General features: G+C 43.2%; 3 protein-coding genes across 5 annotated transcripts in view; all 3 read right to left on the reverse strand.

Annotated features, from left to right (window-relative positions):
* Positions 1-279: 279 nt before the first annotated feature.
* Positions 280-3,170, reverse strand: trmt112 (tRNA methyltransferase activator subunit 11-2). Its single transcript, XM_015947229.3, has 4 exons — positions 2,968-3,170; positions 2,502-2,603; positions 2,289-2,381; positions 280-627 (listed from the first exon to the last, which is right to left on the reverse strand). The coding sequence occupies exons 1-4, from the start codon at positions 3,040-3,042 to the stop codon at positions 526-528; spliced, it is 372 nt and encodes a 123-aa protein (XP_015802715.1). The 5' UTR covers positions 3,043-3,170; the 3' UTR covers positions 280-525.
* Positions 3,171-6,967: 3,797 nt separating this feature from the next.
* Positions 6,968-33,194, reverse strand: atg2a (autophagy related 2A). Of its 2 annotated transcripts, none has more exons than XM_015947204.3 (41): positions 32,803-33,194; positions 31,530-31,692; positions 29,865-30,014; positions 29,540-29,642; positions 27,646-27,784; positions 27,084-27,290; positions 26,901-27,000; positions 26,121-26,285; positions 25,594-25,736; positions 25,085-25,401; positions 24,661-24,802; positions 24,395-24,493; positions 22,147-22,302; positions 21,336-21,609; positions 21,107-21,179; positions 20,354-20,525; positions 20,137-20,279; positions 19,878-19,999; positions 19,549-19,706; positions 18,105-18,237; positions 17,822-18,006; positions 17,665-17,745; positions 16,423-16,529; positions 16,236-16,328; positions 16,016-16,086; positions 15,349-15,425; positions 14,701-14,871; positions 11,007-11,133; positions 10,673-10,896; positions 10,366-10,595; positions 10,152-10,287; positions 9,631-9,858; positions 9,405-9,506; positions 8,983-9,067; positions 8,726-8,879; positions 8,494-8,563; positions 8,319-8,401; positions 8,073-8,194; positions 7,830-7,984; positions 7,585-7,743; positions 6,968-7,404 (listed from the first exon to the last, which is right to left on the reverse strand). In XM_015947204.3, exons 1-41 carry the CDS (start codon positions 32,971-32,973, stop codon positions 7,168-7,170), a joined length of 6,027 nt encoding a protein of 2,008 aa, XP_015802690.3. In that variant the 5' UTR covers positions 32,974-33,194; the 3' UTR covers positions 6,968-7,167. The 2 variants fall into 2 exon arrangements, with proteins under 2 accessions (XP_015802690.3, XP_015802681.3); XM_015947195.3 differs by having other exon boundaries at positions 8,726-8,900.
* Positions 33,195-41,403: 8,209 nt separating this feature from the next.
* nxf1a (nuclear RNA export factor 1a) overlaps positions 41,404-70,772 on the reverse strand; it is a 40,051-nt gene continuing 10,682 nt past the window's right edge. For both annotated transcript variants that reach the window (XM_015947175.3, XM_015947183.3), the window contains 19 exons: positions 60,263-60,413; positions 60,101-60,184; positions 57,962-58,066; positions 57,751-57,831; positions 57,553-57,622; positions 56,212-56,300; positions 55,949-56,056; positions 55,733-55,842; positions 53,406-53,442; positions 53,087-53,155; positions 52,869-52,924; positions 52,683-52,790; positions 51,006-51,064; positions 50,804-50,919; positions 50,671-50,713; positions 46,934-47,012; positions 41,977-42,159; positions 41,832-41,892; positions 41,404-41,737 (listed from right to left, as the gene is read on the reverse strand). In XM_015947175.3, the coding sequence (XP_015802661.3) occupies positions 41,699-41,737; positions 41,832-41,892; positions 41,977-42,159; positions 46,934-47,012; positions 50,671-50,713; positions 50,804-50,919; positions 51,006-51,064; positions 52,683-52,790; positions 52,869-52,924; positions 53,087-53,155; positions 53,406-53,442; positions 55,733-55,842; positions 55,949-56,056; positions 56,212-56,300; positions 57,553-57,622; positions 57,751-57,831; positions 57,962-58,066; positions 60,101-60,184; positions 60,263-60,413 (1,648 nt within the window). In that variant the 3' untranslated portion in view covers positions 41,404-41,698. The remainder of the gene's footprint in view (positions 41,738-41,831; positions 41,893-41,976; positions 42,160-46,933; positions 47,013-50,670; positions 50,714-50,803; positions 50,920-51,005; positions 51,065-52,682; positions 52,791-52,868; positions 52,925-53,086; positions 53,156-53,405; positions 53,443-55,732; positions 55,843-55,948; positions 56,057-56,211; positions 56,301-57,552; positions 57,623-57,750; positions 57,832-57,961; positions 58,067-60,100; positions 60,185-60,262; positions 60,414-70,772) is intronic.

Raw genomic sequence — 70,772 nt, forward strand, 5'->3', positions numbered from 1 at the left:
GAGCGAGGCATCGTAGTAGATCCCTCTAAGGTGGGGCGTGAGAGTGAGCTGTAATGTGTGGCTTTGAGGAAAAAAAGACAGAGAAAAAGAGAGACTTCCTCAAAAACAACTTCCAGCCTGCCTGATTTTACTGCCTTTTTCCTCAAAGCCAATTTTAGACGACCCACTGCCACGTCATCCAACGCTGAGAGGGCGAGATGAGGTTCAGAGCATGTCTCTCTGGGATTTCAGCACGTCTTTAATAGAAGTCAATCCATATTTTCCACTAAAACCAGATTATTTTGGCTGTTAGAAAACTCTGAACCTTTTATTGAGAAAAAAACCAACAAAAATAAATACAAATAAAACCATGAGGGGGTTACTCTCAAGGAACCCGTCATTCTTCAAATCCTTTCCATCCACTGACAACGCGAGCCACTTAAAATGTAATAATCATGTGAAAATTGTAGCCCATTTTTCCTGAAAACAAATCAGAGTCCATCCCCTCGCTGAGAAGAGTTAGTGAGCAGGAGCTGATGATGCAGGCTAGACCTCGTCTTCATTCAGCAGCATGTTGGGGATTCCTCTGGAGATGGGGAACTCTCGCCCCGATTCAGGACACTGCAGACACCCCTCAATCACCTCCACCTGCAACAGACGGAAAGACACACAACATGAAAAAACGAACACCCACAATATGATTAGAATTGTCCTCGTATGTTAGGGTTATAGTGCTAGTTCCGGCTGAGCTGAAACCATAAAAGAGACTAAAACAAAAGTTTAGCCACCTCAGATCCCAGTGGGTGGGTTTACAGCTTCTTTCCTAACATAATGCAACCACATTAAAAGACTACAAGCAGGGATGTAAAAGTCTCCAGCAGGTTACACATTTAGAAAGTTTTTCCTGTCGAGCAGTGATCCCCAACTCCCTTTCCCGAGGGCCGGTATCCAGCATGTTTTAGTTGTTTCCCTAATCCAGAACATTTGATTCACCAATTCAGCAGCTCATCAGGCTCTGCAGAAACCCGTTAATCACCTGCTGATTAAAACCAGGTGTGTTGAAGCAGGGAAACAGTAAAACGTGCTGGACGCCGACCCTCGGGTAAGGGAGTTGGGGACAGCTGCTATAGAGTTTAATCTAGATACTAATATGTATTGCTTTTCGGTGCACGTTTGAGGGATGTTGGTTGGTTTGGGTCATTCTGATCCCTGAAAAAGACCAGGGGCCTCATTAATAAAGTTTGCCTACGGACAAAGCGGGGGTCTGAAAACTGCGTGTTTCCACAAAAACTTTGTGATTTATGAAGAAACACTTGATGGAAATATGTGACAACTTTAAGCAAACTTTGAACCAAGAGCATTTTAGAAATGGGGAAGCCATGGCAGCGGAAAAATGTTTAATTTAGGACACATTTACAGATTTGGAGATCAAAGCGGCTTTCCTCCAAGCCTCTACCAGGAATTGAAGCTTTTCAGCTTATAGCAGCAGGAGCAGGAGATGGGTGGGTATCGCCAGCACCTTAAAAAGACTCTGACCCTGAAACGGCTCATTCTGGAAGGTACTGAAACTGCCAAAATTAAAACTGCTGAAATTGCTTTATGTTAGAGGAATGTAGTGAAATGAACTTCATAAACATGCTTTGTATCAACTATTGAACTATTATAACTTAAGAAAAATATAAGTCCCCTTTAAGGCTAATTTTTGTGTTGCACTAATCTGTGTTAATGTGGTTTTACATGCCATCATCCTGTTGGTCATGTTAATGTGGTTTTACATGCCATCATCCTGTTGGTCACACAGGAAGTCATCTGTGAAACAATGGAACCACATTGTGGAAAACAAAGTGTTTACAACTTTGCAGTACAAGAGAAAACTTCTGCAGCCAAAACCTCTAAGAAAATCCCTCCAGTTATAACGCACCAAGATCATAATTAGAGTAAAAGTGTGTCTGTGTAATGTTTTGCAGAGGATATAGTTTAAAGTGAGCTAGAAAAGTATAAAACTTCTTCAGTCCCAACGGTAGACCTCCACATAACGCCATCCTGAGCCAAACGGATGCGCTGAAGTCATGGAATTCATTAGAGGATAAAAATGGAGCTCTGCTGAGATTTCTGCAGCCAGTAACACAAAAGCACCATTGAGTCCAAAATTAAGTGTGACTGAATACACACAACCAGACTCCAACAGTTTGTTTAAGAGTACTTTATGGCTGTATCGCTTTGTCAATACTAAAGAGAAAAACAGGTTCTGCAACTGAAATGTTTTTAAATGTGGGTGACAGGAACGAGGAGGTCAGTGAGACCTTTACCTCCAACAGAGCTCTGTGCACTTTCTTCAGGAAGTCCTCATTTTTCTCGTAGTCTGGCACCAGCTCACTCGGTAGATCTTGTCGATGACCCAACTATGAAGAGGAAGAAAACCAAATGTATGATAAATCTGTGTAGTATTAAATGTCTGCATGCATACAGCTGCAGGTGGAGGCTCTCCGTGGGTTAGCTTAAGGAGAAACCTGTTTACTCACCAGATCTGCAGCCTCGACCAGAGCACTCCACTCCAGTTTGGGGATCATCCTGCAGACAAACTGAGGGTTGAAGTCTACATCGTTCACCTTCACCTCGGTGGCCTGAACAAACAGCATTAGGAGAAAACACAGGCTGTCAGGTGGACTCTGCTGTCACATCAGGCAACCACTGACATCAACTCAACCGGCAATTGAAAGTAAACAAAACCCTTAATTTGCTTTAATTTCATGTAAAGTATGTCTTCACGTACTTTCTAGGATTTACGTGCAAGCTTATGCAGTCATGACACAAATTTACCTCCTGGATGTTTTAACAGAAAACATTTTAACTCAGTAATGTTTGTTTACACGAAGAAGAGATATCTACAAATGTATTTCATTGTTTTTAGAAGAAGACAGGCCTGGGTATCACGGTGAAACTCGTGTTAGCATTAGCCGCTATGCTACTCAGATGTTCACCGTTTACCTTTATGAGCAGCGGGTATCCTTTCGTGACTCCCTTTACGTGAGACGTCAGCATGTTGTGTGTGAGCAGCTTCATGATCGCAGATGTGTTTAATCAAGATTATATTAGAAACACTCAGAATAATAATGTATTATTTGCAGATAAATCACGCTGTACTGTTTTACATGTGGGCCGGAAGTACTGCTGAAGCACCACATAAAAGATCCCTGAAGACAACCCAATGTGCTGCTGTTGGTTCCTAGGTTGATCTACTACAAATGACACACTAGAAATCACATAGTAACTAAATATGAACTTAAACTATTGTACAATTTATGCCTTCGTATGTGTGAAGAAGTAGCCACTGTCAAAAGATTAGGTTTGAAGCATCTTAAAAGACCTTAGTAAATATAGCTCAAGAAAATGTTAATATTTTTGGTTTATTGGATGCCAAAGCTCTACAAGGATGACTTAAAATAATCCACATTTTTGTGTCGATCATCTTGTAATTATTACTAACTTAAAAGTTGATTAACTGTTTGGATGTGTAGATTGCACCAATAAGGATTTTTTGCAAGCTCCTTGAACCGTCACCTTATCGTGGTGGAGGAGTTTGTGCCCTAATGATCCTAGGAGCTATGTTGTCTGGGGCACTTTGTACCCCTCGTAGGGTCTCCCATGACAAATTGGTCTTAGGTGAAGGGTGAGACGAAGAACGGTTCAAAGGATCTTTCATGGATGAACCATCAAGGAGTCGGAGTACCCGGCCCGGAGGGTTACCGGGGTCCCACCCTGGAGCCAGGCCTGGGGTTGGGGCCATCGACATATATACTGGACAATTCATTTCCATAGACTCCAATAACACGTTTTTGAGGCTAAATGGGAGGTTGCCACCACCGCCATTTTGACCGTGTTACGGGTTCCGTCAAGCCCAGACAATTCCACAAAAGGGAAGAGAGGTGGAGCTGAGGGTGTGGCTGTAAGGCTGGGCTCAACTAACGACACTCGGTCGAACTAGCTACAAGCTAACCTGAAACTAACCCAAAGCTAACGTGGAGGTGGGTGCTAAGCTAACAGAGGTAGCAACCTAGCTACAACCGGAGTTAACTGTGCACAACACCAGAGCTTCTGAGTCAGAGATACGCTGATCTGACCGCTGGGTAAAACCGGGTGGAACACAGAGGTGTCCCGAAAGCTGCTGAAAGCTTTGAACCAGAGGTTCGGGGAGCTGTCAGGCTGAAGAAGGAGACCTACAGAACGTGGTTGGTCTGTGGGTCTCCAAGCCAAGCGGGGTGCAGCAGTGGCAGTTGCCGAGGCAAAATCTCGGGCGTGGGAGGAGTTTGGTGAGGCCATGGACAAAGACTATCGATCGGCTCCAAAGTGGTTCTGGCAAACTGTCAGGCGCCAGGGGGTTCACACTCCTCAGCCTCCCTGGAAAGGTCTACTCCAAGGTACTAGAGAGGAGGGTCCGATCGATAGTTGAATCTCAGATTCAGGAGGAGCAATGTGGTTTTCGTCCTAGCCGTGGAACTGTGGACCAGCTCTATACCCTTGCAAGGGTGATGGAGGGGGCATGGGAGTTTGCCCAACCAATCCACATGTGTTTTGTGGATTTGGAGAAGGCTTATGACCTTGTCCCCAGGGGCACCCTGTGGGGGACGCTCCAGGAGTATGGGGTGGGTGGCTTTCTGTTAAGGGCCATTCAGTCCCTTTACCAGAGGAGCGTGAGTTTGTTCCGCATAGCCGGTAGTAAGTCGGACCTGTTCCCGGTGAGGGTTGGACTCCGCCAGGGCTGCCCTTTGTCACCGGTTCTGTTCATTACCTTTATGGACAGAATTTCTAGGCGCAGCCGTGGTGTGGAGTGTGTCGAGTTTGGTGGCAGGAGAATCTCGTCTCTGCTTTTTGTGGATGATGTGGTCCTCCTAGCTTCATCCAGCTCCGACCTTCAGCTCCTGCTGGGTAGGTTTGCAGCTGAGTGTGAAGTGGCTGGGATGAGGATCGGCACCTCCAAATCTGAGACCATGGTTCTCGACTGGAAAAGGGTGGCTTGCCAACTCCGGGTCGGGGGAGAGGTCCTACCTCAAGTGGAGGAGTTTAAGTATCTCGGGGTCTTGTTCAAGAGTGAGGGTAGGAAGGATCGGGAGATCGACAGGCGGATTGGTTCGGCGTCTGCAGTGATGCGGACGCAGAGCCGATCTGTCGTGGTGAATAGAGAGCTTAGCCAGAAAGCCAGGCTCTCAATTTACCGGTCGATCTACATCCCAATCCTCACCTATGTCATGAGCTTTGGGTAATGTCCGAAAGATCAAGATCGCAGATACAAGTGGCCGAAATGAGTTCCCTCCGTGGGGTGGCCTTGCTCAGCCTTAGAAATACGGTGAGGAGCTCGGACATTTGGGAGGGACTCGGAGTAGAACCGCTGCTCCTCCGGATCAAAAGGAGTCACTTGAGGTGGTTTGGGCATCTGGTCAGGATGCCTCTTGACGCCTCCCTGGGGAGGTGTTTCGGGCATGTCCTGCCGGCAGGAGGCCCCCGGGTCGACCCAGGACACGTTGGAGAGGTTACATCTCCAATCTGGTCCGGGAACGCCTTGGGGTCCTGCCGGAGGAGCTGGTGGAGGTGGCTGGGGAGAGGATGGTCTGGAGCTCCCTAGTTGGGATGCTGCCCCCACGACCTGGACCCGGATAAGCGGAGGAAGACGACAACGGCAAAAAATGATATTTATCAGAGGTGTTTGATAAACGTAACATAATAAAAACATAATTGTTGTAAAAATATAAGCCTGCATAAAGTAACATATGGATATTTATGATTCATATTACTTTGGGCTGTTTTTTATATCAGGTCCAAAATATTACTTATCAGAAATGTTCTAAAAGTACTAAAAGAAAAAAACATTGTTTGAATGTTGCTTGACACAAAGCATTTAAGACAGATTCAGTTTTATATTAAACATTTTTATTATTTTTTTGCATTAATTTGTATGTTTTTTTTGTTGTAATATACAGGTCATTCATACAATTTGACAGTAATATTACACACAAGTGGTGTAAGAAGCATCAACCTGTCACCTTCACAGACGTGCATCACACACACACATAAGCACGCACCTGGTCATTCATACATACAGATGGAAATATCCCCCCCCCCCCCGCACACATATACCCATCCACACACACAAAATAAAAAAGGTAAAAATGTCAATTCCCAAAATAATTCTTCCTCTAATTTCAACAGATTCAAATCCTCCCAGACTCTATTTGGAGTACAATAATAGTAGTTACGCTTTAACAAAACCAAAAACAAATAGTGCAGGAAGGCATCTAAAATGTGGGCAAAGAAACTCTGAGAAGACAAATGGTCAATTCAGGACATTTTATGACCAAAAGAGCTGAGATCTACCGATGCAAACACAAATCCATTATGCTACAGATTTTAGAGGCTTTGTGTGTTTCTCTTCAGTCAGACTTGTATGAACAAGTCACACAGTTAGCAAGGAGGAAAGGGGTTTGAAGAAGAAGAAAGAAAGAAAGATCTTTTCTATAGCGCCTCTCAAAATAAAAATAACGAGGCGCTAAGAAGCCAACACAAACAAGTTTTAAAAAAGTCACTCCGCGTGGAATTTATGGCACCAGTGATAGCAGTAAGAGGAGCAGGTGCATAGCCGGGTCAAAACTAAACAGAAGAGAACGGTGGAATTTATTTCTGTGCCGGTGGAGCTGTTTTAGCAGAATTTAAAGTCACTGCTCGAAATAAATTCAAAAGATTGCAACAGTAAAATAAAAAACACACTGAAGGATCTTCTCTCTCTCATGGCAATTTTCATTCTCCACCTACTTTGGAAAAGCATCAGCTTTGGGCTGAGAGTCATTGCTTAAATCAAAAGAAAAACAGATGTCAGCAGCTGGATTCTCAATTACACGAAGGGTCAACAATCTGTCACGGGTGGGCTGAAGGAAAGCAGCGATATGTTAACAGACACTAGGATCATCTGCAGACCGAGGGAAGACAAACCAGGACGGTTCTTACTGATGAACAAGAATCACACGTGTTTGATGGAGAAACAGAATCACTGTCAGTAACTGCAGTAGTCTTTAGTCTGTGTTGGTTTTTGCATCAGAGCACATTAGTCCATGTATGCATGTCCACATTCAACACGGTTCCCACATCATTTTTTCATGTATACACACTCCTGCTCACACGCACACACACACACTGTCTTCATTCCTGTGCATCCTCAATACGCCACTTAAGGAAATCCTCTTTTCTTGCATCTGGTTTGATCTGGTTCCGCATGCCGCCCAGCAGGTTGGAGGTTGCTTCGGAAGCTACGATCAAGGGTCGGACAACGGTGGGTGGGATCTGTCTCAGGACTCCGCCCACAGCACCGGGGAGGCCTTTCTGCTCGTGGCCACGGGACGCTACATCACACAGGGTTTGAGCCGTGTCAATCACTCCCTGCAGAGCAAAGAGTCCAGGTTGGGATGAGTACAAACACACACCTGGTTATCTGGCATAAGAAACTAATCTTCTCTGATCTCCAACCAGCTGCTTTTTTCCACAGGAAAGCTGCAACTACAACATAAGCTGAAAATAATCTTTTAATTCTCTGAAGGATTTTAAAATACTATTTGCAACCTCTCTGACGGTATCGTAGGCTTTTGCCACTCCTTCACGGAGGTCTGCGGGCTGAGCAGCTCTCCGGGGGCGACTGGATGGGGTCCGACCTTCTGTGATGGCGTAGCGACTCAGGGGAGGCGTGGGAGACAAGATGTCGTAAACTGTCTCTGCTGTAGCCTGTTGGTAAAGCGGCAAATCCACTAAACAAGTTAGAAGTGTTCTGCTCCCAAAAAGAGACCAACAGTCCTCCACAAACTGAGTACCTGGATGGCCTGCACCAGTCTGTTGCTCAGTTCTAGTGCAGCCGACGCTGTGGAAGTGCCAAAAGATGCCGCCCCCCTCTGGAGACCCCGAATGATGCGTCCGTCCTTCCTGTACTGCTCTATGGGCAGCCAGAACAGGTCTCTCACTCCGTGGACTGAACAGAGGATGAAACAAAGAAGAAACAAGGATAAGTACCAGGTCAAAGCTGAGGCTGGCTGTTTTTATAACAGGATTTAACTTACACAGCTGAACCACTGAATGCATGGGACCAACACCTCCCAGAATGCCCGGCAGCTGATTCTTGGTGATGTCAGTCTGCCACTCGGTGACGGCGTACTGAACCACTTTGTCCACACCGAGGAGACTGGAAACATTGCAACACAATAACTGAGGTTTTCTTTTCAAATCTCAGGAACCACAACAACAACAACAAAAAAAGATTTAGTTAAAAGAAGTATAAAGTTGTGTGTGTGTGTGTGTGTGTGTACCCATGTCTGCAGCAGAGCCTCTTCAGCTTCAGCTCTGAACAGTTTAACTGAGCCAGACCGATTAGAATCCCTGCAAATGTTCCCTGGGAAGCAAAGAGACAGACAATGTGAGGAAACACAGATGTTCATCTGATCTGTCGGGTTCAGAGACGGATGAGAATTATTGATCTCCCACCTGTTCAATGACGACATGTTTGCCGTGATAGTCGAGCCAGATAGGCACTTCAGAAGTAAAACGAAATTCCCTGAAATCAAACACAAGAAGAGAAATGATGTATTTTTTTTTCTTAGAAATGTTTCTGCCTTTAAGTAATTTTCTGTTTTCAGTGACATTCACAAGTATTTTTATAACAGAAAAATCTTTCCCCCCTTTAACTAGTCCGGATCAGCTGATCCCAGCGACCTACCGGAAGTAGATTGGCTGATCGGAGGAGGATGAGGAGCCGGCGGAGGAAGAGCTCTGTTCGCTGTTGGTAGTTTCCACTGAAGCAGTGAGGTCCAGTCCCAGACCAGCAGCTGGGTCCGCCTCTTTACAGCCCTTCTGGGAGGAATCTGCTTTTACTGTGGATGAACATGTAAATCCTAACGTTTCATACAGCATAACTGTTTTAATCTGATAAAAATGGATTCAATACTCCACATTTACACTTGTTTAGTAACTGACCTTCAGCTGCAGAGTCCACAGGCAGGTAAGGGTTAACAAAGGAAGCTAAATTACTAAAAAAGTCTTTCAAGAAAAAAAGTGCATCCTGGAAAAAAGGAGACAGTCTGGTTAGATGTCAGAATCATATCAAAAACACATGTGGAACAGCTTTATTATGTCAGATATTTACATTCCTCACAGTTCAGAGAGACTGCTTCTTGACTTTTTTAAAATAATGTTTTAGTTCAGAATAAATTCTAAACATCAGGGACAAAAGGATGCTCTTAGTGTTGCTGAGCTGCCTTTCCTCTCTGGCAGAACATAGCCTCCTTAAAACATTTTCATCAATGATATGAAGCCAAACGTAATCTTCTAGAAACAGCAGCAACTTTCCACAAAAGCTGGACTGGAACAGAAACTCCAGACTGAGCAGGTGCATCTACCTGGTCGATGTTGAGTCGTAGCGGCAGCAAGCTGACCCGCAGACAGCACTCAGGACCACCCAGACCAGATTCTGGTAATACTTGCAAGGCTTTCACAGTTAGCTGAGAATGAATCCAGGTGTTTGATTAAGAGGACGTTATTTAACCAGCTCCAGATCATTATTGTTAAGATGAACTGGTTTCCATCTGAAATGTTTACAAATCAGATCAGTCCCGGAGGTCTCACCATGTTGGAGTGGGCTCGGCGGGGCATGCTCTCACTCGTGTAGAGGTAGAGGAATTTATTGATTTGTGAAGAGGCCAGACGGTCCCGAACTTCAAGCTCCTGGACGATGAAGACCTGCCTGCAAAGAGGCTGCTCGCCACTGGGGAGCACCCCAACGCCAGCAGGCCCCGCCCCCTCACCGTCCTGACCCACTACTGCTACCGGGTACGACTCGTGCTGGAAGGACACCTGGAGGAAGCAGAAGAGGGTATTTAAAACTGTTTTAAAGTTTAAATTAACGTCATCTTCACTGCATGAATGATGAAAATTATTATATTTTGTAAAATAATTAATAAATAAATAAACAAATGTGTCTAAAAACGTTTTGCTTTATGTAGAGATAACATGTCTAATTAAATTAGAACACATTGGCAAAAGTATAAAAACAATTCCAGTTGAAAATGCTTAATTTCTCTGAAATATGGTAGAACAGAATCTCGTTGGACTACAGAACCCATTAAAGCCCTGGTAGGCCCGAGCACCTTGGTGAGCTGGATTTCCATCAGTAGCGTGTGCTGACGGCCACTGCCTCCAGTCCAACGCCAGGAGTTCTGTGGGCGGGCAGCAGTGGCGGTGCGAGACAGGGATGCGCGAACTCCAGCAGGGGCTGAACGACCCCTGGAGAAAAACCAAGGAGCTATTAAACTAGGACCAAACATGAGGAGTAAACAGAATACCAGAGAGCCGGTCTCTCACCTGTTGACGCTCTGAAGGTGCATGGACATCGGCTTGCTGCCAAAGTCCTTCCCCCCGTAGAGATGCCACACCACAGAGATCTCCCGAAGCACCACCCTGCTGTGTGGCACTGGGAAACCACTCGGAGCCCGAAGCAGGTCGGAGCTGCCTCGAGGTCTGGAGAAGTGACTGTCCTTCACCCTGATGGGTCCCTGAGAAAGCACAGTGACCACGGGCTCCCCGTCCCGGGGCTGCAACAGATTCGCCATGTGAGCCAAGATTCAGTCCAACAACAGCTACATTAATTAAGACAGCATGTGGGTCTCACAGGTATGCCCATGCCGGGAGCCTCTAGGATGCAGAAGTCATCATTGTCGGTGGATCCCTCAGAGCCTTCGTCTGACATCATATCTGCTTGTGCCTCCATCGCCGTGGGAACCAGTCCATCAAGGTCAGAGTCTTCCCTCTGCAAGCCAGCAGGGATGCGCTTTGAGGCTTCACCGGGGAACAAGTAGACGGAAACAGGCGAGCCTCTTGGCACTGATGGTGAACCTGTCAAAAACCACCACGCACACACGCATTATGGCAACAGCAACATGATTCTATACTATAAACTTGAAGCTGAGCTGAGCTCCTCCACATGTTTCAGAAACACCAAAGACCTGGTTCTGTGCTGTCTTCTCTGTGGCTCTTCTCTGTGTCAATTAAGGCATCAGCCAGGTCGTACTGGTTGATCTCTGCGGTTTCAGCAGGAGGGAACGGCAACAGAGATGCAGGACTCTCCGACATCTAACGGGACACGAGATCACACACCATAAACGGAACGTTGTGACGGAAACACTTCACAGAGCACCCTTAAACCTGGTTATAGTTGACCACCTGCACCGCTCTTACTTACATACTTTCATAGATAGTCATTCCCTTTTACATTGATTGGTCTGTGTTCCTGTATACATTCTCCAGTTACTGATCAATCCTTTCCAGAGGTGGAAAGTAACCAATTGCATTTACTCGCGTTACTGTAATTGAGTAGCTTTTGGTGTATTTATATTGTTAGAAGTCGTTTTTTAAGTCTATACTTTTACTTTTTTTAAAGAATTGTACTTTGCTACATTTTCAATCATATCCGTTACAAAGTAAAAAAAACTTGTAGGTTTAATAAATCAAAAATATTGCACGTAGCAGCGTCGGAACAGAAAGAGGGACACCTGCATGAGCCCCACGTCTCAGCCGTGGGGGGTGTGGTTGTTCACTTTTTATAATGGAGCCAATCAGCCACACTTTTCCTGCAGTTCTGCTCAAAAACATGCGTTCGCTCCTTCTGATGCACTCGCCGTTTACCCCTCTCTCCCTCCCTCCCTCCCTCTCCTGTTGGTTGAAACCCACACCTTTGCGCACCGGTGTTACGTCAGTATTCTGCCTGGTTCAGTAGCTGGACTCGGTTCCATCTTTGAAATGCGTTTCCCCAACTGCTCCGCATGGCTACGGCAAAAGAATATTTATTCAATTAAATTAAAATTAGAGTCCCATAGTTGCCACACACACTGGTGCGGTGTGGTGAAAATTGTCCCATGCATTTGACTTCTCCCCGTGGGGAGTGATGAGCTGCAGACGTGGCTGCACCCAGGAACTATTTGGTGGTTTAACTCCCCAATCCAACCCATTAGTGTGTCAAGTGTCAAGCAAGGATTATGGCATCGGGTCCTGTTTTCATAAAGTCTGTGGTATGACCCGACCGGGATTTGAACCCTGATCTCCCAGTCCCAGGGCGGACACTCTACCACTATGCCACTGAGTTGGTAGCTGGTGTCGCTCCTAACAAGCTGATTCCCTGCGCCTTGCTCAAAAAACAGGAGACCTGCAGCCTCTATGAGTTAAAACATCTTGATACTGGAGCTAATTCAGTTGTAAACATTATGCTCCATCCGTGTGTGTGTGTGTGTGTGTGTACTCAGAAGTTGCTTCTTGACGTCACAGATAGATATGTGATGATTTAGCTTGTTTCTTATTTTAGTCAAGAGAGATTAAATTATTTCAAAGGCAGTTCAATTTAGTTAAATTAGTCATTCAAATGATTCTAAAATGTTGCAGAGAGTGTGTGTGTGTGTGTGTGTGTGTGTGTGTGTGTGTGTGTGTGTTACACATATAGGACTGCATGAGGCAACGTGGTTCTATCAAAACCACACATCTTACTTCTTGGTTGAAGTAATGGCTTACAAAAATGACTTATATTTCATAAATAATGACGTCTCAATAGTGTCTATGATAACATTTTATCATATATTGTGCTTCCTTTGGTCTGGGAGGTGTAACCTATGATACAAGCCTTTAAAACATGTTAAAAGTGTGTCACAAGAGGAGATAAATGCATGAATAAACATTTAAAGTTCATGTTTGGACACCAACCTTCACAGTTTGGAGACTCATGCTGTGTGGTGAGGAGACAGTTAGTTCTGTTCAGTAGTACACTGAGCCAGGATCCTCTGGAGGTTTCTTCCTGTTAAAAGGGAGTTTTCCTCTCCACTATCGCAAAATGCTTGCTTAGCATGAGGAGTGCTGTAAAGTCACTGACACTAGTCAGTGACTCGATACAATCTGCTGGGTTCCTTATATATGAAACTTTTTTCTGATTGGCTTAATGAACTGACCTGTACTAAAACGTTTACTTTGTGAAGTGCCTTGAGACTACTCCTGTCGTGATTTGGTGCTGTATAAATAAACTTGAATTGAATTCTAGTAACACCTGGGTGCCCAAGGCGTATTCAGACAGGATGAAAGTTACTAGATGCTTAAGGATTCCAGTTGGATTAGAGGATTATTTAGGAAGATTGGAATGAACAATTGATGAACGGTTAAATGAGTGAGAGAACCCACTTGCAAGGATGAACTCTGATAACTTTAAAAATCAGCTGCTCTAAACAAGCATGAAGGTCAGAGAGGAGCTCTAGGATGGACATGGATAAAGGAACTGTAATGTAGAGGTAAAGTAGGGCAGGGCCAACGTTAGCAGCTGTCATACGGTCCATCTGAAATGTTTGAATTTCAGTTGTCTTGTTATGTTATGTGACAGGTTAGAGTGCAGTCTCATGTTAGAGGTTAGTCATGAAAACACTGAGGTACCCAACAGTTTGGTTTTCTTTGAGTCATTCAGGGAAAGTCACAAGACTTGTGATCATTTGTTATCCATTTTGGTTCGTAGATTTGTAGTTTAAAGGTGGGGAAGGAGATGTTCTTCTGGAGAGGTTTTTGTCATATTGCTTGAAATGCTCTTCGGATGCTGATGGCAACTAATAAATGAAATGTTTAGTCAAAAAAAATAATAATTTTAATTACCTTTGAAACACAATCCTAGAAAAACCTCATCCAATCAACGTGCACGTCCTGTTCTCACTGATTACATCAAACTCAAACTGTGTGTGTGTACACGCGAGCATGTTGTGAGTTGTTTTTGTGATTTAGCACTACTTAGGTATAGCCATCGTTACACTGATAAAAAAGTAACTAAGTAACTTTTACTTTGAGGACATTTCATTTATGATACTTTTTACTTGTACTTGAGTAAAACAATGATGAAAGTATTGATACTTGTACTTGAGTAGTAAATTTTAGTACTCTTTCCACCTCTGATAATTTTCTAATGTCATCCTTTTATCCTGTTTATGATGTCATTAGTTTCCTTTTGCATGCTCAAATGTAATTTTTTTATTTTGCACTACCTCTGAGACTTGTCGGCCAGGAAATGTTTAAAACTTGTTCTCAAACAGTTTACCTGGTAAAATGCTGCTGTGGCCCCCAGACTCTGGATCCCTCTCCCCCTGAGCGTGAGATCAGTGGACTCAGTGGTCTCCTTTAAAAAGCAGCTGAAGACTCACCTCATTTTGAACATATTTTTGATTGTACTTTTTTCTTAAATCTTTTTTGTACTTTAATCGTTTTTTTTTGTGAAGCACCTCGTGATTTTTATCTTGAGAAGCGCTATATAAAAGATCGTTTTTTGTCGTTCTTTTCTTTAAAATAAAGGTTGGTTTGAACCAAACCTCTTAATATTTATAGAAACTTTGATTCAGCTGTTTTGCAGCCTAAACATTTCCCTGAACTCTTCCCTGTACTGCAGCTAGCGTTACAAACTTCATCATAACTTTATCTTGTTCCTGGAAGAACGGAGGCATTCATCTTTCAAACTTGCCTTCAGGGTCAGTTTCTTTTTCATTTCCGTAAGGTTTCTTTGAATAGAAAGATCTAAAACTGCGTCTTACAAACTGTTAAACTCACATTCATGAACAAAATTAGCCCAAGTTGTTGACCTCTCTATCAAAGTCCAGTTAACTCGTACGCTTAGCTAACACAAAGCCTTACAGGTAACTTCTGTCCGGCGATTTCAGTGGGGGAGGAGTGGCGGGGCGGGGGATGCAGGTCCCCCTGGGAGATCAGATACTGCAACATGTTGATGAGGGCAGCACAGGAATCAGCACAGGTATGAAGGTGAACCACGTTGTTGGAGCAGCGGAGCTCAAAGAGAGGCTGAGTCTGCAGCATGAAGAGAAAAGACAGAACGGTTAAGGAGGGAAACGCAGCTATCGTTCCTAACGCTGAGCGTGCTTTGGACTGGAACACTCTTAGACACCATCAGGTTCACGTCTGAGCAGTTTGAGGTCCTTTAGAGTAACTTTACCTCTCACACAGACCTGGGAGATCTCCTCTCGGGCTCAGAGAACAGCAGCAGCGTAGCTTGTTTGTCATTTTCTAACTGATTTTAGTCTCGGCTCCAACTGAGAACGAGACTCAAGTTTAATTGCTGGCTGGACCTATTATTGTAGAGAAACTTAGCTATGGTAACATAAATATTTATAAACATGCGGCTCAGCGCTTGTTAGTGGGTTTTCAAGGAAAGTGAACATAATTATACAGCTTTGTCTTCACACGTTTTTCTGGAGGGAATGGCTGGTTTTGGCTGTTAAATGTTAAAAACACAAGCAGGTAGATAAATCAAAGCAAAGGATTCACCAGTTTGCCGGTGTCACTGCCTTTCCACGTGGTGATGGCCAGCTCCAACAGGTCAATGTCCAGAACACACACATAATCTAAGACAAACACACAACCCAACTGTTTTTATTGGACATAAAAACTTCCGAGTTTCAGATGGTAATTTTCTGAATCTTGACAGATACGTTTGTGAATTACTACCTATAATCTTATTTGTCACACGTCACAACTCTTTTTAAAGTTTCAACAGAGTCGTTTTTGTTGAACTTTCTTAAAACTGACAGCAAAGGTTCAAACGGAGCCTTTCTGATGAGTTTCTAACCCTCTGAGGAAACAAAACAACCAGACACTTCTGTTTTGGGAGTCTGTTGAAGCTGAGGATTTGTTATTTCTGTGGAGACAAACCCAAACGTAAGCTGGTATGCAGGGACTCATGAACACGAACGCGCCTGTTGCAGAGATCATGAGCAGCAAATACAGACAAGACCACAGTCCTGTGCTAAAGATTTTAAGCTTCTCTGATTTCCTTATAATTCGACTCCAAGGAGTCGAAACCGTCTTGTAATATTTTAAAACAACCTTGATCAATAATTCTTCAGGTTTCTAAAGTTTTTCTAAGAAAACCGGTTAAACTGGTTATAAACAAAACTACAACTATTGTTTGAGACCAGGAAACAGGGGGTCCTACCTCTCCTCAAGTCCACCGTGTCGGTCTCACATTTGTCAGAGAGGTAGAGAGCCGAGTCATCCAGAATGAATCTGATAAGACCATGAGAGCTAATCATTTCACACACGACATTTACACACCTACCGCATCACTTAGCCCTCTTTAGGCAAGTATGATTAAACTACTTTTCATCGCTTGTTATTTACATTCAACAGATGAGGATCTGAGAGGCGAGCTGTACCTGAGGTGGAAGGTGGCCGTGTCTACGATGATATTCGTGGACAGTGAGAACGACTCTGCTGTGAACAGAACCCGCAGGGGCAAATACAACGGCCTGGAGGGGAGACAGCGAAGGTTAAGAAAACTAGTAAAGACAAAGGATCTGAGCATTTAAACACAATCCAGACGGTTTTATTTAGGGCTTGTACCTGTAGTCTACAGCGCAGGTAGCTAGGTGTGTGTGCAGGACAGTGATGATGGCTGGTGGTGTGTATCCCAGGATTGGATCATCAATTACATCCAGAAACTCGACCAGCTGCAGGAAACCGACAGATTCAGAGGAAGAAAGCGACTAGTTTATCTTTTATCCATCCAACTGGACTTCAGCATGTTCATGTTTCTGTAAAAGAAACTGGTGAGGGCTGCAAGGTGGAGCAGTTGGCAGCAACCAACCCTAACCCTCACATCCCAATGTGTAAGTACGTTCCTGAGAAACATTTGCTTAATAAATACTTTAAATCGTTATTGTTTACTGATTACTTATTTCTATTTAACTGTTTTGTGTTTTTAATACTTGGTGAATTTTCAGGTTCATGCATGTTGTTCATCCACTGCAGTTATGACCCGTTACACACTGGAAGCATGAAGCAAAGCGGATTGTTTTACTCGCGAGCGTCAATGTGGTCCTTTACACACCGGGAGAGTCTTGGTCGCGGAACAGCTTCTTCGCTGAACTCGCAAGATCACAAAATCCCCCTAGACTTCATAGGTCATGGTTCTTTTATGCAATTAAACCGAAAAGAAGGAAATCACGTTTGTTATTGCTGTTTAGAGTCATATATGATGCTGTTCCTCTCCACTGCCAGGGTTAAAGCTATGGAAAACACACCGCTGCACTTCTGGAACGATGCTGTGAGTAAATAAGTCGTTGGGTCACATGTAAGTTTCATATATATGAAATAGCATCGCCGTAGTACTTTTATTTTGAAAAAACAAAACAAAAACACACACATCAGGCTAATTGGAGACTGAGTTGTCCCTAGATGTGTGTATGGTCTCTGTGTCTCTGAGTGTCCCCCGCCTCTCGCCCGATGGCCCTGTGACCTCACTGAGGATGAAGCGGGACAGATAATGAGAGAAACTGAAAGGTAAAATAAGGAGGATCCACTACAAGTGGAACAGAGAAGTCGTCATGGTTTAGAAAACTGTCACATTGCATTAAGTTTTACTTTTTACAAAAGTAATTAGATGCTTACTATCTCCAGCAGGAAGGCTTTTGTTGGCAGCGGCTATTATGTAGGTCTGAGGGGCTAAATAACACATACCACAGACCAATTACAACTGACCCTGGATCAGTCTGTTTCCATTTTGCATGAATTAGCTTCATCAGCGTCAGTAAGCTAAGGGAATGGTTTCTCTCTGCACCACGAGGAAAGGGTTTTGTTCCTCACCTGCTCGTGCCAGCTCTGGTTGCTCTGAGTCATGTAATGCTGTATGGTGGCACCTTGGAGCTGAAGAGCCACTAAGAACTCCTAGAAAGACAAACTATGGTCAGCAACAAGCTTGTAGCTGTGGCATTAGTCGGGGACCGACATGTGGAGGACAAACCTTGACGTTTCTATCCAGGTCCAGAGTGATTTTGATGGCTGTGGACAACATCTGTGACTGCCCCTCCCTCCCACTCACACTGCTCACCCCCACCTCTGTGGGGTAGATGGTGGGGTCCAAGTGCTTCGGGGGAGAGAAGCTAGGCATGTCCAACCGCTCAGGGATGGGGGTGTTCTTCACCACAGCTGGACATTTAAACAACAAACGTTTCTAATTAATCAGCCAAGAACAAAATTTGCATTATGTAACGTGAAATGTTTGTTAATTATAACAAAATGTGCACCTTGATGGTACAGCTCCACTCGTTTGCTCTCCAGACACAGGAAACTGAGATTGGGGTCATTTTGATGTTGCGCCACACTGAAAATCTTCCCCCCTTCAAGGTCCAGCACGATCTCTCCGTAAGTTTGGTCCTCCTGAGGCCAGCGTCGTGACATTTAAGTAATAAAGAAAGATTGCATTGAAATTAAGAACAAGAATGAACAACCCAGCATATTTAAACTCCAGAATGAGATTATTTAAATCAACAACCTGTCTACATTCAAATGGATAAAGACGACGTATAAAGCAGATTTGAGCACATGTGATTTTTTTTTTATGATAAAATTTTGTTTAGCAACATTTTGTTGCTATTGCACATTTGGAAGTTATTCCTCCACCACTGAAAATCCAAACGCAGACAATAATACCTGTGTGTGTCTGTTAGCAAATTACCTCATGCACCACTGAATGGATTTTAATGACAAATTCAGAATTCATTGGATGTACAATCGATAAACTTAAAAAAATTCAAGATGACAGCTAATCAACATGGCAAACACAAAATAATGGCTAAACTAAGGCCATGTACACAAGTAGTCGGGTAACCGAACCCCGCCCATCAAAGGAAAACATGTGGGTCCACCACGCCACCTCATTTTCAGCAGAAAAAAATCAAGCGCCTGTAGCACATTCATAAGCATCCCAAGCCTGTAGGTGGCAGCAGTTCCCCAAATCGTCAACGTCTTTCCCAAAAAACAGTCCTTGGGTGTGGAATATCTCGGTGGTGGGCAATAACCGTCCTTACCATCGTCCTTCACCTGTAGACTTCTACATAGAGCAGTGATTGAGCTTGTAAAACATAAAAGCCACAGGTCACACGTGATGCCAGGGCCTTGTTGTCATGGACAGTGATGTTGCAAACCCCAAAACCTCGGTGATTTACATCCACAAGCAAATCCTGACAGTTGGGAATATAAAAATCTCCACCCTGGTCGGAGTTTTTGAAATAACTGTTTTTAGTGCTGTTTATCTTCACTTTCATGTGGATGACAGGCCGAACAGTAGACAAAGATTCTTGCTCTGCGGCATACCGGCTACGTGTGTATAGGGTCTCAGTCAGTTTGGCAGATGATGAGCTAAAACTTCACATGGAAGAAGCTGGTCTCACTCACATCACCCCAAATGCTAACAGCTTGCATAAGACCTTCTGATACTGCATGTGCCTGTGCATCATATCACTTTCAAGGTCCAACCACAACAGCTATAACTCCATAAGGCCTCAACATAAATTGATGGTTAGCTTAAAACGGATGTAAAAGGTGATTGCGTTCATTTATCAAACTGAAATGAGAACGATTAGGTTTTGAAAGCAGGAATAAAATGTAACGGCTGAACCCTTAAAGAAAAGTGGATCCCGTTAAACTCATCAGTGCCCCTTGGTTTAATTCATCATCCCGCTGGCTCACCTTCCTGTCAGTTCTGGCATGGAGGCGCCCCTTCTCGATAATCACAGTGAGGGAAAGGAGGCTGAGGTTGTGGCTGGGTTGAGGAGCTGACTGCTGCATCCTTCCAGATGATTCATTGGCCAAGTAAAACTGAGGCTCGTCCTCCTCTGAATCGGAGTCTACGGCAGAGTCAGAAGTTCTGTATCATCTCATTCAGCCTTCAAGCCAACATTTGAATCCAAAATCAACACAAAAGCCAGCATTAGCCATTTTGACGCAGAGCGAGTTGATTTTGCATAATAAATCTAAAACCACGATTACATTTTTTCCATCAGAGCAGTCAAGCTCACCCAGTCTGAAGGCCGACTTGCACAGCTGGAACTCGTCGTGGCTCTGGCGGCTCTGCTCGGGGCTGTGGGCTGAGGGGGGAGGAGGGGGAGGCGGCTCCCACATCAAAAGATCGTTATTGATCCTTTTGGATGAAGGGGCGGAAAACTACAATTATTTCTTAATTATGATTTAAGGCCAACATAAAGAGTTAAAGGAAACGAGCTACAAGTGGAAGTGATTAATGAGATGAGAGCAGATCTTCTGATGGTCTTCACAAACCTGTTGTAGATGCTCTGGAAAGCCTGTTTGCTGGGCAGGAGGACGTAGGCCAGCGGTAAGCTGATGTCCACTGCACACTGACACCGAGCCACACACTGCTCCTGAAACTGAAGCATCTCCTCTTGGTCGGCTGGAATCACCATCTGAATCAGTCGGGAGGAAGAACGGTTAGAGCCGAGATCTCATGATCAGATTTCTCCACAGGCGGCGAGCTCACCTCCTCGGTCTCAAACATGGTGCGATTTGAAGAAAAGGGAGAGCTGGGTTTCTCGTTGAATTCACAGTGACTTTCAAAGGTGGTCCCCAGGTCCCTCACGAGGCCCAGGTTCATCCCACTCAGACCTGCTGATGGGCCCTGAGCTTCACCTCCACGCACACGAACACATATCCTAAAGACACACTCAGAAAGTTAACGCTGACTTAGAGCTCAGCAAATCCCAGGATGTCATCTTGAATGTTTCCCAGAACTTTATTCGTATTTTACTGGCAACGAAATCCTAAAAGGAAACAGGAATCTTACATTCCACATCCAGATGATGACATGTTATTCAGATTTGGTTTGTTTGTAGACGAATATCAGCGAGGAACATCTTTTAAACCCGTATTACGTTACGGTCTGTTCCTAAGGTTTCTGAGATGGTAGGAGTCATCAGTCCATGTCTTTAGGAGTAAATCAATCAGCCACAAAAGTGATTTACCGACTGCTTTAACTAGAGTCTCATAAAGCACAAGGGTAATAGCTTTTCCGCACTAAAAACAAGTGAAAAAATATAGTCGGTAAATCTGATTCATGACATGAAACTAAGCCGGTCATCTGTGACCCACTCTCATGTGTGTCTCAATCGGATTTAACCTCCATCGCAGCTAGAACACGGTTTATGGCAAACTTGGGAAAAAAGATCAGAAAAAATATAAATATTTTGCTGTGTTGCTTCACTCGGGACATTATTTTCAGCATCACGGGGCTAACCTTGGCAGGGAGTCGTGGTTTCTCTTCACTCTGATGCAGGGGAAGGAGCCTCCGTCCCAGCCCTCGTATGACCCTGGTGAGAAACACATCTCATTCTTACAACTCAAGGGAAAAATAATTAAGAGATAGTCTGTTTCCTATCAGAATTTTTAATGTAAAGTAACAGTTATCTGTTATTTTAAACTTGGATTATAATCACACAACAGTGACTATCTGGTGCTGCTCCCACCGTGCATGTCGGTGAAGGAGGCCTCCAGCAGCTGGGTGAGACAGGGACCCCAGGGCTGTCCGGGGGCGGCCCGCTCGTTCTGGAGGTCCGGGGCTTCCTGGTGCTTCAGCTCCAGCTCCATCAGCTCCAGCACCAACGTCTCCTCCCTCACTGCTTTCTGGGTCGGCGGTCGACGTTTAGGAAGGGGACGCAGGTCCGGGATGGGAAAACGGAGCCGGACTACGGCGTTGGGGGAGCGCAGGGTGAAGGAAGAGCTCAGCTCACTGCTCTGGGTCTGGGAGGAAAGTGAGAATATATTTACTACGTATGTTCCAACAGGGTCAGTCATACTTAAAATAAAGAGTTTATTCAAACTTTAACACGCCTGTAATTATCACACACATTTGTGTGGTTTATTAAAGAACCTGGACAGCTCTAGCTCAGTCTAAAGAGTACAGAAGAAGTGCTGATTCACTCTTAACCCAAACACTTTTGTTTCCATCAGCACAAATTGGATCAGTCAGATGTGACAGGATCACGTTTCGAGGCCATTTCCTGCTGGATTTGGCCAGAGGCTGCAAAACCACACGCTTGCATAATACAAAAACGATATCATGTGAATTCTGAGGGGCCGTCTGTTATATGACAGAGACGGGCTCCTGTTCTGAACCTGTGTGCGGTCCTGACTGTAAATGTACGCCGTCATGATGAGAAAAGAGGCACCTTCACATATGCCGATTGGTCATATCTGACACATTACCATATCTTCATTAATGAAGTTAGTTCTGCATGTATTTGTATTTCAGCTTTGGAAGTACCCTAAAGGTCCCACCTGTGTGAGTCCAGCTCCAGAGCTGTGGGATGAACCGGGGCTGAAGGCTCTGCTGAGGCTTCCCAGGCGACTCAGGATGTCCAGGTCCATCTCAGCGCTGAGCTCTGCCAGCTCCACTTGTACAACGCTGTCCCGCCGCAACACGCGCCGTTTACCCTGCCGGCACAGAAAACTATAAGAACAAATGGATTTATCCGTACACATCTCTAAAAACTGCAAAAGGCTGCTTGGAAATAATTAATAAATCTATACGTCCAACTTCAGACTCTGTGTAAACTCAGGAGTGTTTTACATTTTATCTGATGTTTCTTCCTCAACATTCACCCAGTCACCCAAAAAATAATGTAACAGCAGCTGGCTGCTGCAATGGGAAATATGCTGCTAAAATCATTACAGCCACTAAGAGGAATTTGTTGTAACCAATGAGGCAAGGACAGCTGCAGGAAATGTCCGTTTGTAGTCTGTATAAACTATTTATTGTTATTTTGTTTTAGTTATTTTCCTGCTTCCACACAGTTGAATCACCTGCAGCTCGTCAAAATCCACACCTGCTGATCAAAATCAAGCGTGTTTGAGCAGGGAAACCACTAAAACATGCTAGATAGCGGCCCTCGGGGAAAGGAGTTGCCAACCCCTGTCATTCGGGATCGTGTTTAGGGGTCGTCTTTAAAATGCAACACCCTGAAACAAAAACTTGCAATAAAGGAATTGTGACTGGTCGGCAGACTCTTTGATCACTGATAATCCAACAATGTTAAGGAACAAAAATTTTAAAATACCTTCTGGTTAATTTAGGGGGGGTGTGGATTAAAGTGGATAATTCAGACACCCCACCATCCCGTTTGTGTCAGGCTAGGAAATCAGGTTTAGTGAATGTCTTTTTTTCATAGGTTCGTTTGATAATTAGTGTAATTTCAGAATGCTGACCTGTGCCACTGGCCTTCAGCTTTAATCATACCATGAGGTCGAACTGTTTGTTCGCTCTCTGCCACAAGCACACCAGAGTAGTCTAAACACCAGCTGTTGTTCAGTAGAATCAGACCAGCGAGTCTCTCACATGGACCGTGTGATAACTGTCCAACGAGTGGAAGGTGCCAAGAATAGGTAAGGTGTCTGGGATGGGGGCGGGGCGGGGCTACTTTTTTCAAGGCTCATGACCTTTGTATCGTTTGAACAAGGCCCTCGACCTGAAGGAGATTCACGAGGAGGAACCCTGCAGACCTAAAATCTGACAGGTGGAAAATGATTTTTGTTTGCGTCTCAGGCCCTGTCCACACGTAGCCGGGGATCTGCCAAAACGTAGATATTTTTCTACGTTTTGGCCTGTCATCCACACGAAAACGGAGTTTTTTCACACGAAAACGGATCTTTTTAAAAACTCCGGCCAAAGTGACGATCTGCATTTTCTCTGTTTTGGGTGTCTGCGTGTGGACAGACAAAACCGGAGTTTTAAGGTCCACAACGTCACTTTCCACGACAAAAAAATGCTGACATCAGGTGTGCGACCTGTGTTTACACTGGCCGACAGCAAGGATGCCCTCAGAGCTGCGCTCGCTTTATCAATTGTCCGAGCGCTGTTTGCTCGTTTGTTTTTGCAAGCGGAATTACTGCTCCTTGCGGAAGACCACAGACAAAGGACGAGGTTAAGAACGGGGGAAGTACTGCCGCCTACAGTTTTTTTTTTATCGAGGTGGTGTGGATGCAAGCTTTTGGAGGGGCGGATATTCGTTTAAAAAAAAAAAAAAAAAACGGCTACATGTGGACTAGGCCTCAGTTTGCCCCGAAGAGTCCTTCTTTCAGTTGGCCCTGATCATTTCTGTTATTGAGAACACTCCTACACTTACTGAAGAGTATAAGTCCCTTTACTAAGTACGTATGCTCAAAGCTGCGCAGAAAACTTGTAAATTCTGAAAATTTATATTTTATAGATGATACCCAGAAAGGGAGTCGCCCTCTAGCCCTAAACCAAAACAAAGAACAAGCTGGAATCCCTTTAGCTACAGGCTACATGATGATTTGTTGTATTATATGATCAAATGTTAAACACACTTCTGTATGCGTCTTACCTCAGACCCAGAGTTACAGCAGTGTGAAAAGTTCAAGACAATCTATAAAAATAATTTGTTATTGGGTTCAACGTGTTTTGTACACTGGAATACAAAAAACCTCAACATATGAACAAATACTATTTATTTTAGATAAGATTGTGTGTGCGTGTGTGTGTGTGTGCGCGTGTGTGTGAGCATACCTTACGCAGGAGTTTTTCGGTGAGGCTGTAGTGTAGCTGAGCACACGGTCTGGCTACAGCTCCAGCTGTAAACACACCAGACTTGTGGAACTGCAGTAACTGGAACAAGACACAAAAAGAGATGCCTCGTTACACAAACCTGCTTCTGACTGTTGAGCAAATTTAAGAACACAAACACACGATGGACAGCCCCGAACGCGTGGCGCAGACAGGTTTGATGCACAAGTGATTAAGCTGTTACTACTGTCACAAGCTAGGTTAACTACCTCACAGTACTGAGGCTTCTCATCCTCCCAGAGGCATTCTAGCAGTTCCAGTCTGCTGAAAGAAAGGTCAGAGGTCACAGTCTGACCGCGGCGTTTCCCACTGCGCATCTCACACACGACCTGCACTGCTGCTCCTGTCAGTCTACAAGAGAAGAAACATGGACGATGGTGACGATACTCGAGTATAGAGCAACCTCTAAGTATGTCGTCGTGCTCTGTTAATAAACACAACGGAGGAGAAGGATGAAAAACTACTGCAGGATGATGATTCTATTCTAAAGAATAAATATTTTAGGATCTGCGATTGTGAGATGATTTTTTTCACCTTTGTGTGACGTTTTCCCCCTCTGACTGTGGCTGTTGTAAAGCGAAGTCTGAGTGAGTTACAACTAAAAGGGACGATGTAAAATTTGTGCTACTCTACCTGAGATGGGATAGTGGGCAGGCTTTGGTGAAGCTGACCCTCAAACTGTTGAAGGTTTTGTCACTGAACATGCTGTCCTTAAAGGAGTCCAGCCTTTCAAAGAACGTCTGCGACACCTGAGCCAATGACGAGGCTCCGTCAGACTTAAAGGGTGGGTTTTCTTCAAGCAGGGTCAGCGTGAGCCCGCCGATGGTCACTCTCATCAAAGCGTCAGGCTTCAGTTGCTCTGCGCTGATTTTACCTCTGATCCGACCTGACTGTGGCAGACTCGGCAGGCAGCCGACTACAGGATATCTCCTGGGACAGTTCGCCAAGCCCTGGAAAGGAAATCACAGCATTATATGAGTTACATACATGTCTGTCGTTATTTCAGCCAAGCAATGAACACATTATAAAACAACCAAAGTCACTTTTTGTTTCACTAATTATTCATACGGATCTCTGACCTCAACAACCACATCGTTTATCTGTTTTGTTGAAAGTGTAGTGCCCACGGACTCCGGCGGTACCTGTGCAGACAGAGCGGCCGGCTGTGTGAGGCCGGTCAAGCTGTGAGTGGACGACTCCATGTCGCTGTCCGACATCTCGCTGCCAGAGCGAACAGACGTCACACTACTGCTCATCCCAGCAGGACCCATGGAGTAAAACATCTCTGCACAAACACACACGGTCACAAGGTCAACATTAAAGTGTACACACACGCTTCATTAAAAACAAAAAACAGCAGGAGTTACTTTAATGGTTAAGACCTCTTCTGATACAAGTAAACCAAGCTTCCATGTTAGTTATTTTAAAAGATAACTAAGATCAAATATTGCCCTAATGAAAATATTTCTCTTTAAAGAAATAGTTTTTCTTTTAATACATAATTGCTTTATTCCAACTGAATGTGGTGTAAAGTGCTGACACTAAATTATAAATAAGTTTGAATGAGAAATTTAAGTGAACTTCTTGGACTTTTTGGTTGTTTTTTAGTTGGAGACAGACAAAGTTCAGGCAGATAAATACCAACAAGGCCCCGTCCTGGTCCGCTTACCTCTGCTGTCCAGACTGGTGACATATGGCTCCAGGTCCAGATTGGTTTCCCACTCCCTCTCCCTGGGACTGGATCCCAGCTGTTTACCAAGGTCTTCCTCAATCATCCGAAAGTCGACCGAGTCCAAAGGACGGCTGCTCCCGCCACCACACGTCGTCTCTGGCTCTGAGGAGGAGCAAACAGAAAAACTAACAGAATAGGAGGGTAACATGTGGAAAATGTGACATTTATGAACCATTTAAAATGTGCCCTTGCTGTTTAGCCAGAGGCAGCAGAAACAAGCATCCTACCTTTAATAGGTCAGTTAAGAGATTATTATCTGTGCTGCTTCAAAAATGCTTGCTGGTACCTTATCTATCTTTATTTGAGGCACGTAGAAGGTTTGATGAAACTTTGTGATACAACTTCAGAAAAAAGAACAAGATCCACTCATCATGAGCATAAAAGGGGGTACAAGGAAAAGTACATTCCCAATGATCTGAAAAGAAAAGACGAATTGTCCCAGAGCGTTGTTTTTAACTGCACAGCCAGATTCGGTTTGGTTTGAATCAGTTTTATTCCAACCTTCATAACCAAGCACCATAATCACCTGAATGAAATTAAATGGATTCAAATACACTTAATAACAAAAACGGACCACAAAAACCACTTAAAACTGTTGTTGTGCTCTTTGAGTGTTAAATGAATGAATTTCACTCGCATGTACTGTACCAGTGTACCTGCACATGTCACGTGACAATAAAAGTGATTTGATTTGATTTGAAGCTACTGAAGCTGTACCAGTGTCGATGCATAGGGCAGCCAGAAGGTCCGTCAGATGGGTTATTTGATCCGGAGACAGCAGCAAGTGGACACAGCCCACCTTCCCATCCAACTCCAACTAATGAGCAAAGAAGAGAACACACACGTCGTTAACAGAGAGGGGTTATATTTTATTAGCAGTTTAGAAAGAGCAGCACACACCTTTGGTCCAGGAAGCATGTCGTTCTGTTTGATCTTGATGGTGGTTTCCATGAAACCGGAGCAGCGTCCTATGAGCAGCGGCTGAGATGGAGGACTAGAGCTGGTTTTCAAGGACTTGGGGTCCTCAGCTTCATCCTCATCACCATCCTCCACTTCCTCTCCTTCACAGGCCATGGCAGGGTTCTGATGTTGCTCCTCAGGAGGACCCTGCAAAAAAGGTCAGAGCAAACTTTCAACATTCAGTAAATGTGATCATTTGCTATTTACAAAATCATCTATTTTGTTTAAATATACACCAAAAGCTCCCAATCCTGCTCACGAGCGGGTGACTAAAGCACAGAGTCATTAAGACGTCTTTTCCGGTCACGTTCCAAACTCCTGCATAATGTACTCGTGATGTTCCAGTAAACACATACTGGAATATAAAACATCCAAACAGATGGTATCTTGGATGATGCCATCAGCTTAGAGTAGATCATGTTGGAATCTGTGTGTTTCTTTAAATGAACATCAGACAGGCACGGAGTATGACTGACAACAGAGTGAGGACCACCGTCCGTACCATGCCAGTGCCGTCGTAGAAGAGCTGAACTGCGCTCAGCTGCAGGATCTTGTGCAGAAAGGCAGGGGGCTGGTGGATGTCAACAGGCACAGCAGTCTGGCTGGATGGATCTCTCACTGCTTCATCAAAATACTCCAGCCTGAAAATGAGTGCAGTCAGACCTTTTGCTTTGTTACTGTAACATTTACTTTGGTGGTAAAACGGGGTAAGATTTTAGGTCATGGGAGGAAAAAAAGTAATGTCATTTTTAAACAAAGTGATGTTACCTGATCTGCACTGTCCAAACAAAGTGGCTTATCATAAAACTAACAATAAACACAGATTGTAATAGATCAGTAAATGTGGCTCCTGGTGTCCCCTGTGGGCAGGTCTGACTATTATGATGTGACAGGTGGAGTCAGATCAATCAACCTGCTAATGCTGTAGGTCACTGATCTCAGATCTCAGCAGCTTTGTAAAGAAAGCAGGAGGACAGAGGGTTCAGCACTGTAACCATGGCACGCCAACAGTAAAAAGACACGTGGGACACAAGGACAACAGGTTTGTGTTAGGCATGCAACGATACCACTTTTTTACAAAACCGATACGATACCGATACCTGGATCTGAGTACTCGTCGATACCGATTACCAATACCGATACTTCTACCACACAAAAAAATGCAATGATTTGGAATACAGATTTAATTTTCTTCTCTGTTTTCAACAGGAAAAGACTGGGAGGTAGATAAAAAATAAAATATATGAATGGAAATCATCACAAAACTAAAATATTAGGTGAACAGAAATGACAAGTTACAGTGAAGCCATTTTCAACCAACTGCATTGGTATCGGTTCCTGGTATTGGTTAACTTTTACCGATACCGATACTGGTATGGGTATGGGTATCGGTGCCGATACCGATACCAGTATCGTATCGGTGCATCCCTAGTTTGTGTGTCTAGAAAGGACATGTTATAATTATTTGTGTTATGAGTTGCTACTTTTCCAAAGCTCTGGAATTTACTCTCCTTTGACTGTAACACAAATACCAGTGTGACACAAATAACCAGTAAAAAACCAGTAAACTAAAGAGCTAAAACCACATTCTCAGATCTATGCAATACCTCCAGCTGTCCTCGAGGCTGCAACAACAAATTTGGTATAAAGCAGAACAAAAATGACCAGGAAGTCTCCAGCCTCGCTCTGATTGCGCAGTAAAACCTGCAAGTTACTCGGATGTGCGAATCACATCAGTCTACGAACAAACACTTGTACGTAAATGGCAGAATCAGGAAAACCAGCCTGGCTCTTTGAACTAACTATGAAAACCTCATGAAATAAAAACTGAGTACTGCACAAAAAAAATTAGATATTAATCTGTTACGCTATGAGATAATGATCACGTTACACCCCAGTGGGTGAGCAAGAGCACCCAGCCGGGTCACAAGTAGTTTATATGCTGACCACAGTGAAAAGAGGCAATATTTGTAGAAATTAAGAGAAAAGTATTTATTTACATTTCAGTAACCCGTAAAACGTTTTAAATGTAAAAGAAGAACGTGTGTATTTTGTTGCGATTATGCACATTACACAGACACGATATAAGAGACTTGAAGCTATGCAGGTCATTATGCTACAGAGCAGAAAACCATCAAAAAGCAAATAAAGAACGGTTTTCTATAAGTAAACTGCGGTCATAAAAACTTAAAAGTGGCCTTTAGGTTCTCTACAGGCCCACAAATGTGGAACAGCACTCTTTTCAAATTTCAGCAACAAAAACTAGCTCAAGTAATGTGTGGTGCTAGATTTACTGTAGTAATAAAAATGATCATAAACAGACAATAAAAAAGTCGTGTTTTTCTCCTTACAGCTCACTTTATTCAACAGGACTTTGAGAGGAAAGGAGAATTTACCGTTTGATGTGCACTTCTAAGGCAACACCTGTTCTCAGCTCTGGAGGATGGTGCTCAATGCGGACGATAGTGTCTAGAAAAGTGACTTTGATACGACGAAGAACTGCAAAAACAGATAAAACACGGGACAAAGTAAAAAAAAAAGATGGTTGTTAGAACGTATGTCTCATGTAGAGTCAGCTGAGGAGCATGATTTAATGCATCAAAGTCCTGATAAACTGAAAAAGATCTAATGTAAATCTGTGGACAATGATGATAAATGCACTGTTAACAGTCACAGTTGAGATGGGATTTTACAAAGAGAAGACACCTCAAGTTTGCTCACCCGTCTCAATAGTCTGTGCAAACATCTCAAGGCCCTCCAGTGGAGCAGGCGGCTCCTCGGACGCCTCTGGAGGGTCTTTTAGGCACTCCTTAGCCAGCTGCATGCTGGAGGTCATGCTGGACGACCAACCTTGTGAGTCCCAACCCCCATCTGAAAGAAAACACCACCACACTGGGTTTCGTGACTTCTATAGACATCTAAAAAGGTCTCGGTAAGCGTTGTCACTTTTTCGGCTTTTGTTTCGTTCTCCTTTCAGTTTTGCTTTTAGTGGGTGAAAAAAAGCACGACTGGCGACTGACACAGCCGTCACTTATTTACCTTCAACGTCTGTTATCAGTCTGAAACGTTGGATTTGTGTAAACACAGGGACCGCATCATTACCACATCACCACACTCAGCAGGAACGGGCACAGTCTGCACATACGCACGTCAGCTGGCACATGTTCCAGTAGATGCCTGGTTTAGATTCACACACACCTCCGTGACTAATTTATTCTTAAACTGGAATCGTGCAACATCTGTTGATTATGTTACACCTGATACATTAAACAGCAAATACTATGTGTGTATTTGTTTTTCTGTTGGTTTTTGATGATTTTCTTCCTGCTGACTATCCTCATTACACCAGGATCGTTAAAGGTGATCCAACCCAGTTTCTCTATAAGCTTCATGATTCCTCCACTTGCTTATCTATCAGTATGAACCCACCTTTTTACAAATAACTTTGCTGGGTTTTGAATCACATGGTTGTTATGCCCTTTTATTAACACGGTGCAGGAGGACTTACTTCTTTGCTAAATTAAAAGCTTTCCGGAGGAGCAATTTCTGTGTAATCACATTATTCTTTCATGGTTTGTATTTTACTTATGATGATGGTGGCAGGGCATGGCATTAATGATATAGGCATGCCCACAGGGGACAGGAATAATATAGGTGTGTGCATAGAGGGCATAAATAACATAGGTATGTCCAAAGGGCGCAGAGATACTATAGGAAGAGCATGGCAGAAATGATATAGGCGTGTCAAGTGGGATAGAAATAATATATATTTGAATACCATAGACCATTCTATTTTAACCTCTAATTTGCACGCATATGGTGCTAGAGGGTGGTTAAGTAGTTTGTTGGATAACGGACAACAATATCTACAGTTTTCTGGTAAGATATCTGATCGCATGAAGATTAGAAGTGGAGTCCCACAAGGGTCATTGTTGGGCCCTAAACTTTTAAGTTTGTACATTAAGGATATTGTCAGTGCGTCAAAGTTGTTACAGTTTGACTCTTTTTCGTTTGGGAGATGATTTAAAAGCTTCATCAGAAAGTATAATGGATGAAATGGTCGTTAGTGAGTGTCTGAGGTCAGGTTTTTGGGCATAGTAACAGATGGGAAAACTGACATCTTACATAGCCTATTTAAAAACAAAATTTTTAAAGAGTATTGCTGTTTTGAACAAAGCATAATATGTGATGGATTGTAATGCGTTGCACATTTTATATCGTTCTTTGATTCTTCCTAATTAAACAGCAGAGTAATATCATGTGAACAGGTTTAGACAGCTAAAGTAACAAAAACTATAAATCACAGTGGTAGGCAAATGTTGCTTCGATCTGGGCGATGCTTGAACAGGAAATGCAGAGGAAGCTGGTGTTTCTGAATCAACTTACTGGTTCTGTACTTGGGTTGACATGTTATCTGAAGACCAGAAACTTCTAAGGTGCAATGATCACTCAGGAGAGCTTGCCAGGGGATGGCCACCTTGATGCTCTCCACAAAGCCATCCACTATCTCAAGGGGAGCTCCAAGAGACTCCAGGAGCTCGTTGACTGCCTGCAAAAGTCAGACAAAGAGTAATCAATCAATCAGATTTATTTACAAAGTGCTTTTCAAACAAAGTGCTTTACAAAATGACCCCAGATTCCCATAACAGGTTAAAAACATTAACAGACATATGCAAGCACACGCACACACACACAAGTAAAAATTATATTTGGATGAGTCCAGATGAGCCAAGTAAGGTAAGGCAAGGAAACGCCATCAGAGGAGCCATCTGCCCCGGCAGCATCAGGTCTTCCACACTAAATCAGGGCGCTCAGTGGAGGGGGAGCATAGACCCCCACCTATAGAGCGCCCAGGAAGCTACAGTCGACCACCGCTCCCGGGGCAGAGGGCCCCTACAGAGGAAACACTGGATTAAAATGAGTAAAAATATAATAAAAAAAGCTAATATAAATGACAAAAGTTAGAAAATAAGTAATAAATAAAATCATATAGACAGCAAAATAATAATATTAAATAATAAAACTGTACTAAAATATGATCATATAAAACATGCAAAGCAAGCAATAAAATATAATCATGTAAAACGAGAAATAAAACTGTAGTAAATGTCTGTGAAGGTTCTCAGTCATCCAGGTCATTGTAGGAGCTTTTCCAGACGCTTTTCTTTCAAAGCTCCTTAGACAACTGTAGTAAATATTTAGATAAAAGCTAACCTAAATAGGTGGGTCTTGAGCCTGGACTTGAAAACAAGAACGTTCTCTGCGGCCCTGAGGTCCTCTGGCAGCTCGTTCCAGAGGCGAGGGCCATAACACTGGAAGGACGCCTCGCCGTGAGTGTGCGTCCTGACTTTAGGGATGACCAGGAGACGCCTGCCAGAGGAGCGCAGAGGCCGTATGATCAGTGATGGGAACAATCAAGAACGACTCTGAAATTAAGTGTCCCAAGTTTAGCAGCGGGGAATGCATCTAATTAAATACCTGATTCAGAGGGAAGGGAAGTGTTTCTCCCGAGTGTGTCTCGGACAAGAAACGCGAGCCAGGCTAAAATCATGACGTTGGAGATTGTTGTTGTTGAACTCGAGTGCAGTTGCGAAACAAGTGTTCCCACCATAACACCAGATGACTGCTGCTTTGGCGCAAACTAATTTCAAAAACTCACCCACACATCGAGGTTGATTTCCTTGATGATCCCGCTTCCGTTGTACAAGTCTAAACCCAGCTGGTCCAGGCTCAGTCGCTCCTGCAAAAAGTGACCCAGGTAGTGCTGTAAAAGGTAGCGACAGGCCCGTTTCTTAATTGAGCCTGACCAGGGGAAAAGCCAGCGAGACATAGGGCCAGAGAAAGCGGGGAGAGGGAGCGAAGAGGAGGCTGAGGAGACCGAAAGCGATGACAGTCCTCTGGTAACTGCATAACAGGCTGGAACAAAGTGTGCAAAAACAAGGAATGAGCCGCGGCTAGCTAGAGGGCTACGCGCGGAGTTCACCGTAACTCTAGTTCTCCTCCACAGAAACTAGAAAATCCTTAGTGTCAGGACGGAAGTGCCTCTTGTGCTACGTGAGGAAGAGTTACTCCAGCCGACGGATGCTGTTTCGGCTCATTTTCGTTTCTATCGAATTACAGCGAGAGATCCTGTTGGTGCATATCTCTGTTCAGGGTTGTTTATTGTTATCACGCAGGCTGACGGTATGGTGAACGTCAGTACGTACTGCGTCACCGAGACGACAGAGGCAGAGTAAAAAAAATACCCGGAAATGGGTGGCCGAATGTAGTTTTATTTTTTTTAAACAAAGCATTTACTAGCAACAACCGCCAAGGGGCGACGAACACCAAAATGAGGCATTTCGGGTAACATTTTTCCAACTGCCATCATACATTGGACCTTGTTCTGACTTATGGCATTGAGTGTGAGGAAATAACAATCTTTCCACATAATTCAGTCCTCTCGGACCACTTTCTGATAACCTTTGAGTTTTTTATAACTGAGTTCTCGAGACATGAAAGTAAATTTCATTATAGTCGGTCTCTATCTGACAACGCAGTTGCGTCTTTTAAATCAACTGTTCCATCTTTACTGTCCTCAGCATCTCAGAGGCATGTAGCAGAGGGCAATATTTTCAGTTCTAGACCCTCACAAATTGATGCCTTAGTTCATCATGTGAATTCCTCTTTACGTGTGGCATTAGATGATGTTGCCCCTTTAAAAAAGAAGGTAATTAGGGACAGGAAGTTGGCTCCCTGGTTTAACTCTCATCTACGAGCCTTAAAACAAAACTCTAGGAAATTGGAGAGAACATGGCGCTCTACGCACCATGAGGAGGCCTACCTGTCCTGGAAAAATAGTCTTGTACTTTATAAAAATAAGCTTCAACAAACTAGAACTGCTTATTTTTCAGCATTAATTGAGGAGAATAAGCATAATCCTAAATTTCTTTTCAGTACAGTTGCTAAACTTACACAGAATCATAGCTCTGAGCCATCTATTCCCTTAGCCCTCAGCAGCAATGACTTCATGGGATTTTTTACAAGTAAAATTAATTCTATTAGAAACAAAATCTTTAGCATCCTCCCTAATGCGATTTCTTCTTCCTCAGTAAGTGAGGCAGCTTCAGAGGTGACTTTAGAACCTCATCTGTGCTTGAACCGTTTTGATCCAGTTGAGCTTTCAGAGTTATCAAAAATATTAGCTTCATCTAAACCTTCAACTTGCATTTTGGATCCATCCCAACCAAATTATTTAAAGATGCATTTCCTTTGGTTACTGCCCCCATTCTAGATATAATCAATCTATCCTTAGTAAATGGGTATGTACCACAAGATTTTAAGGTGGCTGTAATCAAACCTTCACTTAAGAAGCCTTCTCTGGATCCAGATGACCCAATGAATTATAGACCAATATCTAACCTTCCATTTTTATCCAAAGTCCTGGAGAAAATAGTGGCCATCCAAGTATGTGAGCATTTAAACACTAATGCTCTGTTTGAGGAATTTCAGTCTGGTTTTAGAGAGTATCACAGCACTGAAACTGCATTAGTGAGAGTTACAAATGATATTCTCATGGCCTCAGATAAGAATCTTGTGTCTGTTCTAGTCTTGTTAGATCTCAGTGCTGCCTTTGACACAGTTGATCACAATGTTCTTTTAGAAAGACTTGATCATGTTGTAGGGATCAAAGGAACAGCGTTAGGCTGGTTTAAATCCTACCTGTCTGACAGATTTCATTTTGTAAATGTACATGACAAATCTTCTTCATACTCCAGGGTTACTTGAGGAGTACCACAGGGTTCAGTGCTTGGACCAATTCTTTTTACTATATATATGCTCCCAATTGGTAAAATCATTAGACAGCATGGGATAAACTTCCACTGTTATGCTGGCGATACTCAGTTATATTTATCCATTAACCCTGATGAACCTAATCGGTTGGGTAGATTACAGGCTTGTCTAGAGGACATAAAAAATTGAATGACTCTTAACTTCTTGCTTTTAAATCAAGACAAGACGGAAGTTCTCATCTTTGGACCAGAAATCCAGAAAAGGAAATTGCTTAGCCAATCGCCTGACCTGAATGGCATTACATTAATCTCCGAGAACAAAGCAAGGAACCTTGGTGTTATCTTTGACCAGGACATGTCATTCAAATCCCAGGTTTCACAAGTTTGTCGGATTTCCTTTTTCCACCTTCGGAATATTGCTAAGATTAGAAGCATACTTTCCAGGAGTGATGCTGAAAAACTAGTTCATGCATTTATTACATCAAGACTGGATTACTGTAATTCATTACTCTCAGGAAGTCCACAGAATGTAGTTAAAAGTCTTCAGCTTGTCCAAAATGCTGCAGCTAGAGTTCTGATGAGAATTAAAAAGAGAGATCATATCTCTCCTGTCTTAGCTTCCCTACATTGGCTACCTGTTAAATTCAGAATAGATTTTAAGATCCTTCTTCTCACATATAAAGCTCTTAATAATCAAGGTCCATCATACATCAGTAATCTGATTGTTCCAGATGTTCCTAACCGAGCACTTCGCTCTCAGACTGCAGGTCTACTGGTGGTTCCAAGAATATCTAAACTTAGGATGGGAGGCAGATCTTTTAGTTATCAGGCTCCTCTCCTGTGGAACCAGCTCCCAGCTTTAGTCCGTGAGGCAGACACTTTGTCTACTTTTAAGAATAGGCTTAAAACATTTTTATTTGGTAGAGCCTATAGTTAAAATCTGATGTTAGCCTGAATCTGGACAAGTGGGGGATTACAGGGAGGTGGAGTATACAGTCGGTAAAGACGGCTCTCCCTTGCCCTGCCTCCAACATGCCTACATCTAAATAGGATAGATTATCCAGAGTTAACTCTGTAGTTATGCTGCTATAGGCTTAGACTGCTGGAGGACACACTGACCACTTTTCACACTCTACTGCTTTATTCTACAGTCTGCTCTTTAACTGTACTATTTTGTGCAATTTCAGCTGTTAACTTTATTTTCTCTGTAAGTGTTTTTCTCCCCAGAAGAAGCTACAATGACGTTCTGCTGAGCTGTGGTGGCCTCATGGAGGGGGCCATCGACTAGCACACTGCGGCTAACCACTAATACATTCTGTCTCTCCTGATAATAACTTTTTGTTTTCATTGACTTTTGATGTGCTACTACTAGTTTATCCGTTTAATTATAGATCCACTAGGATAAATACAATAAAGTTTATCTCTCGCCAAATAGAATATTTACTAAGACATCACAATATAACTATAGACACATTACTTGTGTGTGTGTGTGTGTGTGTGTGTGTATGTGTGTGTGTGTATGTGTGTGTGTGTGTGTGTGTGTGTGTATCTGTGTCTGTGTCTGCCTGCTCTGTCTTCTCAATCCCCAGTGAGTCGTGGAGGATGGCTGCTTATACTGAGCCAGGATTCTCTGGAGGTTTCTTCCTGTTAAAAGGGAGTTTTCCTCTCCACTGTCGCTGCATGCTTGCTTAGTATGAGGATTGCTGTATAGTCACTGACACTAGTCAGTGACTTGATGCAATTTGCTGGGTTCCTTATATAGGAAACATTATTTCTGATTGGCTTAATGAACTGTGAATTGGAATGTTTATTATGTGAAGTGCCTTGAGACGACTCGTCGTGATTTGGCGCTATATAAATAAACTTGAATTGAATTGAATTATGGAAACAACACCACAGCAAATGTTTGCCTTAATCAAAGCTAAAGGTGATCCAGTGAAATATTAGTGTGTGACTTTTTTCAGAAAGAAAGAGTGTAACATGATTATTTTTACACTTGATTGAGACACAAATTTGACCAATTTGAAGTTTGGTTGGATCAATAGGTGCAATAAGATCATTTTTATCCTGTTGTACTTTTAATTAACTTAATTACTCAACCAGGTGTTCCATTTCTATTATACTCTTAAAAAGGGATGATAACCTTATATTTTAGGGTTTTCATGTCCTTTGTCCCATATCTTCCCAGTCCTTTCCATGTGATTTGCTGCCATCTGGTGGAAAATACACACTTAAATGATTTAAGTCACTGGCATAAATGACACCCTTAGTGATGCCCTCCTTTGGTAAAACTATTATGTAAAAAATCTGTTTCAGTGAGCAGGTTTATTAAAAATTAATTAGCATGAAAATGAATGGGAGACATTTACAGGAATCTTCAGGTAGGCTAATGTTTCTAAAATGTTTAGTTTTTAAAACTTTCAAGGATATCTGTAATCTGTTTTTGTGACATTCAGATAAAGCACTTTACTATTCAATTCAATTTATTTTTATTACACCAGTCACAACAAAAGTCATCTCAAGGCACTTTAGAAAGCAAACATTCCAATTAAATAGACTAATTAAGCAAATAATTGAGTTTAGTTCTTTATTTTTTTCACTTATTAAAAAGTTTTCCATTGGGGCTTACACATCTGGGTCAGCACAGTTTGGTATGGGACCGGAATTTGGTTTCACACCAGGGTCAGATATGCATTTTCCGTTCAGAAGCCCCTGCTCAGTGGGAAGGGAGAAGAGAGCTGTGTGAGTGTGGCCTCTGAGCAGCAAACATTCCTGCATGGAACTCTCGCCACGGCTGCTCAGTGGGAGGAGAGAACAGCGTGTGTGTGAGTAGAGTTTGATGACATGCTCGGCATTGAGAGAACAAGGAGCAAAGTAAGAAAATAATGTTGTTCAGAGTATCTAAAACTACACAGCTCATGCCTGCCTTTGTTTTTCTTTTTAAGGAGGACACCAGACTTTCTTAAAACTGTCTTAAACACCGTCCACATGCTCAGGATTTCCTCATTCCCGAGAACTCCTGAACTACACGTGAACACACTGCCCTTACAAGACCGAACTGATGCTATCCTCCCCTAACCATACTGACCCAGATGTGTAAGCGCCATATCTAAGGAAACCCGGCAGATTGAATTGAGTCACTGCAGCATTCACCCTGTTGTGTTAGTGACTTTTCAGCAATCTACATGTAGCAACAGTGGAAAGGAAAACTCCCCTTTAACAGGAAGAAATCCCACGCAGAACCTGGCTCAGTATGAGCAGACGTCTGCCACGACCAACTGGGGTTGTAAGAAGACACAGCAGATAAAAAAAAAACAGATGAACTTGAGTACTTTCTATGCTAAAGAAAGTAAGGGATTAGAGCAGGGCTATTCCTGGGCCTCGAGGTCCGGCATCCAGCACGTTCTAGCTTTAACTCTGCTTCAACACACCTGATTTCAATCGGCTGGTAATCAACAGGCTTCTGCAGAGCTTGATGAGCTGCTACACAGGTAATTCAACCACTGAATCTAGTGTGTTGGACTAGAGAAACCACTAAAACCTGCTGGATCCCGACCCTCGAGACCCGGAATTGTATAGCCCTGGATTAGCGGATGCACAATATCAGGTGTTTCACCATTAGAGAAATACTGCTTAAATTCCTATCTTCACTCTAGGTCATTACTCATCAATCAATCAATCAATCAAATATACGTTATTAATCCCAGAGGGAAATTAGAGTTTCAGTACATACAATTCAGAGATCAGACATACTGGGCAAGACACATGACAAGAATTGGTGACTGTGGTCATTCGCAACCCTGAGTCGCACTACAATAATAGAGATAAGAGGGTAACATGAGGAATTGATTCGGGAGGAGGGAAAAAGAAGGCACTTCACAGCTACCCTCCCACTAGGAGGGCAGCTTTGCTCTGCAATAAAACGCCTCAAACAGATGTAACGTGAGGAAGTATGGGTTTTCTGTGCCAAAGGTCGTATTTACACGGCTGGGTCACGCAGCACCTTCTACCCACAGATTACGACTTTTGCCGCCAGCAAGTCTGAAAGAACTCCACAACATCCAACACCTGGTCTTCCGAAGAAGGACTTCACTGATTAGCTAGTCATAATTAAACAGTCTTAAACTTCCTTTTCTTTATTTTAAACATTAAATAATAATTTTATCACTTTGCTCATTATAAATGTATTTTAATCAAATGAATGATTATTATGCTTTGGGTAATCATAATGAACTATAATGAATCAGTATACTTAATTAAATAATGTTTTTGAAGATGTTTAGCAATGACCTTCACACTCGCTCACACAGGTCTGTATCCACAGTAACTCAAAACACATTTGCTCTGACGCACAAGTTTGCTTTGGGAAGAGAAGTGGCTTTTTGGTAAGTTAGAACGAGATTGAGAACGAAAGAGAGCGGGCGTGTGGAACGAACACCACGGGGAAAGGAGCCCTGCCGGCTCTTCTCCCCCCCCACACGCTATTTCTGTCAAGCCAGACAGAATAGCTGAAATGCAACCAGCTTACGCAGACTCGTCCAGTCTTTGATTTCGGAGTTAATTTAAACTTGAGAAAGCGCATCTGCTAAACGCTTCAGCAATGTGTACCGAGGTCAACTCTGGACTGGACCGTCAGCACACCTTCGTCTTCTCTGCCAGCCAAGGTGTCATCTGGATAGAACATCCTCCGAGGTCCGGATCTGAAAGGGGGTCCTAAATGCGGTGAGGCAGAACACGATAGATATCGTTTTGATGCAGTTTTTCCTAATAAAAACTAAAGTTTAATTCAAAACATCAATTTTCACTCAGATTCACCTTTTCTCTCCCTGAAGCAATCTCAGACACCTGCATGCACGCATTCATAATTCCATCATCCTCAAATCTTAGCACATCCAACACAAGGTCTATTTGTGCAAGCTTAAAATATCAACTGTTAAAGATTGTCCAACAAGGTTGCCAATGTTGATTATTTTTCCTATGATTGTCATTTCAAATCGTTAGTTTAAATTGAAGAATTAAAACTCTTAAATTTCAAATTTGTCTTTTCATTTAACTGAAACACAGACAACCGGATATGATCGTCAGTTTATCGATGAAAACAATCTTTGAGTCTTCTTATCTCTATAACATTTGGTTATTAATTTGTAAAAATTAATATTCCAGATTATTATGTAGGATGGTTCATCTTTCATAAAAGAGCCATAAACCATTACGCTACACAGATATTCAACAAACTTCAGACAACACAACATGAGACTCCAATAGGAAGGCGGGGGGGGGGGGCTGGGATCCTGTTTCCCCAGTGAGAGCAGCCATCTACGGCACTCAGCCACTGTAGCCACAGGTGGGAGGGAGATCTCAGGAGAAGCGCAGAGCACATTGACTCCAGCAGGTTGATGACCTCGCCAGGCTGAAGTCCGCCAATCGGGGGGGGGGGGGGGGGGGGGGGGGGGGGGGGGGGGGGGGTCGGGTCGGGTCGGGTTTTCACAGCATCTGTCTGCATTCCTTCGTGGGGGTTTGTTCCTAGCCTCTCAAGGCTGTTATGGCGTCAGGTTCGGATAACAAAACTTTGTTTGGGTCAGGCTGAGATAATTTTCCTCTCTGCCTTCAGTCTTTAAACTGATCATTTCAGTCCTTCAGTGAAGCCAATTTGGGTTTTTAAACATCTCCACACCGTCCGGTGACCCTCTCCGAGATGACATCCATTTTGCGCACTAACACCGATAACGCAGCTAAGACATTGTCCAGCTTATGATTCACCTCGAGTAACGTCCCAGTCTGTGATGTCTCCGCCCGGACGGTGCTGTCCATGGGTGCGGGTCGCCCTCCAATTGCTCCAGTCATCCCAATTTTTCGGAAAACCAGATATCCTCCCACTCCAATCAGAAGAAATCCAGTGATCATCAGGCCAAATATCCACATATCTTCGACGTCCTCAATGGACAGCTGAGAGAGACAGATGACCTTCCACTCCTTCCAGGAATCGAGCATATATCCCACTGCGTGTGTCCCGTGAGGGCAAGTGGGAGACCCCACCTCCGTTCTCATCGTAGAAAAAATCTTAAATCGCGTTGAATGACCAATTCATTAAATCAATTTCTGAAAAATAGTGATTTCCAGAGGAAATGCAGAGAAGCGCTCTGTAGGCAGACAGGACAAAAAGAGCCTTGGGAAAGCAGATAAGGGAGCAAAGCAGAAGCGACTGTGCTCTGTGAGTGCCAGGAGAAGCAGCATTCCCCCAGGTTTCTGGAGTTGACGCTGCTGTAAACTAGTCAATGTGTTATGTGGAAATAGGATGGTGTATGCACCGGTTATGCAGAATAAAAATAACTCCCTTATCTATGAAAGGTATTACGTGTGCACCATTAAATCCTGTATTTTAGTTCTAATACCATTCTGTATCTTTTCTGTCCACATAAGCATAACATTAATAAAACTACCCAGCCTTTTCCATGTTTTTCTTTCAATATGAAGTGAAATGTAATAACTGCTTTCCGAAAAATATTTTATTAACATTTAACAAATTCCAGATTAACAACTTTAAACAATTGCCCATCACGTATGTATTCTATGAACACGTCTCCTATCATCTATACAGAAAGACTACTGAGTGACGTGTAACTAGCAAAGACAGCAGCTCAAAAGAAGACTTTTAGCTGTTAAAACAAATTTAACATGAGTAAACCTGAATATTGTGACTGTAAAATTAGGGGCAGGAATAAAAGAAAACATGCTATAAATAAAATTACAGCTGGTTTTATTTCACAAAAAAGGTTGAATTCTTCACTTTATGAAGGCCACATCAGGGATCTTGCCATCCGCCTGTACACAGAAGGAAAAAACATCAAAGCCTTAGTTTAGCTTTATTCTTCTGTGTGATGAAAAACAAAAAAAGGAAGATTTGATGTTCCATTACCTTCAACTGTGTGAATATCTGAGCAGCTCTGTTGAAATCCCACTCGTTGTCCAGCAGACATCTATGACAGTAGTACAGGGTTTTAGAGACACATTTGGTTACATGTAAAACATTTGATTATTAGAAAATATTACAAGATCCTTACTTCTGTGACCATTCCAGGTTCATGCCCGACTTCTGGGAGAAGGACGTGAGCATCTCTTGCTGGGGCGCTGTTAGTGTTGGGACAGGACTGGAAGATGGGGTTGGTGCTGGAGCTACAAACGCACGGCGAATCTCCTCTGTCGTCGCCATTCGGACGAATAGCTGATCATTGACAATGCACAAACTGTAAAAACAGGAAGCAGTCAGTGAGTTTTAAATCCTCTTAGTAGAAGGAGGAAACTTTCAGATGTGTGAAAGATTCTGTCACACTGCAGGGTTTGCGAAAACGTCTGAGCCACTCTGTAACGGATTTGTACATCAAGAAGTGGGGTGCCAGCCAGGTCTCTCTCCTGACATATAAGATCAACTGCATCAATTAGTTAACCTTGATGTACGCAGAATCCCTAAAAAGAATGCAACATAGAAACACCCTTCTTCAAAGGAGACACTAAACTAAAATTACTTGATCAACTCAAATTGAGACATCACACAACCAACAACAAACAAATCAGCAGCTTATTGCTCCTCATTAATTATTGATTCGCATCAGTGACAGGGAAGCTACCAATGTAACCGTTCTGCGCTCGGCGGCACTCTCGCAGTCAAACTCTATTTTGAACTCACGGAACCCGACTTTCTCCCAACGGGTCTCGTGGTTCTCGCAGAAGAGCATAAGTACAGAGGTCCAACTCAGAAGAGGAACCTGGGTGAAACAGCTGCGCATCCAACCGAAACTGCGATCCTGTCCTCCTCTTAATCTCTGCTGTGGATTGGCATTCTCGTCTGTCCTCCGTTTTGTCGTTTTCACAAATATTCCCCTTTTTTCAAAATGACTTATTTCTCTCCATCAATCCTCCTTCCGCTTGTCTGCGTCTCTGCCTCTCACTGTCAGAGGGGGCAATCAGACACACCTAATCAGGTCACGCGCCTCTTTTTTAAAGATGCACTCGCCACAGAGGAAATGACATAAGGAAGCATGTAAGATAAAAAAAAAAAAGAAAAAAAAAAAAAAAAGAAAACACAGAACTGGCAAACTGCCACACCGCCTGCTCATTATCATCCGGCCAGCCTCTAAAAGGGGCATTTCTGTTTGTGAACGAGAACGCCCACTCCAAAACGGGAACGCCCCGTCTTATTCGCTCCTGAAATGTTACTTCACCCCCGATGTTTCAAAATAAGTTATTTTCTCCGCTCATCTGTTTTCCGTCTTTCTTATACAGGTATTGATCATATGTGCTCATCCTGCCCTTTCATTTTGTGTTGCTGGTTTGAGGTGAGCGCGCGCCACGCTCTCCGAACCCGAACCTGCCTTTACAGTCAGGTCCATAAATATTGTGACATCGACAATGCTAACATTTTTGGCTCTATACACCACCACAATGGATATGAAATGAAACGAACAAGAAGTGCTTTAACTGCAGATTGTCAGCTTTTATTTGAGGGTATTTACATCTAAGTCAGGTGAACGGTGTAGGAATTACAACAGTTTGCATATGTGCCTCCCACTTGTTAAGGAACCAAAAGTAATGTGACAAATGGGACAATTGGCTGCTGTGTGTTAAAAGACAGCTGTACCAGAGAATAGGCACTAAGTTTAAAGTTTGACAAGAACCAATACATTGTTATGCATTTAATCTACTGGTTTATGTATAATTTCTCAAGACAGCTTAAAGTGAATTAACTTGTAAAGATTTTACAGGAGGAAGAATATCGAGATATACATCACCCCCGATTCAGCAAAAAGATAGAGATATAAGTTTTGGTCCATATCGCCCAGCCGTAAGTAACCCCCATTAAGGTGTTTCTGTAGCCCAAGCAGAAACGCCCCGTGGCTGGCTGGACACTTCTCTGCCTGCCAGGAGCGTCTCACACGGGACATTTTTAGTAAGCAAGTAAATTTTTATGTGTATAGCACTTGTCACAGACAGAAAATCACAAAGTGCTTCAAATAGATCAAAACTAAAAGCATAACATCTTAAAATCATAACGAGAACAAAGTAAAATATAAAACAAATTAAAGATGATTACTAATTTGAGTAATAAAAATAAAATAAAAGACTTGGGTAAAGCAGCTTTAAATGAGTCTTGTTTTTTTAAACAATGTAGGACAATGTCCTCACAGATTTCAGATTTGTAGCTATTTAAAAGTGACCTCTGACCTTTACTTATTATACATATTTTTATTGTGATGCTAATCTGCTGAAATAATTGGAAAAATGAACCATCAGTGTGATTTTCAGCAAAATGCTAATTATTTTCTACCATAAGATTTAGACAATCACTCTGCTCAGGAAAAGACTTGATCAGAAAATAATCGTTATGAAGAATTATTATGAAACACCGGAAACATCAGAAAACATTTGAAAATATTGGGCCATTCCCATCTGTACCGGGTCGGCCCGGGCCGGGTAGCGTAGGTTGTTTACATATCTGGGTGGCCTGGTATTTTTCCGGGCCAACCAAGGCTCATTCTCAGCCCTCTTCTCGAGGGGGTCTGCTTCAGGCCGACCAGGGCCAACACACCCACTGCTGACAGCAAATTCACACCTTCCATTAGAGCAAGCCTCTGATTGGTGGGTAGAATCAGCCCACATGGGCTTAAGGCAAGGATGTGTGGAATCAACCGGGCCAGGCTGGGACCGACTGGGGCTACCCGGCCCGGGCCGACCCGGTACAGATGGGAATGGCCCATATGTCTAAACAAAAATAAAACGGAGGAAGCAGAAGGCGTGCCACATGCCCTGGCACCATCTTCACATCTCTTTCAGGATCAAACATGGGTTTGACTGGCTGCAGATAAGACATGAGCTATGCCCAGCATATTTTACTGAGGTTTTTTTGCTCAACATCAGACCAATTAAACCTTAACTACGCCCGTGTAACAGACGGTACCACATCTTTGATACAAGCACGTCTTCATCCACTGCTCCAGGAGCAGCCGCTGCATTCAAAGTTGACAGAAACCAGGATTCTGTGCTGGGTTATTCTCCGCAACGAATCTGCCTAACTCCAGTAGTACAGACTTGAACACGTTTGCTTACAGATTTTTGCAACCATCAGATTTTAATTTGACTTCCAAAAAATGCAAGTTCTTGATTAGATATTACAGAAACGAGGACAGTTTGCCATCCCGTTACTTAGGTTGTCAACTTGAACTGGCCATCCATTTGGCAGCGTGACGGGTCGCTGGCTAATACATGCACTCTTAAAAAAACCTTCTTTAAAGGACAAAATGTCATTCTGTCTGCTGTTTTAGACTGTGAAAAACCATTTTCACAATCATTTTCTAAATTTTTTTATATTTTACATTTTTGTTTTTGTCAAACGTCTCGTGATTTTTATCTTGAGGCGCTATAGGAAAGAGCTTTTCTTCTTTTCTTTCTTCTTTACTTCAGCACAAATGTTACAATAAAGAGTTTTTCTTGAGCCATCTTGCCATTGTAATACAGCTGCTGAAAGCTTCCAGTGTGCTGCTACAGATTCCAGAGACAAACTGATGGATTATTGACAAAAATGTCTGTCATGAACTCTAGAGAAACAGTTGGCAGTTTTCAGGGATTTAATTTTATTTTAGTAGGTTAAAGGCCCCGTGTGTGAAATTCACAGAAATCATAGTAAAAAGATCCGACTCTTTAGCACCACGCAGTTTAGAGTCGGTATTGCAGCTATTGGAGCCCCCGAGGATCAAAAAGGGTTTTTTTTATCATTATTTAAAACTTTATTAACAAATATAACAAATACAATACAAAATCGTGTTGCTGTAAACGGCAGCATATCATCTAATTCCAGCTTTCAAGTCAGCGAACAGGTTAGTTGTTTTCATCCAACTTATTTTATTAATTTAATCTAAATAGGTTTTGAATAAGAAAAACTTTTTAATGTCAGTTATGTTTGCTAATAGCAAACGGCAGCTAGTTAGTGATGACTTCTGACTACAAAAAATGACAATATTTTGTTCATTTTATTTGAGAAATGTTATATTTCTATTTGCCATTTTGGAAATATACAAGGTAGTGTAGTCTGTAATTGTTTTCTCTCCGTAAACAGAGTCAGATATCATCCGATGGTTCATCAGTGGAGACAGACAGAGGACGAGGGAGAGGAAGAGGGCGAGGAAGAGGGAGAGGACAGACGTGTGCCAGCGCACAGAGAGGCAGAGGTGTTAGACATGTGACAGAAGCAGGGCAAGCATCCCAAGATGAAGGAGCCGAATTTGCTCAAACCAGCCGCAACGTCCCACGCACAAGAGGAAGAGGCAGAGCTGCTCAGCGTGTCTACTGAATCCCTTTTGTAACATGAGGTCTCTCCATCTTGGGAAGGCAACTCCTATATTTACTCTGGTTTTCTCATGACGCCGGTCTTGTTCACTTTTCAAAATCCTTTTTCTTTTACTTGGATGAGACAAACTATCCCGTTTCTCAAGTTTGCTTGTAGAATATGTGTGATCCTCCATCGCTAGAAGTACGGTGTGGCTAGTTTCTTCTTCTTCTTAGTTACTTTGTCAGACTGCATGCTTACAAGGCGCACTTCTGCCCACTGCTGTTTCTTTGAGGTTACATCATTTAAAAACGCAAACATCAAATGCGAAGCTTAATATGTTGTATGTCCCTAAAAGGTCACTGTATTTTAAGATGGCGCATGCCATATGGAGCACCGGTCTGCTTCTTTTGTCTAAAATATTAAAATATAAAGCTAATAATAATGCTTAGAATAAATGCTTGTTTGAATTATCATTAAAAAAAAAACAAATTTGAGAATGTGATACAAGAAATTTGATAACTTATAAGATGAAATATCACACATTGGGCCTTTAAGAAAAGGCTAACATCAGTTATTATGTCAGACTATTTGACATTTTTGGTCAGACAATATTAAAACAAATTGGTAATGTCTGACGTGTTTTAATAAACACTGCACTGTGTCAGAGACTAAATCAATAAGAAGCCAACTAAACTTACCCAGAAGTCCCTGCAGGAACTGTGATCAGAACCCGAAAAAAGGCCATGGTGGATTCTCTGGATTTTCCGTCTACAACAACTGATAAAAGGTCAAATAAATCAGGGCAGCAGAAAACTTTAGGGTTACTGTCATAACCCTGGTTCTCTGAGTAACATTAGTCAGATGACTCACTATGGGATACGCTCCTCCGGATTCCTCAGAAGCACTTATCTCAATACACCAATCCTGATTGGCCAGTGACTGTGATGCACGCGTCACCTGCTACTGTAAGTAGCAAGCATACCTACGCACGCGTTATTCAAGATAAACACCTCTTCTCGCTTTGCCCAGCAAGAAGGGTTGCCTGGTGAGACATCTCACTCGAAAAAGGGTCCATGAAGAAGACAGGCCCCTAGTACAATGGGCCCTGAGTTGCCTGAATGCCCCGACAGGAGTAAGCCGAAGAAATAGCCTCCACAATCCAGTGGTAGAGCTGCTGCTTTGTGATGAGTTTTCCCTTAAAAGGTCCTCCCCATGACACAAAGAGCTGGTCACCCCTGCAAAAGTTCCCTGTCCAATTAACATACTCCTTGAGCGTGCAATCTGGACACAGCTTGCACAACCGCTCCTCCTCAGGAGAGGAGAAGGGTGGTGGGTAGAAAGCTGTGAGGAGAAGAGGAGAAAAGGAGCCCACTACCTTAGGCACAAAGGCAGGGTTGGGCTTCAGGGACACCCACATGTCACCTGGTGCAAACTGGGTGCAGGATGGGTACACAGAGAGAGCCTGTAAGTCACTAACTCGCTTTGCAGATACCAAAGCAAGGAGTAGCACCACCTTAAGAGACAGGATCTTAAGGTCCAGGCCCAGAGAGGTCTCCATTTGAACTCGCCTTCTTTCCATCCAGCAATTCTTGCAGGAAAGACAGAATGGCATTCACTGGGCACTGGGAGGGAGAGATATCCCTGCCCTGGCACCAGACTTCAAACCCCCTGGGACCGCCTGGGACAGCTCTGCTGACCCTAACCCGCACTTGTCAGGGTCCAGGCCCACAGGGCCAGTCCTTCTGGATGAGGATGGAAGATTGAGCCAACAGCTTGGGCCACTAGGTTCCTGCGAGGCGGCAATTTCCAAGGTTGCACTGAAGCCAATGCGGAGACGAAAATGCTTTCAGGCTCAATCGACATGTCCAAAATGTCTTCCTTCTCTCTATCAGAGAGGTTTATGAGGTTCAGCCATCCAGCACGTTCCTGAAGCACCATCATACTCATGACTTTACCCTTGGCCTGGACCGCACAGCGCCCGCAGGCAGATGTCAGTGAGCACGGTGATTTCCTCCCACACGTCTGGGTCCGGCTTTGTGGTCATGTCTTAGAAATGATATTTTCTTCTTCTTCACAGAGCTCGGCTTGGTATGCTGAGAGCACAGAGGAGACATTCGAAGCTCGAAGAGAGAGGGCGGCAGCCTTGTACTCTCCCTCGTTCAGCGCCGACTGGAACCAGTCCGCCTCTGAAGGGAGAGTGGGAGGTCTGGAGGACATTGCCAAGAGCCATGGGTGCAGGTGGGCTGCGACCAGCGATTCCATGGCGGCATGCGTAGCATACCAGCCTTTTCCATACCCTCGAAGTCCAACGAGGAGGCTCCTTGGACAGGAGACCTGAAGCTGAAAGGGTGTTTGTTCCAGGATGATTGAACCTCTTTGAGGAGCTCTGGGAAAACGGGCAGGAGAGGCTTTGCCGCTCTTGTGGCCTGAGGCAGCTTCTTTCCCTCGTAGCAGGATCTGACAGCTTCAGTGACCACGGTGGGCCAGGGGATGTTGAGCCTGGTCGCAGCGTGCCGGCTTACTGACTGCATGTCCAGGTGAGCGGCTGGAGGAACCGCTCCCTCCCTGGGAGAGGACGGAAAGCTAGGCATGGAGGCCTGAGCGAGGGGGAGAAAAACGTTTTCATTCTCGTCTTCCTCTGAAACGAGGAGTTCCGAGGTGTCCTCGTCGTCTCCGTAGTCCAACTCCAACACATTATCAATGGGGTGGCTCGGAACGGCCAAGTCAGGCTGGGAGCCCCAGCTGGGTTCGGCACACGGTTCCGGGAGGGCATGTTCATCAGCGTACCCAGGCGGTGGCTCAGGAGCCGGCAGAAGAAGAAGAAAATATCATTTCTATAGCCCCTCTCAAGATAAAAATCACGAGGCGCTTCACAAAAACAAAAAATGTAAAAATATAAAAAAGAATTTAGAAAATGGTTAAAAATATATTTAAAATGAGCAAAAAATAGACAATTGTGATTAAAAAACTAAATGTTAAGAAAGAGAGAAAGTGAATAGGAAAGAGGGAAATTGGTGGATCCTGAGGAAGGTGGAATAGGTGGGGAGAGCAGAATAAAGAGAGAGTGGTGAAGAAGGTCATACAAAAGCCAGCTTGAACAAGTGAGTCTTCAGCTGCTTTTTAAAGGAGACCACTGAGTCCACTGATCTCAGGCTCAGGGGGAGAGAGTTTTAAGGGCCATTCCCATCTGTACCGGGTCGGCCCGGGCCGGGTAGCGTAGGTTGTTTACATATCTGGGTGGCCTAGTATTTTTCCGGGCCAACCAAGGCTCATTCTCAGCCCTCTTCTCGAGGGGGTCTGCTTCAGGCCGACCAGGGCCAACACACCCACTGCTGACAGCAAATTCACACCTTCCATTAGAGCAAACCTCTGATTGGTGGGTAGAATCAGCCCACATGGGCTTAAGGCAAGGATGTGTGGAATCAACCAGGCCAGGCTGGGGCCGACTGGGGCTGCCCGGGCCGACCCGGTACAGATGCGAATGGCCCATTAGAGTCTGGGGGCCACAGCAGCAAATGATCTGTCACCTTTGGTCTTTAGCCTGGTGCGCTGCACAACCAGTAGGCTTTGATCACTGGACCTCAGGGACCTGCTGGGGGTGTAGGGACTAAGAAGATCACCAATGTAAGATGGTGCTTGTCCATGTAAGGCCCTATAGACCAGAACCAGGATCTTGAAATGAACCCTGAAGTTGACTGGCAGCCAATGAAGCTGGAGGAGAAGCGGGGTGATGTGGGTGTATTTGGAGGACTTGGTCAGAAAATGGGTCCTTCCCTGACAGGCTAGCTTGGCGCGCTAGCCGACGGTGAAGGCTCTTCGGGGTGATGCATGCACAGCTCTCGCATGACCTGGGAACTTCCAATGCTAGCCGGGTGTGTTCAAGCCCGAGGCAGCCAGAGCAGACCTTGTGTGAGTCTTTGCTCAAGATTTTGTTCCCGCAGGTACAGAGGCGAGCTTCTGCAACATCAACTCCTCTGGTGGAAGGAGCGGCTTCCATGTGGACTAACTGGTGTGTTAGCTAAAGAACAAACAGGTGCACTGGAGTGTGAAACAGCTCGCTGTGCCCTGAACCTATGGTGAAGGTCAGGAAAGAAGGACGGTAAGTTAGTGTTTGGCGACGGAGAGAAAATATTAGCTGGCTCCTTCTGTGAACAGTTCAGCTAACTTACCTGTAAGATAAGCAACCACAGAAGTGAGAAGAGTTGATTGAATGACACTTGCGTTTGGAAGCTTGCTGCTTATAGTAGCAGTTGACGCGTGCGTCACGGTCACTGGTCAATAAGGATTGGCGTATTGAGATAAGTGCTCCTGAGGAATCCGCGGAGGGGCGTATAGTACATCCCATAGTGAATCATCGAAACAAATGTTAAGAAAGAGAACTTTTCTTTTGTCTGTTGGGAGCAAAATCAGACAAAACAACGACCAAACAACTCACCTTCTTTAAAAACGCCACTCACAGTGAATGACAGTAGCATGTTCTGTAAAAGGAAACCATTTTTAGAACAAAGGAACAAAAACAGAGGAAAGTTTGTTATGAGCAGCTTCAGGCTGAAAAAGCATCCACTAACCGTGTAAGTGTTCACATCAACTGTAAAGGAGGCAATGTCGTGCTGCGTTTTTGGAAACTCGTTGAGAAACGCCACAACGTTCAGTCGAGTGTGCTTCAGTAGTCGAAACCGCATTGCTAGAGTTAGCAAAGAGGAGACATCGTTAGACATTAAAACAAAACATTTCAGTCACGTGTGAGAAACTCTTGATGGGAAAACTCACTAGAGTCTTTGACCCTCTTCAGGTTTCGACTGTCTTTGTGATACTCTCCCAGACTGTTCCTGAACACCAGAGAAGAGACACAAACACTTGTTTAGTCACGTGGCCCACACAAATAAAATTCACACCTTGTTCAGGTGGTAAACTGTTGTAACCAGTAGGGCTGCTCAATGAATCGAATTTTAATCACAATTACAATATGAGTTTTGAACGATTATAAAAACAAGCAGATTATTTGTTACTTCCTCTTGCACTGATACGAGTTGCAAATCAAGAACTCCTCTCACCGTGTTGCCAACCTAGTGGCTTTGTCGCTAATTCTAACAGCTTTCCATGGCCTCTTCTTGACTTTTTAAATCCTATGAGTACCTAGAAAACAACCTAGAAACAATTCTGATAACCTTTAGCTACTTTCTGGAGAACCATTGTTGACATTTCCTGCAGGTTAGCCTGCGCTCCGGACATTAGGAAAGGGAATGATGTATTGATGTTGATCGCAAAAGAAACGGCTCTTATAGTCAGCTTCCTCTTGGATTAGCCAGAGTTAGTGACACACAATGTACCTGCAGCCTCCTAAGCTGCTAAAAACGGCTAAATGTGCACACACAGCGAGCTAAACACACACGCAGCAGCTTGTCCCTGATTGCTCTGAGACAGGGTTTGGGGGATGGGGGAGTTGCAGCGTGCAGGGTCCAGCCAGCCGCGGGGCGTTTCTGCTTGGGCTACAGAAACGCCTTAATGGGGGTTACTGTAGCTTTTCACTAACCAATCAGAATGGGCATCAAAAAATGTTATTTTCCCTGCTATGTTTGTCAAAATAAAAGCCTACACAAATTGATCGTGTCACACCGCCACGGCAAAATAAAAGCCGCCACACCTTGTTGATTTTTTAAAGATATTGTAATGACTCCAACTTGTTCTTTTTGTTTCTGATCTTTATTCCGGGTTACTGTTAGCCACAGCCCACGCCTAAACTCCAGCAAAAACAATGGTAACAACCTCCATTCAGACTAACTTGTTTTCTCTTTCTAAACAACCGAACTGTCTAGCTGCGGTGCTTCGGGTGAGCTTCTCGTGAAAGACAAGTGGAGGCTGGATGATAATGGTTGCAGCGCACCTCCAATCGCTGTGCCTGTGACTATAATTACATTAACTGATGGGACCGGTAAAAAATAGTTTTGAAATAGATAGAAATAAGTTACTCATGCTGATAACTAATTAATCTCTCTGAGCGACACGTTGCTACTGTTCACTCCTCTACAGAACACTGAACAGGACTAAATAATTATTACGCAACATTTTGTGGAACTTCACTACAACATGGATGTTTATATGTTTTTAGTAATTTTATATTATAAATGTACAGTATAATTTTTGCTGTGTGTATTTGCAAGATATCTTTATCAAAATGGGTCTGTATTGGGTAAGTTTAGATTAGTTAAACCTCAATCATTGGGTCATAATCCATAAACTTCTTTCTTTTTCTTATCAATTTTGTCCTGATTGTGCCCTGAGCAATTGTATGACTGAATGAATAAACAATTATATAAAATCAACATGAATTAAAAAAATGGTCTTAAATGACAGAGATCTCAATTTCAGTCAAAATAGTAGTGGTTATAATTTTTGCCATAAGCGAGCAGCCCTAGTGACCAGGTGTGTTTTTCAGCATGTCCTGACCTGGAGGGGTTCTGGGTGGTGTAGGGAGTGGTGATGGACAATGAAGCTCCATCATGATAAGCATTCAGAAGGGGCTGTCTGTCTCCAGAGTCGTATATACTGTAGTACCTGCAACACAGTCACATGTTCATCTCACAGTCCCCGATGCTCAGGTTTTCTGTTTTAAAAACGCAAATCTAAACTTACTGCTGCAAGAACTGAAGGACGAGCCCCTTAATTTCATCTGAGCCAAAGTAGCTGCCCTGAATGAATGAATGAATGAATGAAAACACATTCATCAGCATGGATATAATCAAGATTTTGCTACAACTCTAAAATAATCATGAACAAAGAGAATGGAATGAAGGAAATATGACATTAATTTATCTCTATGACTACAACCTATACAGTAATAATAAATCAACCTTGCAGGGAGGGATGGCGGTGCGGGTCTCTACATCAAATCCAATAGGTGGGGGGAGGTCGTGCCCATCCTGAGGAGAAACAACACAGCTGCATGAGAAAATGTTTATTTGTTTTGTGTGAAATCTACAGAATGATTTTACTGAAACATTTTCAAAAACAAGTGAGATCTCTACAGGTTATTCTAATGACCCACACCATTTTGGATTAAAAAAAGCAGATGCTAAAAACAGGTTAGGTAAGTTGCATTGTTGAAGTAGTACTAATTGTTTTAATAACAGAAGGAGAGTGATTAGAAATGATTTTCTAAAGTGAGCTTACCAGTTTGAGAAGCCGAGGAAACCTCTGCCGTACTGCACTGGAACAGGAGCAAAACCAAGAACAATAAAGTTATTTTCTCAAACCAGACACAACAAAACCAAAACAATCCTCACTACTAAAAACCTCACCACTGTCAGTAACACCTGCTGATCCGCCCTATGTTTTTGTACTTTCATAATTTTGATGAGAGAGTACTTTCATGTTCAAAAACACACATGAGTATCCTTACTAGTAGAAATAATCTTAAATCCAAAAGCAGACATAGAAGCTGTAACCTTTCCATCGGTTTTATACTGCATTTTATAAAATCCTCCCACCCCTAAATGTACTTACCAGCAGGGATACTCACCCTTTAACCCAAGATGCTGATATACACTGATCTGACACGGAAGAGCAACACAAGCACACTTTTCTAGAGGTACACATACAAACATGCCAGCAGCTACCAGACCAGATTACACATCAGTTTCAGTTAGTAAAATAAAGAGATTATGTATGGCTGGGAGAGAGGTGGTTATCACCAGTGTAGAGTTTAACTCCGGCCAAGGTGTTTGGGAACAGGTGAGTCTAATGTCACAAGAAACAAAAAGTTTATTAAAAATGTATCAGCAAAACGAATAGACACAAGAGACCCAACGATCAGAGATGATCTGTGTCCAGGCCAACAACAGACAGCAAAAGAAACAGGAGAACAGAGCCGAACAAAAAGGACTCAAAGTGAGCTGGACCCAGCAGTCCCACCACTCATCCTGTAGTTTGTCCCTCTTAGCTGTGCCGTCTGGTAGAGCACTTAATTTTTTATTCCTTAATTTGGGACCAAGCCTTTAGTTGCAAAGTGGCTCAGAGAAAAGCTTAAGAATTTACCTGATAACACTCAGCTCTCTCTGCTTTATCACCAAGCTCTCTCTTTATTTTCCTGCTCCGGTCACAGCCGTCGGAAACTGCAGGAGGTTAAGTGTTACCGACTGCTTCCATTCAGCTTCTCTTTAGCAAAAACTGAACCTTCAGTTTCCAGATGAGATCACATTTGTTTCTCTTGACAGTTTCTGCCAGTCTCCACCTCATTAACTGAAAAGCAGAGGCCTCTTGAAGGCAAACAGGTGGAACGCTGTGGAAGAGATTGCTTTCCTTTTTCTGGTTCGTCACAGCTCATGTGGAGGGTAAAATGACCAGATTCACCCCAGCCCAACGGCTTTGCCTGTGGAGTCCCGTCTTCTCAACATCCTCTCATGATGGAGTCAGTGAATCTGAGCTCACAGGGACTGAGGCGGAGTAATCGTGACTGTGCCTGCCTTAGGTTGTCCCAGGGTTTGGAGGTGGGATCTTACCCGTCATGGGCTATCCAGCCTTCCATACTCGCCTGCTACAGGAGCCGAGTGGGCAATGATTCAGTGAAGGGAGGGAAGTCTTCGGCTGTCTTGTCTTTGCTTCATCCAATCATCTCTCAAGATGAAAATGATTTTCTTTTTAAGGCAGCACATATCATGTTACAGTGCTGCTCTATAGTACTTGTATAGTGCTCATAGTTCTGATGCTCTTCACAGAACATTTGTATCAGAGAGTCATGCTCAGCTAGTTTGCTTTGTATTTACCATCAGCTATGACATTTTGTTTCAAAGCAGTTTGGGGGATAACTAAAGATGTCAGCGGGGAGTGCTGGGTGGAGCATCACTGTGAACCACAACACCAAGAAAAAAAGAAGAGAGCAGGAAAATGTCACCCCACAGAGAAGCTGAAAACTGCCAGAGAAAATATGGGTGTTGAGTTAAAGGTGGAACAGTTTTGTATCTTGTCTCCTCAGCATCGTTTGAAAATACAAAATTTAGATTTGCAGTTTTAAAGGAAATGTTAGTTATCAAGTAAGAAAGAACTAAAAGTAATTTATTAGACAAATGTAGAAAATACTGCATGGCATACAAACTAAGTACAATGAACTACATAGGTAGAACTTCAGAATATTGGCAGTACATATACATGTTTATTAATGTTTTTTTCATCATCTTGGCACAGAATAAGTTGAAGGTGCAAATAGGACGCTTCGGAAATAATATCCATCTGTTAAAGGATGTCCAAGAAAACAGCTTGTTGGTGGGAGAAAAATCTCTCATAACCCATTAGTGCAAGATCCACTAGGTCCAAACGTCTGTACTGATCAGAAAATGGCTAAACTGATGCCATCCTAAACGTTACTTTAGACGTTACATTAGGATGGCGTGCTCCGTGCACCTGGCTGATGCTTTTTCAGGGTGTACCTCTGGACACCCTAGGCCTAAACACTGAATTTCCTCTAAGGAACATTAGATCATCCCTCACAACAGTTAACTGACCTGATGTATGCAGCTTGGTCCTTGAAGAGCTCACACAGAGGGTTCCTGTTCAGCCACAGCTCCACCAGCTTCAGGCCTTTGATTTTTTCTAGGTCTCGATCAGTCTTCAGCTAAGAAATAAAAAAAAATCACAAGCAAAAACAACTTGATGTGAGCAGATGGGAAAACAAATTATATTGAAGAGTTTCGTGGGAATGTCTGAACATCCAGTCTCACCTCATTGTTTGAAAGGTTGAGAGACTTCAGATTCGGCACTTTGGTGACCAGATCAGTAAGGTCATCCAGTTTGTGAATGCGGTTGTTGCTTAGATTCAAACATGCCAGCTAAATAAATGGGAGAAGAGTAATGAGACAACTAGAATAGATGCAATATTTTATCAGCGCATGCGCGCACACACACACACACACACACACACACGCACACCAAACAAATTACAACAGAAAACTAAAGAAACTAAACTGATATCTATCAAAGTTACCTCAGGAATGTTTTCTTCAATAATCTTAATGACAGCCTCCATGATTGTCCTCCTGTTCAAGATGACATCAATGTTCTGGGACACCAAGTCTGTCAAATAAGGACAATAGATAAGTCAATGTGACAAATTTAACCATTTTTAACCACAAGAAATACCTGTTGCTGGTTCTATGTGATCACATGGAAGTTGAAGAGATTTAGAAAAATAAAAACAAATAAGCGACTGACTTTAAAGTATAACCCAAGCATCTCATTTTGTAACGGTTTTCATTTAGCTGCAATATGTTTGGATAAGGGCTGAACGATCTATTGTTTTTGAACCAAAATTGCGATTTCAAACAGAATGATCATGTGACCGTCTAAGCTGCGTTTTCTTAAAGCAGTTTTGACTAATCCAGGATCTGTTATGTCCATTTAAAAAATTTTTTTTTTTTTTACATCCAGGGTTTCCCGCTGGGTAACGGCGGCGGCAACAGCTAGAGCGAAGGAGGGGGAGGCATGTACCATTCGGAGCAGAGCCCAATTTCCCAACTGACAGAGCTGCACATTTAGGTTACTTTCCCTGCTATATTTCTCCACACACAGCGCTGCTAGAGCCGATAAGAGAGAGAGAGAGAGACTCCTCCCGCATCGGAGCAGGCTGATTTCTAAAGCTTGGTTTATTTACTTGTGCACATTAGTTGACTTGAAACTTTAACAACTTTAACTTCTCTTTAAAAGGATGGTTAGAATTTTTCTGATGACACACGTTAATTCAAACTAGCTAACGTGTCAGAGTGTCTCTTTGAATGCGTCTCTCTCACGGAGCTAGCATAAGCTAGGCATTATAGAGGAGTTTTAGTGAGGAAAAACGTGCAGCCGTGGTAATGCAGGGAAAACTGTGTGCATTTTTTGTTATTTAATACATTTGAAAGCTGTTTCTACCTTCAGATTTCCTCCTTGCATTTTTGGATTAGAACAAGAACATGTTTTTTATAAAGCACCTCTCTAGATAAAAATCACAAGTTGCTTCACAAGCACATAAAAAAAGATATAAAAAACTATGAGAAAATATCAATAGGTTTCACTGTTTTTATTGTATTATTAGATAGTAAATATTAAAGTGATTTGTTGTACTAGATTAGAATATAGACCATCTTTTCACTTAATATACAGGATGGCTTGGCAGGCTAGTGTTGTACCTTTGAAGAAAATCATGAATTGAACTGAAATTGCAATTTCTGCTAGAAAAATCACAATTCAATCTTTTCCTAAAATAGTTCAGCCCTAGTTTGGATTCGCCATTTGTGCAGTTTTTTTATGTATCTCGTGTGTGTGTGTAATACATTAAGATAGTAAAAACCTGGGTCCATTCGAATGTTGTTTAAGTCCAGTGCTTGCTGAGAACCATCAAAACGTTTTGCCATGCATTGCTGTACAGGAAGAAACAAAAGTCAATGTAAAAATACACAATATATATATAATTATCTTTAGTCGGTTTATTATTTGCACAAAGGAGAGCTTGCATTCCTTCTCCTTTAAACCAATTGCTTGGGCTCACCTTAAGATGTTCCAAGTGCTCGGGTTTCAGGTCAGACTGCAGGAAGGCTGGTGGATTACTTGGGTTGACTTGTACTTCCACCTTAAAGAAACACCAGTACTGTTGACTAGGTAGTTTTGGCTTTTGTTTGTAAAAACACTGGTTGTAGATTTTGCGACAGAATTTTTATCAGCAGATTGATTATTTAAAACAAAAACTTAACTCAGCCCACCTTATAACCATCTGAGTCTGTGATCTTGTGTGAGCATCTGTGTAAAGCACTGGCAGTGGCAGAGTCATCCACATAGAACTGGACCCTGTGGTGGTCAAAGTGGTACTAAACAGACAGGGGGAAGTGGAGACATTTAATAAAATCAACTAACAAACAAGTCTCGATAAGAACTTGGAAGCAAAATGAGATTTAATTACTAGACACAAAACAACAAACTGTATTCATTTGATTGCAAACAGTATTGACCCAAGAGCTGCCTGATGTTTTGTAGGGTTGGGCATCGAGCATCGACTGGAACTGGGACTGACTATCAGTTTTTCCTGGGATAGTTCTGATTTTTTGATTCAGATTCCTAAATTTGATTCTCAGTCTGCCAACCTGAAGAATCCACAACCGATCTCCATGAAAAAAAAAAAGTGATCTGCAAACCCTGATCAACGCCTTTCAGAGCCGATCATACTAGCTGCCCAGTTGCTCCAACTTTGCAGCCCGCTGAGACATTGAGGGCAGCATTGCTCCCCTCCTCACACCGTGCAAGCGAGCAATGTCAAAAATGTAGGCAAACATGTCTGTTGAACTTTTACTCCATGAGAGTGATGAAGTGATGTAGAGTTTGCATCCTGCAGCGAAAAATGCCACGTGGAAGGAGTTCTTTAATTTTGTCGACTAGGGATGCAAAAAAATGCTTTGGATCACAGTTGACTCGATTAATTGGATTACACAAGAAACTTTTAAAACTGCTAGGGAAACATTTTTTTCTCCTTTTACTTTATTAAACAACAGAACATGATTAGAAAACGGGGGTATTCCAGAAAAGTTTAGAACATCGGGAATCTCCTGATAAACCGCTGCTTGACAAAGAGCTCCCCTCCCCTCCAGGTTTTGCCGGCTACACTAATGATTCTCAGGTGGATTCAATTGCCTATAATCCAAGCGAGGGGCGGGAAATGAGGCTCACACGCGTCCACAGGCAGTCCCTGTTAATCGATCCAAGATAAATGAGAATGGAAGAACAGAGCCTCATTCTTTATCCAGAAGGAGCAATAATTCATTCATGCCTACGAGGACTACAAAGATATCAGAACTAAGATAAGAGACCATGACCTGTTTGAATAAAGCTGTGTAGCTGTGCCATTTAGTTAAAACGTGCAGAGTTTACATGCTTCCACGACAATGCTGGAAGTCCACTTCAGCTCATTTCTCCACATATGTTATTAAAGTTTTCATCATTTACCTGTCGTTTTCATGTTCTGCTTATGAGTCTGGATGTTTAGAGACTCTATGACTGTTTTTTGCTGAGCAGCTGTGACTTTTAAGAATATACGTTCATGGTGGTAAAGTGACCTTAAAGTTAACATATATTACACATTGAGGAAAAAACATCACGTATGTCATTTAAATCAAATATTAACATGGTTGACACGTGTAACCAGAGTAAATATGTAGTCACGTCAATAAAGTATTTCCTTTTACATAAGTATTATGTTAGCAGCTGTAAGATTATATGGGTCCATCCCAGATAAAAGCTGATATATAATTATACTTATTAATAGTGTTGACATCAGGGGAAACATCATTGGAATGAAATGCTCCTGGCTGCAAATGAAGGTTAATTACAAAAAATGTTAAGATGTAAATCCAATAAGAACTCAGTTTTAAAAGTTTAAACTCCATATGTATTACTAATTTAGCCATCAAGAACAAAGCTGCTGCTACCGCTGTGGGCCAGCAGTGGCGCCAATTCACCACCTCGTAGCTGCCAGCCACCGACAAGAAAAAGGTGACGTCACTCGCCTCACCCAAGCATATTCACAAAGCGTCAGTAAGCCTAGCTGCTAGCCTGCCACGGAGCAGTTTTGTTCTCCAGCATGTGTTAACATGGTGAATGGGAGGGGATTCAGGCTAGCCACGTTCTTAGAACCGATTTAGGAGCAGTTAGACCAGGAACCTCAAAAGAAAGCCGTCTGTGGGGAAATCTCTCATTATTAAATATTAATAAAAAATATCAAAACACACAAAGTTGTGAGATAAATATATTAATATATATGACAGAGTTAGAAAAATAATTCCAATGTGAATTTTTCTAATATCACACAGCCCTGATAATAATCCAGTCAGAAAGCATCCCTTAGGACTTACATGTATGGGTGTGTACGGAACTGAACAGATGTTCTGAAGAGCTGGCACCAACCATTTCTTATCGTATTTTCGTCCGTGTGGTATCTGTCACACAAAGAAGTAAAATAAAAATCTCCTCTTTAAACTTTAAGCCAGAAGTATTAATGTAAATTTGTCACTCACCGTTACTTTATACCAGTTTGACTGAGCTCTCAAACCTCCTCTAGCCCTGTTGCCACCTCCACCGCCTCCACCTCCACCTCCCCCTGATTTGCCTTGTCGCTTGCTTCTGTCAAACCGTCCGGGGCCTCCCCGTGGTCTCACATATGGATTGCTGAAAATGAAATTTTCACTGTTAACATTTTTTTCCCCCCAATATAAAAGTCCAGCATAACTGTAACAATACTATTACACTAATAATCAAATCTTCTTCATATATTGAATAATTGATTCCTTTTCAGTAAACTTTAAATAATGTATTCAGTGTTTCCCTTACATAGGCGTAGCCGTGGCGGCCCGCCATCGTGGCTACAAGATCCCAAGTTTTATTGATTTTTTTTTTTGGCGCTGTTTCCCGAAGAAGCAGCGGGAACTACTCTGTTGTTGCTTGTGATCACAGCCGGCAGGCAGCAAGAAGGAGGGACAGGGCAGGGTGGTTACAGCTAGGGATGAGCCGGATACTCATTTCAGACGAGTATCCGGTACGGATAAAGCATTTTTGATGAATACGAGCATGAAACGAGTAAAACTCGTAAATATCTGTTATCATGCTGAAGGAAAATCCTCATTGGATAACTGACTGTCTTCACGCTTTGTGATTGGCCAATCACATAGAGTGCCCGCCCCTCCCTACACACAAAACTGCAGCCGGGAGCTGTGTCCAGCCAGCCCACCCACCCACACACACACAGACAGTAACGGATCTCTCTGTGCTTACTTCACTGTTGCTCACGTTTCGTCAGTGCTCCCTAGGTTTTCTTCAGCTCATCTCTTTTTTGCCTGAATATTTAGGCCCGAGCAGCGAAAGCGCTGCGAAGCCCTCTTGTTTTTGCTCTGTTTATATCTTATTTATTATTCTTAGCCCGCTTTGAATGGCCTTTTGGGGACCTTATCATACCCCAAAACTCACAATATTTTGCAGACTTGTCAGGCCTGGTGAAAAATTTGATATTTTAAAGGTCCCAAAAAAATCGCAAAGAAAATGACTGAACAGCGCCCCCTACAAAGTGAAAAAAAAAACCTCTCCATAAAGCTTAGTTTATCGTACAGTTATGAAATCTGGTACACTTGTAGTACTCAACAGTCCACACAGAAAAGTCTCTTGCAAGCATGATCAATATCAAACAGGAAGTCGGCCATTTTGGGTTGAAATGGCGATTTTTTGCCGTTTTTGCCGTTTTTAGGGTCCGTTTCTGATTGGATTGCTCGATCATTTTTTGCACGATCGTCTCAAAAATTGTGTAAAATTGCTCAGAAGGGATGGGCGAACAAAATGAGACAAGGATTCTGACTTTTCGTATATGTTGAAGGGGCGGGGCCAGGCCTCGAAGTTTGACTACTCGCCAAAAAAATATAAATTGCTATAACTTCATAACTGAATGTAACAGAGTTACCAAACTTTCTGTGGTTATTTGCCATCCACCCACAAAGTAAATTGAATGGTCGGATGATGACATCACACAAGCCACGCCCCCTCAGGACCAAAAAGGTCAAGTTTTACTATGAAAGGTCCCAAATAGCCCCGTTTCACTTAATCACCACAAATTTGTAGCTGGTAACTCAAGACAAGTGGGGGTTGCTTGGCGTCACTTTATGGGAGTTTTCGGCAGAGGGCGGGGCTGCGGCGGCACGGCGAAGTCAGGCGTACCGCCATGGCCTTACGTTTACCTCCCATTTCGTCATTTCTAAAGATATCGTCACGAAACTTCTTGTGAGTGATCCTAGTCCAGCACCCCAAAGAATCTGAGGTGAACATCCGGTGGGCGTGGCCTATTTTCTGAAATAGCGCCCCCTAGGACCATTAAAACTGTCAGCCCCAAGCCATGCTTTGACCGAGGATTACGAAATTTGGTACACTAATGTGGTGTCTCAGGACCTACAAAAAAGTCTCTTGGAGCCAAGTGCAAAGTCGCACAGGAAGTCGTCCATTTTGGTCCAAGTACGCAATTTAGTGGTTTTCGCACACTTTGTTTGGAGAGTGATGCTCCGTCGCCCTTTTCACCAATCGCCATCAAACTTCTGCTATATACTCTTAGGACGTAGGGGAAAAAATTCAACCGTCAGATTTTTCAAAAGTTGAAAGGTGTGGGCGTGGCTAAGCCTCAAACTTTGACCTTTCGTCACGCCCCTCTTATTTTCACAGCTCCCTATTGGACTCCTTTTACCCAATCACCAGGAATATCTGGCAAATAGCAGCAGACAAGTTGAGGTCACTTGGTCTCCAGTACTGGCAGGTTTCGAAAAAAGGCGGGGCTTCGGGAGCATGGCGAAATTCGCCATCACGCCATGGAAATACGTTTGCCTCTCATTTCTTCAGTTATCGTGATATCGCTACGGAACTTTTGGTGAGTGATCCTAGTCTGACCCCCAAGAGAAATAGACAGCTGAAATTTGTGGGCGTGGCCTAATTTCTGAAATAGCGCCCCCTAGGACCATTTAAACTAATAGCCCCAAGCCATGCTTTCACTGAGGATTACGAAATTTGGTACACTAATGTGGTGTCTCAGGACCTACAAAAAAGTCTCTTGGAGCTAAGTTCAAAGTCGCACAGGAAGTCGGCCATTTTGGTCCAAGTACGCGATTTAGTGGTTTTCGCACACGTTGTTTGGAGAGTGATGCTCCGTCGCCCTTCTCACCAATCGCCATCAAACTTCTGCTATATACTCTTAAGACGTAGGGGAAAAAAGGGGGCGTGGCTAAGCCTCAAACTTTGACCTTTCGTCACGCCACTCTTTTTTTCACAGCTCCCTATTGGACTCATTTTACCCAATCACCAGGAATCTCTGGCAAATAGCAGTAGGCAACTTGAGATCACTTGGCAGGTTCTGAAATAGCACCCCCTAGGACAATTTAAACTAATTGCCCCAAGCCATGCTTTCACTGAGGATTACGAAATTTGGTACACTAATGTGGTGTTTCAGTACCTACAAAAAAGTCTCTTGGAGCCAAGTGCAAAGTCGCACAGGAAGTCGGCCATTTTGGTCCAAGTACTCAATTTAGTGGTTTTCGCACACGTTGTTTGGAGAGTGATGCTCCGTCGCCCTTTTTACCAATCGCCATTAAACTTCTGCTACTCTTAAGACGTAGGGGAAAAAATTCAACCGTCAGATTTTTCAAAAGTTGAAAGGTGTGGGCGTGGCTAAGCCTCAAACTTTGACCTTTCGTCACGCCACTCTTATTTTCACAGCTCCCTATTGGACTCCTTTTACCCAATCACGAGGAATCTCTGGCAAATAGCAGTAGACAACTTGAGATCACTTGGTCTCCAGTACTGGCAGGTTAAAAAAAAGGCGGGGCTTTGGGAGCATGGCGAAAATCGCCATCACGCCATGGAAATACGTTTGCCTCTCATTTCTTCAGTTATCGTGATATCGCTACGGAACTACTGGTGAGTGATCCTAGTCCAGCACCCCAAAGAATCTGAGGTGAACATCCGGTGGGCGTGGCCTAATTTCTGAAATAGCGCCCCCTAGGACCATTTAAACTAATAGCCCCAAGCCATGCTTTCACTGAGGATTACGAAATTTGGTACACTAATGTGGTGTCTCAGTACCTACAAAAAAGTCTCTTGGAGCCAAGTGCAAAGTCGCACAGGAAGTCGGCCATTTTGGTCCAAGTACTCAATTTAGTGGTTTTCGCACACGTTGTTTGGAGAGTGATGCTCCGTCGCCCTTTTCACCAATCGCCATTAAACTTCTGCTTTATACTCTTAAGACGTAGGGGAAAAAATTCAACCGTCAGATTTTTCAAAAGTTGAAAGGTGTGGGCGTGGCGAAGCCTCAAACTTTGACCTTTCGCCACGCCACTCTTATTTTCACAGCTCCCTATTGGACTCCTTTTACCCAATCACGAGGAATCTCTGGCAAATAGCAGTAGACAACTTGAGATCACTTGGTCTCCAGTACTGGCAGGTTAAAAAAAAAGGTGGGGCTTTGGGAGCATGGCGAAAATCGCCATCACGCCATGGAAATACGTTTGCCTCTCATTTCTTCAGTTATCGTGATATCGCTACGGTACTACTGGTGAGTGATCCTAGTCTGACCCCCAAGAGAAATAGACAGCTGAAATTTGTGGGCGTGGCCTAATTTCTGAAATAGCGCCCCCTAGGACCATTTAAACTAATAGCCCCAAGCCATGCTTTCACTGAGGATTACGAAATTTGGTACACTAATGTGGTGTCTCAGGCCCTACAAAAAAGTCTCTTGGAGCCAAGTGCAAAGTCGCACAGGAAGTCGGCCATTTTGGTCTAAGTACGCAATTAAGTGGTTTTCGTACACGTTGTTTGGAGAGTGATGCTCCGTCGCCCTTTTCACCAATCGCCTTCAAACTTCTGCTATATACTCTTAAGACGTAGGGGGGGAAATTCAACCGTGGGATTTTTCAAAAGTTGAAAGGTGTGGGCGTGGCTAAGCCTCAAACTTTAACCTTTCGCCATTACATTACTTGACTTAACTCCCAAGTGCATGATCAGATCTATTTCAAACTTTGTCTGTGTGATCACTGACCACATCTCAAGACAACGACAATGTGGACAGCTGACATCACCTAAGCCCCGCCCCCTGACAACAGGAACTTTATTGTTTTATGGTGAAATGCCCATATTTGTCCCCTCTAATTTAGTGAACATGACACTAAGGTCATACACTGTCTTCATGATGTTGTAATGACCATTCAGATCTGATAGCTTTCAAGAAAGGGAGGGGCGTTGATGCCATGGTGAATGCTGGCGTGACGCCATGACCCTACATTTGACTGTAACTTCCACAAACGGCCTCCGATTTGCCCGAGAATGAACATGGCAATTAACAATCATGCCCTTTAGCCAATGAGACACAAACAGTTGGTGAATGTTATATAATGTCACCAAAGCTGACCTCAATGGGACTTTTCTGTAGTTGGTCACAGCGCCCCCTAGATAACGTTATCCTTCGATAACTTTAAAAAAACATGGTCAGAATAGCATTAAAGTTGGTCACTGTCATCACACCACCAGTGTGGTTAAGATAGAGGTTTCCCTAGTGGTGAGACATAAAATATAATGGTGGGCTCAAAGGGGATGCTGAGTCAGGGTGAGGTGCGGACGAGGTGACCGTTAGCAGTTTCTGGTGTCGGGGTGGTCGACGTTTCTGTTTCGCAGATGCAGCCTGGTGCCCCGGGCTGCCGGCCAGGCCGGAGCGGCGCGGAGCTGCGAGAGCCGAACAACGCTGCTTGCAGCTTTAATTAAAGTTACTTTTTTTCGTAACGTACGTGGTGCATTTGACAAGACAGAGCTGAAAACGGCTCGTGCATGTGTCGGTCACTGCCTCCACTCCGGTCGTTTGTTTTAATTTTATTATTTTAACTCGCTCTCCCGCTCTCTCTCACACACACACCTCAATCAACATTGTTTTGTTCAACTGTGTGTGGGAAACATGCCAACAACGTTAGGAAAAAAACAGTTTAATCAAATTAAAATAAAATGGTTTTAGTATTTCATGTTTCCTAGTTCCTACTGCATGAGTTCAGATGCATTAATTCACATACTTAAATATTAATGTTCTGATATTACTGAAAAACTTTTTCTGTAATCAATCAATCAAAGCCTTATTTATAAAGCGCCTTCCGCAACCCTGTCAGGAAGCCCAAGGCGCTGAACATGGTGATAGTTCCTTTACTATTGTGGTCAAAAATATTTAATCTCAATTCTGAGGCTGCTCTGTAAATAGTTTTCAAATAAACAATACACATAGCAACTTCTGATCAATCCATATCAATTTCAGATTTAAAATAATGTATTGATGTAAACCACACCCACTAATTTCCAAATAATAAATAAGAGGTGCATTCATCTGTGTATCTCCTTTGACATTAGTGATATTTTCAGCACCAGAACAATAAAGCAAAGAAACAGATTCCTGAGTTTATGTTTTTTATTTATTTTATTTATTAGGTGCATCTGACCTGTTCTATTTTTCTCTGAAATGAGATCAAATCATTGCTTCTATGGGTTGTCTCCCCTCAGCACTAGAAAAATGTACTTCATTATAATGATCACTGTAATGCATCTTGATGTTCTTAACAAATAAATTAAATCAAATATACTGGTCAATAATGCCAAATATGTAAATTTGTGTTTCAGTCATTTTTATACTGGCTTAAAAATACTTCATTAAGTCTACTAAGCAGGGGTGTAGAACATTTTAAATAGGGCCAGCCCAGTAATGATCTCGGACCAAAATACAGGGGGAAGAAAGTCAAATAAAGGGGGGCAGAAGGAGATGTTTTTCCAGACGCCAAGAAAAATTAAATGCCAAATCCCCCTGCAAAGTGTGTCACTGAGAGTTTAAAGCAAAAATTATTTTTGTGCAAATATTGGTGTAGTTATTAAAATGCAGCAGTTGCTGGATTGGTGCTGATCAAGGTGGAGTGCATCAAATAAAACAATATTAACATAAAGGTGAGACGTATCATATATCCCACAATAATGAAATCTTCATCTCCATAAAGCTTTTCAGCAGATGGAAGCATGAAGTGCTCCAAAATCAGATAGCTAGCTGCATTGACCCTGCCCTTGATAAAACACAGTTGACCAACACCAGCAGCTGACATGGCACCCTAGACCATCACTGACTGTGGGTACTTGACACTGGACTTCAGGCATTTCCCTCTGCCCAGTCTTCCTCCAGACTCTTGACACCTTGATTTCCAAATGACATGCAAAATTTGCTTTCATCCGAAAAAAGTACTTTGGACCACTGAGCAACAGTCCAGTGCTGCTTCTCTGTAGCCCAGGTCAGGTGCATCTGCCGCTGTTTCTGGTTCAAAAGTGGCTTGACCTGGGGAATGCGGCACCTGTAGCCCATTTCCTGCACACGCCTGTACACGGTGGCCCTGGATGTTTCTACTCCAGACTCAGTCCACTGCTTCCGCAGGTCCCCAAGGTCCCTGGAATCGGCCCTTCTCCACAATCTTCCTCAGGGTCCGGTCACCTCCTCTTGTTGTGTAGTTTTTTCTGCCACACTTTTTCCTTCCCACAGACTTCCCACTGAGGTGCCTTGATTCAGCACTCTGGGAACAGCCTATTCATTCAGAAATTTCTGTGTCTTACCCTCTTGCTTGAGGGTGTCAATGATGGCCTTCTAGACAGCAGTCAGGTTGGCAGTCTTACCCATGATTGTGGTTTCGAGAAATGAACCAGGCTCGGAGTTTTTAAAAGTCTTTTGCAGGTGTTTAGAGTTAATCCGTTGATTCAGATGATTAGGTTAATAGCTCGTTTAGAGAACCTTTTCATGATATGCTAATTTTTTGAGATAGGAATTTGGGGTTTTCATGAGATGTATGCTGAAATCAATATTAGAAACAATAAAAGGCTTGAACTACTTCAGTTGTGTGTAATGAATCTAATATATGTGAAAGTCGTATGTTTATCAGTACATTACAGACAATAATGAACTTTATCACAATATGCTAATTTTTTTAGAAGGACCTGTACATAAAACTTAAATGTCACACATTCCACACTGCAATAATATTGGTGTTGAGCAATGAATGGTTTTCCTTTAATTTTACATTTTTTTTTATAAGAAGTGAGAAGGACCAAAGAGCTAGCCTAGTGAACTAGACCAAATTCTTGCTTTGCAAAGAATGGTCTAGGCACGCTCCATTGGAACCTCAGCAGCTCCAACCAGGACTCTGGCTAGCCAATCACAGCTCTCTAGAGGGGTTTCAAACACATAAAGAGCTGTGATTGGTCCATAATGGTGGGCCAATCATAGTGCTCTATCTGCTTAGTGAACAAATCACAGAGCTTTATCGCTTTGTGGGCCAATCAGGGCACTCTATATGCCTGGTGGGTGGGATGATGCAACAGAGTGAAACAAGAGTATGTCACATTCATTGTCCAGTGGAATGTGGAGATCATTTGAAAGACAACGGTAGAACCCGCCCCACAACCGAGAGCCGTCAATGGAGCATGGCCAGACTAAATAATACATTTATTTAGTCTGGCTTGCCAGGCTACCAAAGAGCAGTATGAGTGGGAAAGAAGAAGCTGGAAGCACCAGCGTGCTCTGCAGGCTGCCCAAAAAGAACTGGTCCTACCAGAACACAAACTCATAACTGAATGTTGCACTTGTTGTGGTTGAAAGCAGAGAATGATCCAGCGGCTGCTTGAACAAATAAAGGCTTTAACACAGGTTTTAGCTGCTGATAAAACCACAAGGCACCTCATATATTGACATGGCAAGACATTCAGGTGCTTGACTCGGACAGTGCTGCATTGAGTCCACTTCTAGAGTTTACAGATGCTTTTTCTGCTGAAGAGTGTGTGACCATTTCATGTGTTAAGCCTGTTCTTCAGAGGTTTAACGATGAACTTTTCAAAGTAAAAGAGAGTGACACTCAGCTGACCAAAGACATCAAAACAGCAATACTTGACTACATGAACAAAAGCTACAAAGACAGCATCACAGAGAGGCTAAATAACATGGCTTCTCTACTTGATCCACGTTTTCGCACAGAATGTTTCAGTGAGAGTGAGAGCGAAGACATCAAAGTTCAGGTCATGAGTGAACTGGAGCATCTTGTGTCACACCAGGGTAGCACAGCCACAGGTGTTTCAGAAACACTTCCCACATCTGCTGGAGACCAAACAAGTCAGGAAGCTGCTAAAAAGCCAAAAAAAGAGTATCGGGAGCTATTTGAAGGGACCTATTAGTGGCAAGACAGATGTAACTGCAGAAAGGTTATTATCTGAACTGAGCAGTTATGTGAATTAGGGCTGCAACAACGAATCGATAAATTCGATGAAAATCGATTACTAAAAGCGTTGGCAACGAATTGCGTCATCGATTCGTTGTGTCGCACAACTCTTCCAAAAGCGCCCCCCCCCCCCCCTTCCCGCCCGCCGTTGCGCGCAGACCAGAGCAAGTCAGATCAGCGCGAGGAAGAGCCGCAGATCAGCGCGAGGGAGAGCCGGCAGATCAGCGCGAGGGAGAGCCGCAGATCAGCGTGAGGGAGAGCCGGTACCGGCAAATCAGCGCAAGGGAGAGCCGGTACCGGCAGATCAGCGCAAGGGAGAGCCGCAGATCAGCGTGAGGGAGAGCCGGTACCGGCAAATCAGCGCAAGGGAGAGCCGGTACCGGCAGATCAGCGCAAGGGAGAGCCGCAGATCAGCGCGAGGGAGAGCCGGTACCGGCAGATTAGCGCGACGGAGAGCCTGCAGACTTGCGCTGCTGCGAACCGGCTCCGCATTGTTGTGCAGCAATCCAGGCAGCTGCCTCCAGCGCACGGTCCATTCTCAAAGTGGCGCAACCAAAAAACTATAATTAGCACACGATCATTCTTGTCTGCACATGTTCTCTATTTTCTGTCTTATTTGTGCCTGAAGCGCGCTACTGCGGAGCTCATCACCTGTGCTGTGGTGATGTCACCTCAAGCAGCATCGAAAACGCGCTCTGCGGTCAGGAGATCCCTTTGATCTGCTCAAAAGTAACTGATGAGGTGAAAAGGTAAGAATCCAGGCAACAGATTTTCTGGAGGATTATGAGGAGATGCAGGAAGGTGAGAGACAGACAGGACAGGAAAATAGTTAAATAAAAACAAGAAAACAAAACAAAGTGTTGAAAAGTAAAATGTAGGTAGATTTATCTCCACTACACGTTTTTACCTGTAAAAAACAATAAGTTATACACATGTTATATTTATACATCTGATACAATTCAGATCACCTTCAAAACTCAGTCACACACCCAGGGCCGTTTCAAGACATTTTGGGGGCCAAGGCAAAATGCCTTAAATATGCAAAAATATGCAAAATATTTACATATGAATTGTTTTAGAGCCCTTTTATTGGCAGAATCTGATATTAATTTAGTTCTTACAAAAAATGGGTCCCAACATTGTTTGTGTGGCGTTGCCATAGTGTGACGTCATAGGCACAGATCCCCTGTCCTCTTGTTTGGAAATGGAAATATGATCACCCTACATTAAACAAACTGTCCACCTGGGCTTTTGCGCTGCACAGAGACGCTTCGCTGCCTATGACTTAAAGTCAGTTGAGAGTCAGTCTCATGCAGACTGACCAATGAAGAGAGGGCCTCAAGTTAAGACCCTCTCCTCATTGGTCAGTCCACACGAGGTGGGTCAAAGGTTACTCTGGGCGGGTTACGTGTTGTCAGGCATTCAAGTACTGAGTATATTTACTGCATATTACAGTAAAATATTCTGTATGTGACCACATTATGGTGATCCTCGGGTCGTGATGATGGAGCCCTTGAATATTGTTGCCCAGGGTACAACAAAGTGTTAATCTGGCCCTGGTTCCGCCGTCACATTCCCGCAGAAACTGGTTGATCACACCGGGGCCAGACTACTAGCATGTGGTTTCACAACCACAATGTCCTCGGAAGCAAAAAACGCTTTTAAAAGGGAGGGAGGAGTCCTAACTGTTGCTGCAGGCGTGTTGTGTGAGAGTGCAGTTATATACTGGTTAATA

Source organism: Nothobranchius furzeri, chromosome 1 (assembly GCF_043380555.1).
Source record: "Nothobranchius furzeri strain GRZ-AD chromosome 1, NfurGRZ-RIMD1, whole genome shotgun sequence".
NCBI lineage: Eukaryota > Metazoa > Chordata > Actinopteri > Cyprinodontiformes > Nothobranchiidae > Nothobranchius > Nothobranchius furzeri.

What these genes read in the sequence shown, in the direction of transcription:
- atg2a (XM_015947195.3), bottom strand. Translation starts at nt 32,973, where the DNA reads ATGTCTCGCTGGCTTTTCCCCTGGTCAGGCTCAATTAAGAAACGGGCC. An exon ending in AAATCAACCTCGATGTGTGG is followed by an intron (nt 31,693 to 32,802) that starts GTGAGTTTTTGA and finishes TGACTTTTGCAG; the next exon opens with GCAGTCAACGAGCTCCTGGA. An exon ending in CGGCCGCTCTGTCTGCACAG is followed by an intron (nt 25,402 to 25,593) that starts GTACCGCCGGAG and finishes TTTCCTTTCCAG; the next exon opens with GGCTTGGCGAACTGTCCCAG.
- trmt112 (XM_015947229.3), bottom strand. Translation starts at nt 3,042, where the DNA reads ATGAAGCTGCTCACACACAACATGCTGACGTCTCACGTAAAGGGAGTC. An exon ending in GATACCCGCTGCTCATAAAG is followed by an intron (nt 2,604 to 2,967) that starts GTAAACGGTGAA and finishes CTGTTTGTTCAG; the next exon opens with GCCACCGAGGTGAAGGTGAA. An exon ending in TGCACAGAGCTCTGTTGGAG is followed by an intron (nt 628 to 2,288) that starts GTAAAGGTCTCA and finishes CGTCTGTTGCAG; the next exon opens with GTGGAGGTGATTGAGGGGTG.